The following is a 72,089-nucleotide window of genomic DNA, read 5'->3' as shown; positions in this document are numbered from 1 at the left end:
TTCTACTGTCCCAAACCACGACAAAACTATAATAGAGGAGGTAGGAGGAACCAATTGTCACCCCCTAGAGAAAGAACACCCCCACCCCGAGCACCACCCCCACCAACACAAATTCTACGTCCACCCCAGACACCACTACAAGCATCCATCCCACCTCTTCCACCAGCCCACCACCTGATCGCCCTGTAAACATCATAAGGCTAGAAGAGAAAGGAAAATCCGTAGTAGTGGATCCACCCAGAGCAAAGGAGAGGGACAAGGGTAAGGAGAAGGTAACCTTTTTAGAACCACTTGAAGCCATGACTGTGAAAAGAGCTAGGAGGGAGAAAGCTACACAATCAGATGATGAGAGAAGCATGAGAGGAGAAACTAGCAAGAGGCCATCCAGGCCACGACGGAAATTGGGCATCACCGACTTCCAGCTAGGGGAAAGTTCTAAGCCCTATGATCTAACATTGGATGTGGCAGGGCAAGGACCGAAGATTACATGGCCACAGCTGCTACATCTTGCACCAAAAGTAAGGCGACAATGGTCTAAAATGGTAAGTACAAGACGCTCCAAAACAAAGGTAGCCGGAGCAATTTCGGGATGCAACATGGATGACATCCTTCCAATTGTCGACGTAAACATAAAAGGAAAGAGGGTTGGAAACACCTACATTGATGGAGGTGCACAAATCTATGTAATGAGCAAAGCTATGATGCTTCGATTAGGGCTCGAGGTTGACAGGCCTTCTCCATGCAAGGCAAAGATGGCAAACAATGCAAAAGTAAAGTGTGTGGGTGTGGTAAGTGCCGTGAAAATCAAAGCTTTCAACACTGAGGTAGAGGTAGATGTTTTTGTAATGCCTACTAAGGGGGAGGGCTATCCACTAATTTTGGGAAGGCCATGGTTGATGGCCATGAAGGCAAAACAAGACTGGGGTACTGGCCTTCTACGCATGACCGGTAAGAAAGGGGAGACAATCTACTACGACATGAGGATTGGCAAGCAGAAGCAAATGAATCTGGAAACATCGGCAGATGAAACCACTAGCGAATCTTCCAGTTCTGAGGAGGAGACCACATCCACCGACGAAAGGGACAGTTCCATTGATGTGATGGGTATCATTATGAAGGATCCACAAAGGGTAAGCACAACTGGTGATCCATCACCAAAAGGGCAACCCAATGAAGAGGAGAGCAAATCACCTGGCCTAGGAGGAAGTAGGTTGAAGGGTATGTTGTCTACGGAATTAACACTTGAGGAGAAAGATAGTTTTTTGCAAATGTTGATGGGATTTCCTAACCTGTTTATTGACAACTATGAAAGAATCACAGGCATTACAGTGGTGGAACATCATATTAAGCTCAAGGAAGGGGTAAAACCCGTTGTGCAAAAGCTACGACGACTGGGGGTCATACAAGAAAAGGCACTCTTGGCCGAGGTAAGGAAATTGCTGGAGGTGGGATTCATCTATCCTGTAGAAAACTCAGAATGGGTGTCACCCGTAGTGGTGATGCCTAAAAAGAATGGTAAGTGGAGGGTCTGTGTTGACTACAAACCACTAAATGCAGCTACAAAGAGAGACCACTTTCCTCTCCCTTTCTTGGATGAAATTCTGAATGAAGTAGCGGGTTTTGAATGCTATACCGTCTGTGATGGTTATTCTGGATACTTTCAAATACGCATAGCCTTGGAAGATCAGCTAAAAATCACTTTTATCATGCCATGGGGTTGTTTTTCATACAGGGTTATGCCATTTGGTCTCACAAATGCACCTGCCACATTCCAAAGATATGTCACATATGTTTTTCAACCGTTCTTTGGAACATCCATAAGAGTGTTCATTGATGATTTTTGTATATATAGCTCCCGTATTTCACATTTAGAAAAGGTAACTGAAGGTTTGGCCAGGTTGCAAAGCCTAGGTGGGCAATTAAATGTGGATAAATGCCACATTGGGGAGAGTAAAGTCATTCTACTAGGCCATGAAATTTCAGCAAAAGGTATCAACGCCGACCCAAGTAAGGTGTCCGCACTCATAGCCCTACCTTCACCAACGACCGCACGTCAACTGGTCTCTTTTCTACAGAAGGTGAGGTACTTAAGTAGATTCATACATCTACTATCAAAACTTGTTCTACCACTGCAAAAACTCACTCAAAGATCAACTTTCACTTGGGACGAGGAAAGCGAACATCACTACAACAAGGTAAAGGAGGTCTTAGCCACTCTGCCAACTATCTCACCACCTAAGTGGGATGAAAAATTCTATGTCACCTCAAGTGTTGGTGATGACTCATTGGGGGCTGTGCTACTCCAAAAGGATACGGTGACATCTTTCATGAGGCCAATCTACTTCTCTGGTCGAATGATGACAGCAGGAGAGAAAGGTTTCACCCATGTGGAACACTTAGTCCTAGCTCTTAGATTTGCAACTACAAAGTTTAGGTCATATTTGCTGCCTAAGCAATTTTTGATTCTAACCACGGATGAAATATTTCCCTATGTTGTACAACACATGGATGTGTCTGCTAGAATTACTAAATGGCTAGTTCGTCTGCAAGAGTTTGACTACACGGTACAGGTAGAAAGCACGACAAGGGCAAGTTTGGGGGGACTCATGACCTACCAAGTCTTTGAAAGGAAGGAGAAGCAATGTAAGGAAGGAGAAGTCCGATTACCTCCAATACCACCGATGGCAGAAGGAGCATACTCTCTCTACTTTGATGGAGCATACAAGCGAGCGTCCGACAAAGCAGCTGCAGGCATAGTGGTCTTTGATGAAAAAGGGACAAAGGTATTTTCGTTGGGCCAATTGTTAGATTCACATTCTAACAATGAAACTGAGTATGCAGCACTAACCAAGGGTCTACAATGGTGCGTCTCGCAAGGTGTACAACGCCTTAATGTATTTGGGGATGCTCTACTTCTGGTAAGGCAAGTAAATGGAGCATGGACATGCAAGAATCCTAGTTTAAGGACTCACTTAAGTGGTGTAAAAACCTTGTTGGGTAAGTTTGAAGAAGTTCAAATACACCATATCCCAAGGGCTCAAAACCAAGAAGCAGATGCCCTAGCAAGTGAAAGACTACAGGAAGTGGTGGTTGGAGCAATAAAATTAAAGCTCCCTCTATTTCAAGGAAGTGATGCCTTGCCTGACATCATGCATTTTTTGGAAACAGGGGAATGCCCATCAGATTTAACAAAGGGACAGAAGCAATGGCTGACGCGGAAGGCCACAAGGTATTGACTCATCAATGACGGTTTGTACTGTAAGGGTAAGGACCAAATACTCAGGAAGGTCCCTCTCTCTCAGGAAATCACGGGAGTAATTGCTAGTTGTCACGACGGGGTTTGTGGTGGTCACTTTGCCCTAGACATAACAAGTAGGAAAATCTTGCAGGCAGGCTTCATATGGCCTAGCCTCAACCGTGATGTACACCATTGGTGCAAAACGTGTAAGTTGTGTCAAAAGGCCGGCACTAGGTCACTTATGCCTGAACCACAGACACCTATTCTCTCATATGGCCCATTTGAAAAATGGGCTATCGATGCCATTGGGCCATTACCTAGGTCCAACTCAGGAAAATTCTACATTATCATGGGGGTCGACTACATGACTAGATGGGCAGAGGCTACAGCCACCACTAGAATCACAACGGTAGAGGTAGCTAAATTTATCTACGAGCACATATGTTGTAGGTTTGGCACACCTTTAGAGATCATCTCTGATAGAGGGCCAGGTTTCAGAGCAGACTTGGTAGGAGAATTAATGCAGAAACTGGGCATTACAAGGAGGCACTCTTCACCATATTACCCTCAATGTAATGGTCTAGTTGAAAAGGTAAATGGAATGGTTTCTAAAATTATTACCAAGCAGGTAAACAATCATCCCGGAGACTGGGATAAGTATCTACTACCAGCTTTATGGGCCTACATAACTTCATTTCTTACATCCTTGGGATTCACACCGTATCATCTAGTATTTGGTAAGGAAGCAATCTTGCCCATTGAAGTGCAACTACAAAGTCTCAGAGTAATGGCAAGCCAACTTCAACAACCCAACATGCATTTGAGAGATCACATCATCAACTTGGAAAGACTGCAGCTGGACAGAGAAGAAGCAATAAATTATTATGCAGCACAAGCAGAGCATAGACGACTTAGCTTTAACGAGCATCTCCGGAAAAAAAAATTGAAGAAAGGAATGTTGGTGCTCCGCTACGACAATCGCTTCAACACGCGCAAGGATAAGAAACTCCTGCTCCGATGGGAAGGCCCTTTCATCATCAGGAAAAAGTATGCCAATGGAAGTGATGGGGGCTTTTCACAAGCCAAGCTCCCATACCCCTCTTCTCTCGTCCCCACCCCATGAAAACCCCTTCTTAGGGAGGGAGTGATAAAAGGCATTGGAAAAAAGTAAGAAAAAAATAAAGCATGATTATGTAAATATATAAGAAAGGTAAAAAAAGGCCACCTCATGCCTGCGGGGTAGCCCATCCCCACCTTGCCTCCTTTTTCTTCACTGTTGCCCCGCCGCGTGTCCCTTTTCCTCTCCTCCACTCAAAAAGTCAACCCCCTCTCTCTTCCCCTTGTCCTTTCTCCTTTCTCTCTCCCCTCAAGCTACCCCACCTCTCACCAATAATGCATTATAACTCACCAATAATGCACCCTAACTCACATGCAACTTACCCTATCTTCCAAAATAGTATACCCCACTCCCTCTTTCTCTCTCCTATCATATCCCATGACCCAAATACCCCCCTCTCTCTCTAAAGGGCGCCATGTCTCTTGTCTTGTAGCTAAATAACCTCCCCCACACTCACACACACTCAGTTTCATTGAAAAAGGTGCCCACAGACCCATCCCCACCCGGTGGTTACCTGATTTTTCTTGTGTTCACACACATCTGCACACAGATTCACCTCTGAACACACTCCCCTCTCTCCCCTCTTGTAATTACTTTAGTCTCCATGTCACCTCTCACTTTTTTTCATCAACCCATCTCTCTCTCTTAGTCTCGCTCTCATGAGACTGCTGTTCTGGCACATATACACACAGCCAGACAAGTGGGGCCCACAGTCACATGGCCTATGTAGATAATGATTTCTTCATTTCTAAATTCTATAATTTCTCCCCCCTCCTCCATTATATAAAGAGGGGTCACCATCACACTAAATACACACACAACATCACCAAAGCACACACTATGCACTGTGTGTGCCTAGTGCACATACACACACCCACACCATCACCATCACCGCAATCACCATGCTTGTCTTGAGCATGACCTCTACACCCTTGGCTATGGAAGATGAAGGGCAACTAAATGAAGGATGATGCCATAACCCTCGTGCGAGTCTTCGCCATCAACTCCCACCTATCCGCCATGTGCTCTACCACTCTCTCCCTTCTCATTCCCCTACCCTATGCTCCCCATTTCATCGCCTTATTCTCTAAATAAAGCTTGAGGTTTTGTGAGTATGTTTTCTTGCAATGTTTTGCCCATGTGAGCTGTGCGGAATCGCCACCTAGTCTTGTGTTTGGAGTGAGCTTGTGTATGTGTGAAGGGTGTGCGGATTCGCCATCCTTTTGTGGTGCCTAAGTACTAAGCCGCTATACCCCCTCCCTCACTGTCTCTCTCTCTCTCTCTCACTTGATCTCATTCCCTTTCCTCTTCATCATTACTCCCAAGCATCCATCTCTCTACGATGAAAACTTTGTTATGGTGGTGTGTTGTTTGTGTCCTAGCCGCTGAAGCTAGGTGGTGCCCCTGTTTGCTTTACCATGACAGGCTCGAGGCGCGCCATTCGGTCCCCGGTGCTTTAGAGGCCGTTGGGGTTCGGGGTTCGCTTTGCTACCGTCATTTGGTGCCCCCACTGAGGATCTTTTCATGAAACCCTTTAGTTTACAAGACTGAAACCCCTAAACTATTGTGAATGGATGAATGGCTAGCAGGATTTGCTAATTGGACAACAGAAGAAGAAGAGCTCCAAGCACAACTAGACAAACTCCGCATCTCCATCAAAGCTCGAGTGCCAGGCGTAACAGTAATCGATTTGCAGTGGGAGAGTCAACCAACACGCCAAACCCAGTGGATATACATAGGCCAAGTGCCAAGAAGAAGAAGGAGAAGGTCGAAACCATGTCCGCAACCTACAACCTACCCACAACAACAAAATGGAAGGAGCTCTACACAATAGAGAATCAACACTATTGTACTTTGAGAATCGGGCAACTCAAGTCACCGAGGTAATTATCACAGTCAGTTTTCAAGTCGCACCTGATGCTGCAGCACAGATAACGGAATCATTGGCTCACACTCTCACTAGAGAAACTAGGGATCTACTGAGTTTGTTTCAGGAAAGAACACCACCCTCTCCCACAAGCTTGGACAGTGACTAAGCACCTCTAAGCTTCACATGAATCAGTACAACCTATCTCAAGACAGATCACACATACCAACACGTGTACGCTCAATCAAGGTAATACTGGATTTGAAGGCTCACTACCAGCACGTCATTGACACCATGCCGGGTGGGGAGCGGTTTTTGGAGGTTCTTGCATCAGATCAACCATTTGTCTTACCTTTGGTACAAGGCAATGTACCGTTTGAAGTTTTAATCTATGTCCTAGTATAAGAGAGTATACACACCTCCTTGTAAAGAAGAAAAAAAACTTTTGCAAGTTAAGCAGTGTGTCTTTCTAGCCCTCTCTTAGTAATCATGGCAACTGTAGCATTTCCAACATTTAAAGGAAAGAAGGGGGAGGATTTGGTAACAGACTTCCTAGATGACTTTGAAGTAGCATGTGTAGTGAGCAACAAAGATACGGATGAATCCCGGGTTAGAATCTTTAAGCATATCATGAAGCTAGAAGCTAGATCATGGTACAATGCACTTCCACAAGCAACCAAGGATGACTGGGAACCCTTAAAAACCGCTTTTAAGAGCCGCTTTGGGGGAGGTACTACTTCAGAAAAGTTGTGGGACAAGTTGAGAGACTTGAAGCAGGAGGGTCTTTTAGAATATGCCACCTATGAGTCCAAATTTGTGGATTTGTGGGAACGGTGGGTTGAGTCACTGGCAAGGGGGGAAGCTACACCCGATTTCCTAAAAGAAGATCGGTTCACGCATGGCTTATGTCCGCTTCTCAAGGAGAAGGTGAAAGGTAGATTCCCGGCTACGTACGAGTTAGCCGTTGAGATTGCTCGCCTTAAGGACAAGAAGCTGCGAATGAAAGCCAAAGAAACCGAGTCAACATAATTAGGAACATCGCGTCGACCAGCAACTACGAAAACCACCATTCCACCACCACCACCGGCTCTTGGGGTAAGAGATGACCAACAAGATATGTTGGCCCATATTACTGACCAACTGCAGAATTTGTCTGTCCACTTAATACAGCAAGGGAGGAGTCAAGAAAGAGATCAAGTCCCTGGAAGAGCACGACGACAAAACAGGGAGTATCACTGCTACAACTACGGAGAAGATGGTCACGGTACGTACTACTGTCCCAAACCACAACAAAACTATAATAGAGGAGGTAGGAGGAACCAATTGTCACCCCCTAGAGAAAGAACACGCCCACCCCGACCACCAGCCCCACCAACACAAATTCTACGTCCGCCACAATCACCACTTACAATCATCCTACGCCCACCACCAATTGGTACCCGCACACCAAGTATCATTGGTCTTGCAGAAGAGTTCAAAATGAGTGTAACAGAAGAAGGATCAAGTAAGAATACTATTCAAAGAACTTAAGCAGTGGAACAAGAGGTTAAAGAATCAAAAGATGCTACCCAGGTGGGGGAGGTAAGTCAAAAAAATTGTGTTACGAATGTGACTACATCTTTAACCTTGAATGAAATAGGCACCAAAGAGATCAATCGACAACATTGGGCAGTAAGGGTAAGAATGTGTAAAGTGTTGATTAAGCCTCGTCAGAGTAAGAGGAATGCAAAGGGCATGAAAGATACAAGAGAAGAGGAAAACCAGCCTGTTAGCAAGGCTTTGCAGAAGATGGACAACATATCAAGCAAAGGGGAGGGCTTTGAAAACGGAAGCCTGTGCACCAGCATGGACTCAGGACAGTGTAGCAAGCTAAAGGAATCTTGCATCAAGGCAGTTTCACTTGAGGACCATAACGAAGAGGTAAGTATGACTGAAGGTTTGGAGTTGGCTATTGCTCCAGAGGCTTGGCAGCCAAGCAAGACTTTATTGTGTAGTGTTATAGACTTGGAGATGGGTAATACCTCTAGTCTACTAAAGGGTTTTATAAACTTGGATATGGGTAATGCCTCCATTTTATGTGAGGGTGTTCAGAGTAAGTTTGATGATCAATATGTTGCCAACCTTTTAAGGATGTTCCAAACTCCTCCACAACACAACATTGTGTTTGCATGGGATGCATCAGACCTATGGCTATGGCTAGCTACTATAACATATAGAGAGAAGATCAGCATTGAGATAAGAGCTAAGGAGCCATGGATAGACAAAAACCTGATAGAATGCAAGAATGAAGACCTCCTTTGCAATTTGGTACAATTTTTTACAAATAGTGCATCCTCTCTTTGGAGAAAGGTAAGTGGATTACGCTTGTATTTAAGCCGCAAGGTAGGTGGCTTGCTATTAGCATCAGTAAAGGAAGTTGACATGTTTCAGCACACCCAAAAGAAGCATGATATGCTTGCAGTTTTTTCTAATGGCAGTAAGCAGGACTCTGAAGACAACTTGAGCTCACCACACCAACAAGGCAGCCATATATGGTGGACTCTTGGTACACTCTTGGGAATCATAATTTTCAGTTCTGTCTTTGCAGGAGCCAAGATGCTCATTTCCCCTCTCGCTACTGGTGGTTGCAAATTTGATCCAATTTGGCATGCAAATTTTATTGTTCGGACACTGCAAACAATGATCCTATTTTTCACTTGGGATCCAGGAGGACATTGGCACAAAGTTCTGGAAGCCATGGGCTTCCCCTTTAATCAACCAACACTATTCCAAGGAACAAGTTATCACTCCGACCTGTTACAGATTCATGAATATCCCAGAAATCTCACCAATGGCCAAATGGAATGGCTAGTTCAGAAGGCAAATCGATATCGGATCCTACAGCTAAGCGGAAGAAGAAACAGAGCTAGAGACATGAATGCCTCTAGCCAAAAGGGGAGGGCTAATGATGGGGGCTTTTCACAAGCCAAGCTCCCATACCCCTCTTCTCTCGTCCCCACCCCATGAAAACCCCCTATTAGGGAGGGAGTGATAAAAGGCATTGGAAAAAAGTAAGAAAAAAAAAGTATGATTATGTAAATATATAAGAAAGGTAAAATAGGCCACCTCATGCCTGCGGGGTAGCCCATCCCCACCTTGCCTCCTTTTTCTTCACTGTTGCCCCGCCGGGTGTCACTTTTCCTCTCCTCCACTCAAAAGGTCAACCCCCTCTCTCTTCCCCTTGTCCTTTCTCCTTTCTCTCTCCCCTCAAGCTACCCCACCTCTCACCAATAATGCATTATAACTCACCAATAATGCACCCTAACTCACATGCAACTTACCCTATCTTCCAAAATAGTATACCCCACCCCCTCTTTCTCTCTCCTATCATATCCCATGACCCAAATACCCCCCTCTCTCTCTAAAGGGCGCCATGTCTCTTGTCTTGTAGCTAAATAACCTCCCCGACACTCACACACACTCAGTTTCACTGAAAAAGGTGCCCACAGACCCATCCCCACCCGGTGGTTACCTGATTTTTTTTGTGTTCACACACATCTGCACACAGATTCACCTCTGAACGCACTCCCCTCTCTTCCCTCTTGTAATTACTTTATTCTCCATGTCACCTCTCACTTTTTTTCATCAATCCCATCTCTCTCTTAGTCTCTCTCTCATGAGACTACTGTTCTGGCACATATACACACAGCCAGACAAGTGGGGCCCACAGTCACATGGCCTATGTAGATAATGATTTCTTCATTTCGAAATTCTAGAATTCCTCCCCCCTCCTCCCCTATATAAAGAGGGGTCACCATCACACTAAATACACACACAACATCACCAAAGAACACACTATGCACTATGTGTGCCTAGTGCACACACACACACACACCCACACCATCGCCATCACCGCAATCACCATGCTCGTCTTGAGCATGACCTCTACACCCTTGGCTATGGAAGATGAAGGGCAACTAAATGAAGGATGATGGCCGTAACCCTCGTGCGAGTCTTCGCCATCAACTCCCACCTATCCGCCATGTGCTCTACCACCCTCTCCCTTCTCATTCCCCTACGCTATGCTCCCCATTTCATCGCCTTATTCTGCAAATAAAGCTTGAGGTTTTGTGAGTATGTTTTCTTGCAATGTTTTTCCCATGTGAGGTGTGCGGAATTGCCACCTTGTCTTGTGTTTGGAGTGAGCTTGTGTATGTGTGAAGGGTGTGCAGATTCGCCATCCTTTTGTGGTGCCTAAGTACTAAGCCGCTATACCCCCTCCCTCACTCTCTCTCTCTCTCTCTCTCTCTCTCTCTCTCTCACTTGATCTCATTCCCTTTCCTCTTCATCATTACTCCCAAGCATCCATCTCTCTTGGATGAAAACTTTGTTATGGTGGTGTGTTGTTTGCGTCCTAGCCGCTGAAGCTAGGTGGTGCCCTTGTTTGCTTTACCATGACAGGCTCGAGGCACGCCATTCGGTCCTCGGTGCTTTAGAGGCCATTGGGGTTCGGGGTTCGCTTTGCTCCCGTCAGAACCTACTAGCTTATGGAGACTGATGGAAAACTTCATAAAACCAGGGTAAATGGTTGGCGACTTAAACCTTATTTTCTTCGATTTGACCAGGCTCCACCAATTGACATTCCAGATGAGGACACACCATCAGCCGCCACCTCCGACGATAATGATCAAACAGATGAGCTAGAGACATGAATGCCTCTAGCCAAAAGGGGAGGGCTAATGATGGGGGCTTTTCACAAGCCAAGCTCCCACACCCCTCTTCTCTCGTCCCCACCCCATGAAAACCCCCTCTTATGGAGGGAGTGATAAAAGGCATTGGAAAAAGTAAGAAAAAAATAAAGTATGATTATGTAAATATATAAGAAAGGTAAAATAGGCCATCTTATGCCTGCGGGGTAGCCCATCCCCACCTTGCCTCCTTTTTCTTCACTGTTGCCCCGCCGGGTGTCACTTTTCCTCTCCTCCACTCAAAAGGTCAACCCCCTCTCTCTTCCCCTTGTCCTTTCTCCTTTCTCTCTCCCCTCAAGCTACCCCACCTCTCACCAATAATGCATTATAACTCACCAATAATGCACCCTAACTCACATGCAAGTTACCCTATCTTCCAAAATAGTATACCCCACCCCCTCTTTCTCTCTCCTATCATATCCCATGACCCAAATACCCCCCTCTCTCTCTAAAGGGCGCCATGTCTCTTGTCTTGTAGCTAAATAACCTCCCCCACACTCACACACACTCAGTTTCATTGAAAAAGGTGCCCACAGATCCATCCCCACCCGGTGGTTACCTGATTTTTCTTGTGTTCACACACATATGCACACAGATTCACCTCTGAACACACTCCCCTCTCTCCCCTCTTGTAATTACTTTGTTCTCCATGTCACCTCTCACTTTTTTTCATCAATCCCATCTCTCTCTCTTAGTCTCTCTCTCATGAGACTGCTGTTCTGGCACATATACACACAGCCAGACAAGTGGGGCCCATAGTCACATGGCCTATGTAGATAATGATTTCTTCATTTCTAAATTCTAGAATTCCTCCCCCCTCCTCCCCTATATAAAGAGGGGTCACCATCACACTAAATACACACACAACATCACCAAAGAACACACTATGCACTATGTGTGCCTAGTGCACACACACACACCCACACCATCGCCATCACCGCAATCACCATGCTCGTCTTGAGCATGACCTCTACACCCTTGGCTATGGAAGATGAAGGGCAACTAAATGAAGGATGATGGCCGTAACCCTCGTGCGAGTCTTCGCCATCAACTCCCACCTATCCGCCATGTGCTCTACCACCCTCTCCCTTCTCATTCCCCTACCCTATGCTCCCCATTTCATCGCCTTATTTTTCAAATAAAGCTTGAGGTTTTGTGAGTATGTTTTCTTGCAATGTTTTGCCCATGTGAGGTGTGCGGAATCGCCACCTAGTCTTGTGTTTGGAGTGAGCTTGTGTATGTGTGAAGGGTGTGCGGATTCGCCATCCTTTTGTGGTGCCTAAGTACTAAGCCGCTATACCCCCTCCCTCACTCTCTCTCTCTCTCTCTCTCTCTCTCTCACTTGATCTCATTCCCTTTCCTCTTCATCATTACTCCCAAGCATCCATCTCTCTTGGATGAAAACTTTGTTATGGTGGTGTGTTGTTTGCGTCCTAGCCGCTGAAGCTAGGTGGTGCCCTTGTTTGCTTTACCATGACAGGCTCGAGGCGCGCCATTCGGTCCCCGGTGTTTTAGAGGCCGTCGGGGGTTCGGGGTTCGCTTTGCTCCCGTCAACAACATCAACCATTTATAGGCTACTTAAGGACCTCTCTTCTTAAGTAAGAAAAGAGAAACCAAATGCTCTGGTACCAATGTAATGGAATTGGCCTATTTAACTTGAGAGTAGCGGAAATTAATGAGAGTACTTTTGAGAAATATCTTTGTGAGCATAACGGGTGAACATAATTGAAGATAGCAACATAATCATAGCAATTAGTTAACTTGGCATGAACAATACTTTTGCAAGAGAGAGAATTTAGAGAACATGATAACAGTTGAGGACCGGATTTATGTGGAGCCGGTCCCCCCTCCAATAGGCATTTGTATTATGATTTCTCCCATTAAGAGAGACTTGTTACAATACAGTCTTTGTGTTCCTTGTGACCTAGGTGATGCAATGAAGATGGAAAGCTTCATGCATCACAAACATAACATGAACTTGAAGAAAGCTTTAGCTATCCCAAGCTTTACTCCCAAGACCTCAAACACCTTGCAAGATGGAGAGAGCTAGCAGGGAATGAGGGTAGGGAAGAGGAAGAAGAAACATTTCGTAGGAGAAAGAATTAGTTCCTCACTTATCATAACTCTTGTTGCTAGCATACATAATAGCATAGTAATGAAGAAGAAGGAGATGGAAAGCTTAAGCATTGAAGCATGGCTCTTGGTTGGATTTGCACTCCATAGCCAAGAGTGTTGGTGTAGGCTCTCAACCTCTACTTGCTTGGAGAGGGAGCTCTTGCACTTTTCATAGCACACAATGAGAGTGTTTGTGAGTGTGTGTGGGTGATTATACCCCCTAAGCAACCCCCTAGCTTGCTTGGGTCGACCCCCCCTTGTAGCTCATGCTTTGAAGCTCATTGGACCCCTCCGGCCTAGCCAATCATAAGCAGGAGGCATTACAAGTAGTAGGGGTAGCCTTGAGACAAGTGTCCCCCTTTCCCCTTTGAGAGAGAGGGCTAGATAAATTCTAAATCAATTAATTAAATCTTCTAAATTACTATTGCACCCCTTGGGTGGCCAACCAATAGGCTTCAGGCATCTCATGAAGGTAACATAGGTAGGGGCCTGACATGTGTCCCTGCTGCCTCTTCAAGCTTGGGCCTTCCTTGTGTGTGTGAGTGTGTGTTCTCTCTCTATCCCCTAGGAAAAGGGCTCGCCCCCCCTCTTGTAGGGATACTTTTGACTTTTGGTGCTCAAGCACCTTAGTCATCAAGCATGACAATGCACTTGAACTAGGGGTGTTCCCACAAGCATCTCAGGCAAGCATGTCAAAGCACCTCGAGCACCTTAATCAAGTAGCAAGTCAAGCACCTCAAGCATGTAGCAGGTCCAGCACCTCAAGCACCTTAATCAAGCACCTCAAGCACGACAAGCACCTCGAGCTTGGGCCGGGTTCCCGCCTCAAGCTCAGCCCTAGCTTACCTAAGGTCAAAGGACTTTTACACACATTATTGGAGGTCTTCAATGAAGCTAACCCTAAGGTCTTATGCTCCATTGGTTAGCCTTGCTCTTTGATAGACCATCTCTCATTTGGGCCCCTTTACCATTGGCCCCGTGTTGAGATAGATCTATAAGCACATATCTATATCTTAACACTTGTTCCCGTTTATTCTCCCACATTAAGTGATCAATTTAATATGAGAAAATCATTTGGGCTGGTTAGATATTAGATTTTATGACAATTATCAAAGATGATACTTTACTTTATAAAAAAAAGAGCCTATTTTTTAATCAATTTAAGTGCTTGCTCAGCACGTATTGAGAACTTATGCACATATTCAAAACATATGTATCCTAATACCTGAACCCAATTTGCTGTTGTCATTTGTGTACTTGTAATCATGCTTGTTACCCAAAACTCTGCAATTTCGTTACTGTATAGACTTCAGAAATGGTATCAGTTTTAGGATGATGATTGTTTAAAAAAACAATGTTATATGTTATTGATAAACTATGCACATAATTGTATGTATGTGTATACATACTACTGTGTTGCCTGTGTGAAATCCTTCTTCATGTGTTGTGTGAATCCGGTGTGTATGCCCGTGTGTATGTGTGTGTAGAAACCATAATATTGCCATACTTTTTTCTACTAAGAAACAGGTTTATGAGCATGCATGTGCTTGTGTGCGGATTGTTTAGATTTCTTAACTAATATCTTACGTTATTATGGCAAAAAATACGTTACATAGACGGTTTGATGCATACTACTAGTATGTGAATGGAAATATAGCCGCTTGTTCTTTCTCGGCTACGTATATACGTAACGATTTCATGGTATTTAAAATATGGTGCACTATAAAGAGCCCATTTAAACCCTTATGAATATGATTGTGTGCATGTGTGTAGTCGCCAAGCCACAAAACATGCAATTCGAAAAACTATTACCGTATGTGTTACATCAAGGGGTGGAGAACCAATCTGTCATGTGCTTGTTTTGCCTGGAGGTTTACCAAGTAGCATTCGCTTGAGTTTGGGGGATCGTGAGTGCGCACATGTTGTAGCCCAAGGGGTAGTGAGTGCTAATCGCTAGCACTGTGAGTGTGTGTATGCAAGTACTACAAAGTGCACCTTACTATGTGTGTGTGTGCGCGCGCTACAGAATAGGCTTCAACCTGTATTCAACCTTTGTGCAAGCTTTTCTTATAAGCATACGATGCACGCGGTGCTCTTTAATGATCCATGCATGTTTTCTTGCTTATCTAGGAAGGATGAACCACCAATCGGATATTGGTCCAATTACCTACTTGCCATATCAGATTATCACAAAATAAGAAACGTTGTTATCCTTGAAAACTAGGGATTTTATTAAAAAACACTTGGTACATCTTTTGATGAGTTTCAAAACCTAAAGGCAAGGCTGTATCTTGGAATTTATTACAAGAAATCCATATGGCGTTATTTTGTAAACAAAACCATTGAGATCTGCTTGTAGTCAGCTTCCATTTCTCTTCCATCATTCATCCCTTAGTGACGTAGTTGCCTGGTCCAAGGTAAAACATTAGTACATTTCTGGCAGCATGGTGTTTATTTTCCATTATTTGTATTTTTTAATTGTGAGATTTTTTAGAAGAATGTTCATCCAAATGCTAGTTATTTACCAAGTGGTTATGTCAATGGTATGTATGCCACATAGTGTGTATGTGTGTGTGTGTGTGTGTATGTGTGTGCACGTGCCTGCGCGCGCGTGTGTGTGTGTGTGTGTGTGTGTGAAAGAGAGAGAGAGAGAGAGAGAGAGAGAGAGAGAGAGAGAGAGAGAGAGAGAGAGAGAGAGAGAGAGAGAGAGAGAAAAAAAAAACCGATCAAGTGTGGCATTTTTGTCACATATATATATATATATGTGTGTGTGTGTGTGTGTATGTGTGTGTGTGTGTGTGTGTGTGTGTGTGTGTGAGAGAGAGAGAGAGAGAGAGAGAGAGAGATTAAAAAAACCGATCAAGTGTGGCATTTGTGTCACATATATATATATATATATGTGTGTGTGTGTGTGTGTGTGTGTGTGTGTGTGTGTGTGTGTGTGAGAGAGAGAGAGAGAGAGAGAGAGAGAGAGAGAGAGAGAGAGAGAGAGAGAGAGAGAGAGAGAGAGAGAGAGAGAGATTATCGTCAATCTCATAGGGACTCCGTCTCACCAAGGGAACCCTTGCCCTTCAAATTTCCACGAGATTATGATTTGCTTGGCATTATAGCATATTTTGAAAACGTAGCTAACATTTTTCATCCTTTAAGAACGAGAAAAAGGCCTTAAAATAGTTAAAATACAAACAAAAACCAACCCTAATACTGATACCTTGAATGGGGAGAGAGATTGCGAGTTGTGGGATATTTCCTTCTTTTTATTTTAAAAGTTCAACTGTGTGCCACAATTAGATGTCTATAAAACTGTCAAGGGTGCCTATAAAAAATCAAAGAGGGGGGGGGGGGGGGGGGAGGGAGAGAGAGAGAGAGAGGAGAGAGAGAGAGAGAGAGAGAGAGAGAGAGAGAGAGAGAGAGAGAGAGAGAGAGAGAGAGAGAGAGAGAGCAAGCATAGCCATCTATGATTTTCTTTAAAAAGATTGAAAAAAAGGAGATCGCTTCCATCTCCACGTGTCAACTTCAGGGTCTCCTCTCCAACTACATCGCCAATTTGTCAACTACTATGCCACAATGGCAGGTCATGTGTGTATGCACATATGAGACTACTATCCACCCAACACTCGTGTGTGTGTGTGTGTGTGTGTGTGTGTGTTTAAGAAAGATTATCTAACAATAGTTTGATCTCACAAACTATTGAAAGACACAATGGGACTAGAAACCGAACAAAGTGTATATAATAGCTAATAAGTATGTCTATATTAGATAAGAAGTAGTCTTTAAAAATGACAGAGATAAAATTACAATTGACATTGACATGTAAAATGTTATTTGTCACTATATGGAATTATCAAAGAAGCCTATACAAGGGGCTATCAATCATTTATACAAATAACTGGACAATGGTTGATCATATGTTATTGTTGCAGTTTTCGTTGTAATCCCAATGAGGAAACCTCTTACCTACCACCATCCAAAAAAATGCAAGTCCATCAGTACTTGACAATAATTAGGAAGACACGTATCAACAACTTCCTCCCCTTGTTATTGGTGTCAAGAATTAAAACAAAAACTAACAACATAGCACATATCAAGTATTATGTTCAGAGATTGAGTCATTTATTTGCATCTTTTAATTCTAGAAAAAATCGGACAGCATCTCCTTTGTAATTAGGACCCATTTTCAAAAGTCTAGTCCAATGCCATCTCATTTGAGACCTTCACATGAGGATTAAGACCGTTTTTTAAAACCATTGGAGTGATTTTAGAGTAAAATATTAGAACTTATTTCAAAATTTATGCATTTTTTCACCAAAAAAGAAAAGTGTTAAAGAACAATTAACAGTACAAAATTCACTAATGTGAGTATACTTAGCTATTGCCATATTGCTACATTCGTATATCTAGCACCATCAATGTGAAAAAATCCAACATCAGCTGTATAATAAAAATGACTTCCCAACAAAAAAACATGTGTGAGAGATCTATTAGGTTACGACCAGGTTGTTCAAGGTATTTGACATTTGAAAACCTTCTAAAACGTACTTCCATCTCAGTAAGGATACTTGAAAACCTCAATTACTTGTATACCATGTTGATAGATTATCATACCAAGAAATTGTATCTTACCACGCAAATAGGGTAACTAACACTAAAGTAGGGATGTCGAGCAAGTCCACAACAAAAGTCGGTACTAGGTTAGTTGAAATTCATGATTCAATACTTAGTTAGAGTTGTACATCCGAACAGATACAATCCAAATTCCAAAGATCATTAAAAATACCCAATCGTATGATTACTCACAGTACAAAGCCAGATAATACCAAGATACTTACAAGCCCAAAACATGCAAGGGAATTTAAAATATGTCGGTCAATGTATCAAAACTAGAACTATTGGTGTTCATCAAAAAATCACCAGCCAAACTGCCAAATATTGTGTAGCACTAGGCCACCAGAGACGCCTAGATCAATGATATCTTGTCCCACAAGAAAGCCAACGAATTTTAATCCAAAACATGCAAGGGATTGATGGGGGCTTTTCACAAGCCAAGCTCCCATACCCCTCTTCTCTCGTCCCCACCCCATGAAAACCCCCTCTTAGGGAGGGAGTGATAAAAGGCATTGGAAAAAGTAAGAAAAAAATAAATTATGATTATGTAAAGGTAAAATAGGCCACCTCATGCCTGCGGGGCAGCCCACCCCACCTTGCCTCCTTTTTCTTCACTGTTGCCCCGCTGCGTGTCCCTTTTCCTCTCCTCCACTCAAAAGGTCAACCCCCTCTCTCTTCCCCTTGTCCTTTCTCCTTTCTCTCTCCCCTCAAGCTACCTCACCTCTCACCAATAATGCATTCTAACTCACCAATAATGCACCCTAACTCACATGCAACTTATCCTATCTTCCAAATAGTATACCCACCCCCCCACCCCCCTTTCTCTCCTAGTCATAATCCCATGACCCAAATACCCCCCTCTCTCTCTCTAAGGGCGCCATGTCTCTTGTCTTGTAGCTAAATAACCACCTCCCCGACACTCACATACAACACACTCAGTTTCACTGAAAAAAGGGGTCCACAGACCCATCCCCACCCGGTGGTTACCTGATATTTCTTGTGTTCACACACACCTGCATACAGATTCACCTTTGAACACACACCCCCTCTCTCCCCTCTTGTAATTACTTTATTTCCTGCATGTCACCTCTCACTTTTTTTCATCAACCCATCTCTCTCTCTTAGTCTCTCTCTCATGAGACTGCTGTTCTGGCACATATACACACAGCCAGACAAGTGGGGCCCACAGTCACATGGCCTATGAAGATAATGATTTCTTCATTTCTTAATTCTAGAATTTTCTTTCCCCCCCACACCTATATAAAGAGGGGTCACCATCACACTAAATACACACACAACATCACCAAAGAGTACACTATGCACTGTGTGTGCCTAGTGCACACACACACACACCACCATCACCACATCCATCACCATCACCGCAATCACCATGCTCGTCTTGAGCATGACCTCTACAACACCCTTGGGATATGGAAGATGAAAGGCAACTAAAATGAAAGATGATGGCCATAAACCCTCTCGTGCGATGTCTTTGCCATCAACTCCCACATATCCGCTCATGTGCTCTACCACTCTCCCACTCTCTCTTCTCATTCCCCTACCCTATGCTCCCCCCCATTTCATTCGCCTTATTCTCTAAATAAAGCTTGATGTTTTGTGATATGTTATCTTGCAATGTTTTGCCCATGTGAGGTGTGCGGAATCGCCACCTAGTCTTGTGTTTGGAGTGAGCTTGTGTATGTGTGAAGGGTGTGCGGATTCGCCATCCTTTTGTGGTGCCTAAGTACTAAGCTGCTATACCCCCTTCCCTCACTCTCTCTCTCTCTCTCTCTCTCTCTCTCTCTCTCTCTCTCTCACTTGATCTCATTCCCCTTCCTCTTTATCATTACTCCCAAGCATCCATCTCTCTTGGATGAAAACTTTGTTATGGTGGTGTGTTGTTTGCGTCCTAGCCGCTGAAGCTAGGTGGTGTCCCCTGTTTGCTTTACTATGACAGGCTCGAGGCGCGCCATTCGGTCCCCGGTGTTTTAGAGGCCGTCGGGGGTTCGGGGTTCGCGCAAGGGGAGGAGGGAGTGATTTGGGACAAAGGAGCAGCAACAGCAAGCAGGAGCAAGGCAAAAACCAAAATGAAAAGGAGAAAACTGCTAACACTAGGTTGGTAACCTAATAGGACATAAAAGTGTCCTTTCAGGGTTTTGAAGAAAACCTCTAAAACCATAGTAGATCCACTCATTTTGTAAAATCCTTTCACGAGGTTATAGTTCAAAGCCTACTACACATGGAAAAAATAAGAAACTTGTAAAATTTCTCATATTTTGGTCACACCAAGCCTCCAAAGTTGATGGACCAGTACATTTTCATCAAAACATTCATTCATTTCTTACGTTTTGTTGCAAAAAACTAAGATTAGGGATTTTTGTAAGGACTTGAGATAAATTCCCTAGTTAACTTCAATGGGTTGGTGATTAGAACATATGATTGCTTCTCTCTCACCTCACTATTTTTTGTTTTGCCAAAATTAATAGGTATAAAAAAGTTGAATTTTTACCATTCTGCAAACCTATCATCAAAGTTTCTATAGCCCCCCTCAATACAAATAATATATGCATGTTTTCTTAGTTCCCTATTTTCCTTTAGGTTCATAAGGAGCCATGGAGCATGTCAAAAGAATAATACATCTCTTACCAAGGGGAATCTTGGGGACACATATGAAGTGCTAAATACAGCAAACATGAAAAAACCACTGGGTTCAACAATTATGAGTTGTAGAATCCCATAGAAACTATTCAATATCTAGCCAAATTTGATCCTAATGACTAGATATGGTTACTACCTACAAAATGCATGTAGTTTTCATAAGAAACTAACAATATTGAAAAAGCTATACTTGATATACTAGAATGTTTCGTTTTTCTTTTGTAATTGAAAAAATCAACCATCGTTGTCTACTATGCAAAAAAAGGGTATTAGGTGCCCAAAAAACTCAAGGAATATTAGCTTTATGTTACAATATGCGACATAGAAAATCAAAACTGCAATTTGGATATCATGAAAGCCACCAAAAAAAATCATAGAAACAATATTGCAATATTGGATTATACTTTAAATGATTTCTCCACTCAGGACATAAACTAGATATCAAATCAAAATTTCATTTATTAAATATAAGAATTTGAGCAAATAAATATTAATACATTTAAACTCATACATATTATAACTATCAACTTTATAATTCATATTCTTTACACTATTTATCATATAATTCTAGAATATACATTAGAACATGACAATTGAGTAATAATTATGTAAAAATACTCCACATATAAAACCTAGACATATCAGTTCAATATATTCTTACAAAACTAAAAATAAACTCCCAAAACATATATAAGATGCTTTGTTAACACGTATAGACAAAAATTCTAAGTTTCTAAATTCGGTAAATTGATGATCAAGACAAAGAATTTTCAAGTCTCTAGCTGTCACAAACATGATTTCTAGAATAGTTGCAAAAGTTGAGCAAAACAGGACCCTTTTTTCACAGTTAATGTGATGATGTGTGCACAAGGTTAAAGATGTAATTGATATTCCAAAAAATTGTCAAGTTTTTTTCAGCTCATGAGACAACTTTCTACATAGATAGCACCCCAAAATCCATTTTGAAACTCTTTACATAATTCAAGGAAAATGGTCACTTAACAGGACATAAAAGTGTCCCAAGACATAAAAGTGTCCCATTACCAACCTAGTGTTAAAGACCTCTTTTTGGCAAGGCACCGGTATTTACGTCGGTATAAGCATTGATAGGTAAGAACAGAGCACCATTAGGCCGATATAAGCACTAGAAAGTTCTTCTTTCCCAGAAAAAATCATTCTCTCTTGAGCTCATTCTTTGTCATACATACGCACGCCACAACCCAACTGTTGATAATCCGATTTTTGTCGGTCTTTGGGCAGTCTTTTGTAGTAAAAATACACCGACATTGTGAAGAAGAAGCGATAAACACTAAATAAAGTTGAGAGAAAGCCAAAGAAAGCCCACTTAAGTCAACAAATCGATACAATAAATGAGGAATATGGATAGAAAGTAAAGAGAGGCGACAAAGTGTGGTGGATATCTACAAAATGTTAGGCAATGTTAAACATGTCCAATTTAGTAAAGAAGATGTAGATTATATTCCAAGAAGACATTATTCAAGAACATGTCCAATGTCAGGCAATGTTAAACATGTCCAATTCAGTAAATAAGAAGTAGATTATATTCCAAGAAGAAGCCATTATTCAAGAGCACATTGGGTACGGGCAATGATAGGTAAAGATAGGGAATCTCAATGACCCTGTGATTACCCTTGTGGATTGTGACTCTGAGATAAATCTCATGTCTAAGAGATTATATTCGAAGGAAAGCTGGCCAATTGACACGGACCATGTATAATAATATTATAAAAGCAGTAAATACATTGCCATGGGATTTATACAGAGCATTCCTTTGGAACTCATACTCTTAAGTTTGATGATGTTGTGGGTGTTCTCCTAAGCGAGGAAATACGAAGGAGAAGCACAGGGGAATCATCAAGTGCTGCACTGTCAGTAGAAACAAGAGGAAGGCCTAAGGAGAGGTTCAAAAACCAAAAGGGTCGTGATCGCTCAAGGCGGAGCAAGTCACGCACAAAGTCAGTTCTTGAATGTTGGAACTGTGGCAAGAAGGGCCACGTCAAGAAGGATTGCTGGTCCAAGAAGAAGAAGGAGTCAGAGTCTCAAGACAACAAGACAACATTGGAGGCCAATGTGGTAGGTAAAGTGGAGCAAGATGCTCTATTTCTCTCATTAGACAATGTGTCTAATTCCTAGATAGTAGATTCCGGGGCTTCATTCCATGCGACACCACACAAGCAACATTTCCAAGATTACACCAAAGGTAATTTTGGGTATGTATACTTGGGAGATGATGAAGCTTGTGAGATTGTCGGCAAAGGTACAGTTTCTGTCAAAAATGCTAACGGAAATGAATGGAAGCTTAAAGATGTTAGGCATGTTCCTTCTCTTCGCAAAAATTTGATCTCTACAGGACAATTAGACGATGAAGGTCACAACATTGCATTCGGAAACAAACGGTGGAAGATCTCTAAGGGACCTTTGGTGGTTGCCAAAGGCGAAAAGGTCGGTACACTTTACTTGTGTACTGTTAGCACTCAACCTTTAGCTTGTGCAACAACTACAGAAGTTGAGAGTGCGGTGTGGCACTACCGGCTTGGGCATATGAGTGCCAAAAGAATGCAAATCCTTCAAACAAAGAAGCTTCTACCAGGTTTGAAAGAAGTGGACTTACAGTTCTGTGAAGATTGTGTTTATGGTAAACAAAAGAGGGTGAAATTTCAAAAATCAGGAAATGAAAGAAAAAATAAAAAACTTGAGTTGGTTCATTCTGATGTTTGGGGTCCTGCAAGTACACCATCACTTGGTGGCTCATTGTACTATGTAACATTCATAGACGATGCGACTAGAAAAACATGGGTTTATGTCATGAAGAATAAGTCCGATGTATTTTCCATATTTCAAAGATGGAAAACCTTTGTGGAGAATGAAACAAGTAAATGCCTCAGATCCGACAATGGAGGTGAATATTGTAGCCAAGCTTTTGAAAGCTTTTGTGCTAGCAATGGCATTCGGAGGCAAAGGACAACCCCAAAGACACCTCAACAAAATGGGATTTCGGAAAGGATGAACAAGACAATCATGGAGCGAGCACGAAGCATGCGGCTACATGCTGGCTTACCGCTTGAGCTTTGGGCGGAAGCTATAAGTACGTCTGTGTAGTTAATCAATCGGTCACCCTCAACGGCATTGGATGGGGGAGTTCCAGAAGAGGCATGGACAGGTAAACCGGTGAATTATGCATTTCTCAAAGTGTTTGGGTGTGAGGCTTTCATGCACATAGATAGAAGCCTAAGATCAAAGCTAGATGCAAAGTCCAAAAAGTGTTTCTTCATTGGCTATGGAGAAGGTGACTTTGGGTATCGCCTATGGAATCCTGAAGATGGTAAAATCTTAAGGAGTAGGGATGTAATTTTTAACGAACAAAATATGTACAAAGATTACTTGGAAAGAAATCAAACAAAAGAAACAGGTGATGAGTACATGGAGCTTGAGGACGGTGAAGACTCAAGGACTTCAAATGGTGACAATGTGCAACAATGTCAACCAAATGAGGAGCCTCAACCTATTCCCCAAAGATCTACAAGAGGAAGTAGACCTCCAGAAAGGTTTGTTCCTTCCTTCAACCATCTCTTGATCTCAGATTCTGGAGAGCCGGAATCATACGAAGAAGCTATGCAACATGAATCCAAAGAAGAATGGACGAAGAGCATGCAAGTGGAGATGGACTCACTACATCGCAACCAAACATGGGAATTGGTTGAGTTTCCTAAAGGTAAGCGGGTACTTAAAAACAAATGGGTGTACAAGGTGAAGGAAGAAGAAGGTGGGAAGAAAAGGTACAAGTCTAGGCTTGTGGTAAAAGGTTTTTCTCAAAAGAAAGGTATTGACTTCAATGAAATATTTTCTCCTGTTGTAAATGAACTCAATTAGGCTTGTCTTAAGCCTTGTGGCTGCTCATGATCTAAATCTCGAGCAAATGGATGTAAATACGGCATTCCCACACGGTGACTTAGAGGAGGAAATCTACATGCTTCAACCAAAGGGGTATGAAGTAAAAGGTAAGGAGAAAATGGTTTGTAGATTAAAGAAGAGCTTGTATGGTTTAAAGCAAGCATTAAGACAATGGTACTTGAAGTTTGATCGATGGATGTTGGATCATGGATTCACAAGATGCAACTCGGATCACTGCGTCTACACGAAGAATTTGGGAGATGGGAAATTCATCATCCTAATGTTGTATGTTGATGACATGTTGATTGCAAGTGCTAACATGCAGGACATCAAAGACCTAAAAGAGGAGCTGTCTAAATCTTTTTCAATGAAAGATTTAGGTTCTACAAAGAGGATACTTGGTATGAAAATATCAAGGGATAGGACGAAGAAGACAATAAAGCTATCTCAAGAAGATTACATCAAGAAGGTACTAGAAAGGTTTGCAATGCAAAATGCAAAACCAGTTTCCACACCTTTGGCTGGTCACTTTAAACTAATAAAGGATATGTGTCCAAAGACACAAGAGGAGATAGCCTATATGTCTAAAGTTCCATATGCTGTAGCGGTAGGTTCTCTAATGTATGCTATGGTCTGAACAAGGCCAGACATTGCACATGCAGTGGGAGTTGTGAGTAGGTTCATGGACAACCTAGGTAAAGAGCATTGGCAAGCTGTGAAGTGGATACTTAGGCATCTAAAAGGGACAACAACAAATGCTTTGTATTTTGGAGGAATTGATATTTTTCTAGAAGGGTATGCTGATGCAGATATGGCAGGTGACAAAGATACTCGAAGGAGCACTATTGGCTATGTGTTCACGGTTGGAGGCACAACAGTAAGCTGGGCTTCAAAGCTGCAGAAAGTGGTCTCACTTTCTACCACGAAAGCAGAGTATGTAGCAATGACGGAGGCAAGCAAAGAAATTCTGTGGCTTCACAGATTCTTAGAAGAGCTTGGATTCAAACAAGACAATTGTGTCTTGTACAGTGATAGCCAAAGCGCTATCCATCTTGCGAAGAACTCAGCCTTTCATTCAAGGACAAAGCACATTGAGGTGAGATATCACTTCATACGCACTCTTTTGGAAGAGGGACAACTAAAGCTAGGAAAGGTGCATACAAGTGAAAATCCTGCAGACATGTTCACAAAGGTATTCAACAAAGAGAAGTTGAGATTTTGCTCATCCTCAATCGGCATTCAAGGATAAGAAGCCACATTGGAAAGCAGTCACAGGTTCGGTTTTAAGATCAGTCTCCAAGTGGGAGATTGTTGAGTATGGAGCCTGATTTACCTTGAAATCTTCTGTGGTAAAAGCGCACATTTGTAAGGCCCCCATTATGATGAGAATCCATCGTGCGTGAAGGAAAATCACTCGCCATAAACCAAAATTTTCACGGCAAAAAATTAGGGGCAACTTTAGGGGCCTCGAGGGCAGACTTTTTTTTTCCTTCGCCGGAATATTCTTTTTTGCCGGAATATTTTGGCCGGACGGCGGCCGAAAAGTGGTCGGAAAACAACCGTTCGGTTGGTCGGTGGCCGGTAGTCAATGGCCGGTGGCTGGTGGCCGAATTCAAAAGCGGACTTGTCTTCTCAAGGGCGGCCACACATGGACAGATTGAAGGGTCCGATTTGGACTTATCTACACAAGGGTGGCTACACATGGCTGCCTCTCATGAGAGAGGGCAACCCTTTTGGCCTATAAAAGGAGGCCATTTCTACACACATTTCATAGTGTGAAGTTGATGCAACAAGGTGAGTGTGAGGTGGTGAGATTGAAGCAAGGCGGGAGCTCCATTAAGGGTATAATCCCTTTGTAAACTACTTCTTGTTTTGAAGACTAAAGCCATTGAGTGGCTGCTTTCCCGTGGATGTAGCCCACATTGGGTGAACCACGTATATCGTGTGTACTCTCTCTCTCTCTCTCTCTCTCTCTCTCTCTCTCTCTCTCTCTACTCTATAATCTTTTGTGTGTGAAATCTATCTCTCTCCATTAAGTAATCTACTCAAATATCTATTTAGCTACGTCTTATTTCCTAACAACAAGATGATCTTATAGTGCCATATGGAGATAGGAGATGTAGTAGGAGCACATGTGGAAAGTGTAGAAATTGAAACCAATGGTGGTTGCACCTTTTTTATGACAAAGCGGCCAAATTGTGAAATTGGAGAAGGATTTTTTATAAAAGCAGACATTAAGTGTTTTCGGCCCATGATTTTCAAGGATGGGTTAGTTGCTCATATGATGAATGGTATGAACAAATTCTTAAGGGATTTGATTCCTCGAGTCACTATGTCTTTTATTGACGACATGCCAATAAAGAGGTGTGAAGAGGGTGAAAAAGAGGATTCATTAGATGACAGGCAGTGCAAAAATAATTATGCCAACCACATTGCTACCTGTGATGCCATTTTATCTAGACTTGAGTAAGTAAACTTGACTCTTTCAAGGAAAAAAAACTACTTTTGGTACAAGAGATGTCCTGATTGTAGGACACATGTGCAACTTGAAGGACAAATGTCGAGTCCTGTAAACATTGAAGCGATCTAGAAGATGAAAGAGATATGCATCTCATCTAAAGAGATCTGCAGATTTCTAGGGGCATGTATGTTCTAGCGATATGGTTACCACACTTTGCTCATGTTGCAGAATCGTCCTATCAGTTTTTATGTAAAGGGAAAAGGTTTTTGTGAAGGAAGATGTATAGAAAAGCTATTAGAAAGTTAAAAAAGATGATGCTTAGTGCTCCTACACTAAGAAAATTAGACTACAAGTGTGGGAGACCTGCTACTATAACAGTGGATACCAATCCTATAGGTATTGGTTGGGCGATTGGACAGAATGATGAAGAAGAACACAGGTATGCAGTAAGGTTTAGGGCTAAAGTTTTGAGTGGTGGAAATTATCTCGAGGTCATGAGGAAATTATGGGGTGTTGCTACAACATTAAAGGGAGACAAAGAGTACTTCATTGGGGTAGCAATCATTGTGAAGACAAATTGTTAAAACCACAGTTGGGGATGATTGCAAGTTGTTCCACACGCAACATTGCTATGCTTAGGTGGATTGCATTCATAAAGTCTCTTAGCCCAAAGTTTTGCCACATCGTAGGAAGGGATAATCCGATTGCAGATATGATCAAGAGCAAGGTATGATGATGAAGCAGAGATTGTTTCTACATAGGATGATGTGGGATTACAGTTCTACAAGACTTCACACGTTAATATGAATGATAGGACAACTATCCATGTATTTGCAACATTTCTGAGGATGAGTATGATGGAGAGTGGGTTCTTATTGGACGCTATTTGAGTACTCTAAGGAAACCAAATGACTAGAGTGACCAAAAGTACAAAAAGATAAGAAAGAAGGTCTATAACTACTTCCTTAGAGATGGGCATCTATGGAAGCATCCAAAACAGAGAAGAGGAGCTCCACAAAGGGTTGTTTATAGCAGATACTCTCAATAGAAGATCATCAAAGTGTTCCATGAGATTTTAAGGGCAAGACACAATGAAGTTTGGGCTACCTATGCGGTATCAAGATGGTTTGCACCCAATTATCCATTGGCTATACACTATAGGTGGATTGTGGACCTAGTGACTATGCTTGTGGGATTATGGCAAATGACGTATATTGTCTTTGTCGAAAAAGATTTGACCAACTAGGTTGATGGAAGAGCACTGAGAAACAAGACAATGGGTGTAGTGTGCAACTTTCTACTAGAAGATGTGATATGTAGGTATGGATACCTCAGCAAGATCACGACTGACTAAATGCGAATGAAGCAAGAAAACTCTTTAACCATCTAGGGGTTGAGCTAGCCCTTATAACCAGATCTTACAATGTGAGGGTAATGGAAAAAGTGAAAGAGGTCATATACGCATCATTAAATCTTTGGATAAAGCATGCAACGAGCATATTGGTAATTGGCCTAGGCTACGTACTATCATATGCTTTATGGGTGGATTGTACCACACACAATTCAGTGACAATGTACATGCCATCAAACTTTATGTATGGTCAAGAACCAGTTATGCCAACAAAAGAAACAAGATTGACATGGACTAGTCACCCTTGGGGAATAGACTTGAGCAGAAAATATCCACTTGCATTGAGGATACGATAGCTAGAGAGTCGTTGTGAAGATATTGAGATTTATAAAGACAAGTTAAGGCAAGCAAGGTTAGAGAACAAAGAGGGTTTTGACAAAAATTAAAAAGGGAGTTTGGGTGATGGTCTATGATAGCACTATTGAAAACCGGTATACGGCTCTATGAAAATGATAAAGTGATGGTTTGGTCCGTACATTGTCAAAAATATGTAAACAAAGATGATACCTACAAAATATGTGAACTGGATGGAACAGAGCTATAGGTGCCGACGGCAAGGAAGAGGCTTAAGTTGTTCAAGAAGTGTAATTTAGAGATTGAGATCGAGGACCAGAGTGAGATCAACAGCTTTACAATGATGAAGAGGTTGATGAAGAAAAAGATTCAGAGACAGTGCTAGACCAACATGAAGTCTAAAATGGCACATGTCAAGAAGAATTCTAAAGAATCTTCGGAGACAATGCTAGCTCAAGAAGAAGTCTAAAGTGGCTACAAAGGAAGGAAAAATAGAATAGACAATAAAAAGGGGTCCATGAAGGGGCAGATTGGGCTTGCACAAAGCAAGAAAGAGAAGGGAAATTTTATCATGTGAAAAGGGGTGCAATGAAGGGAGAAACCAGCAAATACAAGAGCAAGCTAAAGAGTGACAACAACATGAAGAAATAAGAGTAAGAACAAGTTTGTGAAGCTTAAGCAAGAGGGAGATTAGGAGCAAGTGCGAGGGCGTGAATCTAAGGAGTTAGAAGAGGGATCACAAGGATGAATTTGAGAGCAACCAAGGCAAGAACAAAGGTAGGCACAAGGATTCAATCATCAAACCTTGTGCTACAAGCTAGGACATCGTTCAATGATTTTCAAGGGTCAAGGATTTCATTGAGCTTCGAGTTTCAAAAAGTCATCCCGTGTAAACCATTTTTTTGTGTGTTTCAATTCCAGTACTTGTGAGCCATACTGGCTCGTATGTAATTATATTACCTGGAATCTTTGTGGATTCGTCAACTTACTCATCTATTGAGACTTAGAATAGAACTCTTGTTGAACACAAGAATTCGCACGCACCACCTTGGCACTCTCTATGAGACTCTCTCACTAACCATAGGAGCCATCTCATGTTGTCCACGAGGTGACCCTCTTCAACGAAAAAAAGACTTCCTTATCTCAACGGCAATGGTCAACAGCACTTGCTGATTTCTATCGTCAAGCGTTTGCAAGGCAGACCTCTTCTTCAGGCACAATCTCCAAGGCAACTGTGTGCAGGTTACTGCGAGGCAAGTTTGTTCTTCGCTCTCCCAAGCGATCTCTCGTCAAGCAGCTACAAAGCAGTTGTGTCTGCGCCATTGCTGCGCGAATGTCGGACAAAACAGGGAGTGAGAGGAGCAATAATGCGTAGGGGCTCACATTTTTTCTGTGGGAAAGGGGGGAGGTGAATATTCTTGGTTACTAGATTCTTGCTAAAACGAGAATTTTTTAAAATCGTTGGCACATACTCATAACTTATGTATCCGTAGGGAAAGAGGCTCGGTGCCTTTCCGGCAACAAACCACCTTCCTCAAGAAACTCCACAATGCCAACTTCCCAAAACAACTGTAGAGGTTGCATTGTGGAGTCTATCAGGTTTTGTTTATGTCGTTTAAACATTTGGGCATAAATTGAGATTGCCTTCCAACCAATCTTATTTCTAAACTAGGAGGGATGATGGGGGAGCCCATTCCTAGGGTGAAAACGATTTTCTTCACCCAATTTTTTAAAAGACAGATAGAGTAGGTCTCAAGGTTTTTTGCAACAATAAAAGTCTTAAAAAAGCTGTAAGAACGTGAATACGTAGTGCAAACGTTTGGATTAAGCGGAATCATAGAAGATGCTTTGCAAATTAACTAAGGTCAAAAAGAAATCTTGCTTTCCACGTGTACTTAAGTAATAGATATTTAAGGTCTCTTTTTCTTCTTATTCTTCTCTCTCTCTCTCTCTCTCTCTCTCTCTCTCTCTCTCTCTCTCTCGCGTTGGTCTCTACGCTTCTGCACCACCAGGGCTCTCTCTCTCTCTCTCTCTCTCTCTCTCTCTCTCTCTCTCTCTCTCTCTCTCTCTCTCTCTCTCTCTCACACACACACACACACACACACACACACACACACACACACACACACACACACACACATAGGCGCATGCTCTTCACAGCTTTGTGGATGAAAGTTGGGGGGTGTCAAGAGAGGTACTGACGAAGGCAACGAGACAAGGAGATTTGCCTCTTTGATGCGTAGACGGACTTGCTGCAGGTCAAAGCCGAGCACGATGAGAGCAGTGGTGAGACATCGCTAGAGAGGGCAGATGGAGCTGCAACAAAATGTGTTGTGTGTGTATTCCCCATTGCCATTGCCAGTATGGGTGGACTTGCAATCGAGCAGAAGCAGGCGGGTAGGGCCACGGGACGCTGTGCACCATGTCTGCTGTGGAGCTCTGCGTGATGGCTGCCAAGGACCAGGATGGCTTTGAGCAAAAAGTCGAGAAGGGGGGATCTAGGAAGATTCGCTCTATTTCTAAGGAACAGGCAAGACCAAAGTGTTGCTTAGACTTCTTGGCTTAACTCCAGAAGCTCGAAGCTATTTTTCTATGGAGCGAGAAATAGAACTACCATTGTTAAAACTTAAAAACCTTCTGTTCTTCAAAGCTTGGGGAAATGATTTTATGGAGATCCCTTTCACCCCCATTATGAGAAGGAGAAAATCATATTTGAGAAGGAAATTCAATATAAAATTGACTATGAGATGGTCTCAAATCCTCCTTGAGGCGGTCGTATTTTGATTTGAACGGGTTTTTGATCGAACTCTGATCTCTCTCTCTCTCTCTCTCTCTCTCTCTCTCTATCTCTCTCTCTCTCTCTCTCTCTCTCTCTCTCTCTCTCTCTCTCTCTCTCTCTCTCTCTCTCTCTCTCTCTCTCTCTCTCTCTCTCTCTCTCTCTCTCTCTCTCTCTCTCTCTCTCTCTCTCTCTCTCTCTCTCTCTCTCTCTCTCAGGGGACCACAACTTGCCCGCCATCTCTCAGTAACAGAGCCGTCGCATTGATTCGAAGGATAGAGTGGCAACAGTGCTGCCGATCTTCGTCTTTGAACAAGCATACACAATGCGGACCTTCATCTCAGGACAAAGGTACGCCAAGTGCAGCCTCAAACAAAGGGCTCGCGACAACATGGAGTTTGAGCACGAAGCCAGAGCTGTGAGCTCTACACAGGTGAGCGACAAAAATCCAACCATTATACGTGAACCTTGGAGTTTCCCTCTTCACCCTCTATACAACACACAATGAGGATAGCTTTTGGTTCCCACTGCACAGAGACATCAACAGTCAAAATGAAGGTAAAAGCTCCTCACACTCACCCTCACTTGCCAATATATTATGGTTTGCTTCAATCCTTGCGGCTCCAAGCCAAGCATCTATGGAAGCATCCAAAACAGAGAAGAGGATGCACGCAAGCCACCCAGCTAGACAAGGTAATCGAGGAAAATCAAGACCTCAAAGCACACGTCAGTGCAATTGAGACCAAGATCGAGATGATAGCAAACTTCACAAGTTCATCGTCGCAAAAGTGAAAGTAGTGGAGGCATAGAGTGATTGCATCTAGAAAAAAAACTAACGCCCTATTTGCCAAAAACAACCCATTGATTCTTGGTGCAGTTGTGCCTTGAGCTCATTGGGGGTCCTGGGCTGGTAGATCTATCTTGCTTTCAGAATTTGAACAAAGAGGAGGACATGTTAAAAAATGTTGCAGCTAACATACAATCACCATCTTTGGCTTCTAAGGTGCTAGTGCTACCTCAGTCTCAACACTATGAGCTTGGCAACATGGTAGAGAAAGAGAAATGAATGATAACTTTTGGAGCTAAATGGATAATTTTAACTAGCTTGTTAACATGATCAAGAATTGTAACTAAACAGATTAACACGGATCATCCCCATGATAACTATTTCCTTCGTGTTACCATATACGTGGTAGTGTAACACATCCTATGGTTAAGTACCATCGAGGCTCTGTATAATAAAAAGCCTTCAGTTAGTTCCTAATTTGTACCTTTGGTTGTCTTGCTTATGCTCATATCTTTTAGTAGTTCTGTGAGAATCTTGATGATAAGGCAATCAAATGTATTTTTGTACGGTATAGCAGTGGCATTAAAGGTTATAGACTCTACAATCCTATTAAAAATGAAATTTTTGAGAGATGATGTTATCTTTGTGGAAGTTTATACTCAACCTATGTTTACTTTAATTTTAATGTACCTCATGTACAGACACAAGATATATTTAAATATTTGATTCCTTTATTTTTGGACACTAAAGAATTGCAGCAAATTGATAATCTTGATCAGTCTTTGGAAAACATGTGACATCTCATGATGTAGAGAAGATTGTGCATGAAAATCAAGAAGCTCTCACGAAAGAAAGAGCCTTGCCTAAGTCAGCTTAAAACTTTGGCGGATAGCAAATTAGATGTGCCAGATGTATGATCTTGATTTGTTGCATTATTATTTGGATATTCGATTTATGCATGCTAAAGAAGGAATGTACATGTATCAAACAAAGGATCATCATACGATTTTTGCAAAATATTGGTATGTAAAATTGTAAGTCAATCTCTACATTAATAGAAATAGGGCTTAAATTGAGCATGTATGATGTTGGAAAACAATTTGATGTACATACTTATGTAGTGATTGCTGGTTACTTGATTTATTTGGCAGGCAATACATGTTCAAACATTCAACTTGGTGTTTCACAAGCTAGCAAGTTTATGCATGGTCTGTTGGATTTGTGGTCTTTAATCTATGAGTAGGAATTACCTCTAGTCTACTAGGATGCTTAGTTGGCCTAGGACACATGTGGATGCCTAGGTGGAAGGTGATGTGGACACTTGTACTACCCTCGAGCTCTCCTATATAAGAGCACTCTTGTAGCTTCTTTTCATTGTATTATTAATCTAATTTCATTTGTGTTTACACTCTAACCTAATCTCTATTACTTAACCCTAGTTGATTAAGCTTGTAATTAGCATGTCACTATCATGAATGCCTCTCTTTCTTATCCCCCCTAATCCTTACAATTGGTATCAGAGCTAGTAAGGGATTAACATCTCCTAATCTCATTAGTTAGGATCATCTTAATCAATTTCCTAATCACTTTATGTGTGGGCAAGTTCTTGATGATCCAATGAGCCACCACCCTCCATTGGTCGATTAGAATTGATTAGGGTTGCATTTGCATCAACTCTAAGCTAGATTAGTTGGGAATCTCCTTAATCCCAACTAATCGCCAATCAATTTCATCTCATTTAGCTACATTTTAGTACAATTTTTGGGTGTCTTTTGAGCTCCAATCACTCTCTCATTTAGCACATGTTGGACATGCCACTTGTGTGTGGAGAAATCTCTAAACGTGGTCTTTCTATTGAGCCCTCAAGCATCTTGATTGGAATCTTTATGGTGGTTCAGTTGCCCGCACAAATCTTATGTTTTTCAACTTTGTTTTGATCTTATAACCTGTTTTCTTTCAATCTTTTAATCGATAAATTAATTACTATCCTGAAAAGCTGTGTGTGTGTGTGTGTTGACTCCACTCTCCGGGTGGGAACCCACTTGCAAAAGGGCCAACTGGTCGTTAGGAAGGCCTAACCGAAGTCATTAAAGATGGTCAAGGGGCGCCAACCGGTGGATTTCAAAAACGTGCTCAAGTGCAGTGCATACAGAGGTCGGGTCCGAACTGACAAACTTAATTGGCTGTAGCCGTCCGTGCTATTCTCAGACGGCCGTTCGCTTCGTCCGCTGGCCTACAACCGACCAAACCGACCAACTGGCCTGACCGCCTCGCGCTCGCGACTGCCCTTTTTTCACCGAATCCGCTTCGTCCGGTCACCCTATTGTTGAGCCACTATTCCCGCGACCTTCACAGCCTCAAGTCTCAAAACCCCGAGGCCTCTAGAGCACCAAGTGCCAAGCCTATCCAAGTGAGCACTCCCACTGCAGCACTCAATTAGACACCAAGTGCCAGGCCTCAAGGTCTCAGCATCGCTCCCACTGAAAATACTCGGTTTCACTTCCTACTCTTCACACCATAAAAGGTATAGTTCACTTTACGGATCTGTACAGAGTTAGACACTGTCCTTGGAAGAGTCTCCAAGTGATAAGACCTCTCCACAATGAGTGAAAAGAGGATAAAAAAGTTCAATGGGGTCGGGTTCCACACCTGGTAGATAAAATTGCGAGGTTACTTAATGAAAAAGGGAATATGGGGAGTCATCAAGCAAAACCAAGAAAGGAGTGAAGGGGTACAAACAAGGTCTACTAATGCACAAGCTTTAGCCAAGGATGAGCAAGCGCTAGGTATCATTATCACTTCACTACACGACAACTACATTCATTTCATTGGGGAATGTTTGAAAGTGCACAAGATGCATAGGAAGTGTTTGAGACCAATTTTGGTGCCAAGACCAAGAATTCCAAAGTGAGTTTGAAACGTGAGTTATATAAGCTAATTATAGAGCATGACGAAGACATAGCCAGCCTGGTCAACATGCTTAAGAGTCTTCTCACACAACTCACCTAGCTAGAGTGCAACATCCCTGGAGATGACCAAGTGGCGGTACTTATTAGTGCATTACCTGAAGCATATGACAACATAGTCACCATTCTGGAGGAGAGAGAGCCAAAGCCAAAGCTTCAAGACGTGATCAGTTCTTTGCAGAAGGAGGACAAAAAACATGCAAGTCCAAGATCATCATCAGGAGGAGCTTTTGTGACCTCATCCAACAACAACATCAAGGCATGCTTCAAGTGTGGGAAGCAAGGACACATTGCCAAAGATTGCCTCTCTTCCAAGGCATGCAGCAATTGCAAGAAGACTGGGCATCTTGCTTCAAATTACTTTTTCAAGGATCAAGGAGCTAGTACTAGCAAAAAAAGTGGCAACAACCGAGCATCAGCAAATATGATTGAAGACAAAGAGGAGGAAGAGGTTGGCAGTAGCAACATTGTTTACACTGATGTTTTGTAAACTTTGACAAATATTTTTCCCCTTGTAATGAAGTCATGGTATTTGACCACATTAGGTCAAGGGGACATATATTGACTCTTGGATCAGAGATGTTGGGTCTCCTGGATTGGAGACATCATGTATTGCTCCTGGATTGGAGTGGACTCCTGGACACAAGAGTTTCTAACCCCTAGAGCTACAACTCACCACAGGACACCACTCACCCCTAAAGCTTTCCATCACCCCTCCCTCTCTCTTTTGTTGTCATTTTCGCTAAGATTGTCATACCTAGTCCCTATGTATCTCCCCATCTTGTGGACCTTCGTAACCCATTCTATTCGTATCAATGATCCCAACTCTCCCCTTTTAGAGAGGAGACTATGCTTTGTACACTTTGTGGGTCCCATGGATCATATGTGACCTCTATGGACTATAACAAATCTCTCTCTCTCTCTCTCTCTCTCTCTCTCTCTCTCTCTGTCTCTCCCTCTCTCTCTCTCTAATGATTCACATGATTTATCCCTTCAATGAGGGCTTGAGGTTGAATACAAAGGTTGTTTTATATATTCCATATTCTAGATATGAACTGTAAAAACTAGGAGATGGGTTTTGAGATAGCTTTGACTCCCTATCACTAAAAAGGGCATGTGATTTAAATCACCCGCTATCTTGCAATGTATTGAGTTTAATTTTTTGTGAGACGTTGCAAAACCAAGACGTATTCCAAGTTGAGACTTTTTGTAAGCTATATACAACAATTATAACTATGACCAATGCATTTATAATCAAGAATCTTCCTTTCAATTGCTGTGTGGTAGGTCACCGTAGGTAATTTGGTTCTTGGAATCCTAATCTAAGACCCCTATCACACATCGACCGAAACGTGAGACGACAAACAATGTCCAAGAGTACCAAACACAAACGGGATGACCCTCGCCCACAACACATGAAAAAAAATGCTACAAAAAGATTGATATAGGTCCCAAAACCTCGGCATGGGTATGACAGCTGCTCTATTAGTGTTGGGATTAAAGCCCAAGTGGCCTCTTATGCGGATATGGCCAGCCGCCCGCCTAACTCACTTACCTCTAACTCTTTGTATATACTAACATATTCTTTGTGAATACTAAGGATTTTGGGAGATAACCCTTCTAACATCTCTCTGCGTACTGTACTGTGTAAGCTCACTGTGTGTGTGTGTGAGAGAGAGAGTCGACCCACGCTCCGCTCCGCGACTTCAATTGGTATCAGAGCCTTGGTTCAGTGCGGATTTGCGCAATCGCGCGCGCGCACTTTTCCGGCAGATTCTGGATCCGGAGTTCGAAAATTCACACTCGGCGTTCCGGGAGCGTTTCCATCAGGCGACCTGGGGTTTTACCCCCCTTTCGAAGCCGTTTATGCCCTCAGAATTTCGTTCTGAGCACTACAGCAGAAGATAGATTTCAGCCGCAAAGAAATCCGTCTTGTGTAGATTGGCAAGCAGGAGGTGGTCGACATCAATATCGACATCGACATACATCACTTATTCGTCTTCAGAGCATCATCTATAGACCAGGTACACATATATATCATCAGATATATATATGCAGTCTGCATTGCTACTTCTTGTGCTTGCCAGGTTCCAGGGGAGGTGTGGCCATACGACGGCTTGACACCACTGGCATGTATTGCAGATTGATGTACTGTGATTGTGGGTCTGCTAGTTGTGAGTCACGCTAGCAGACAGACCGCCGCAGCGGTCATAGGACAGTGATTGGTCTATTATAGGATGTATGCTAGTTCTGGGCAGTTTGCTGAGCCATCTGAGAGGGTCGTGTGTGAGGTTTTTTGAAGCCAAGCACTGGGGGCTGGGTTACCCAGTGTGAGGTGGATTAGGTTGCTGGAGTTCCCCTCTACACGCATCCTCTTCGGCGACTTTTATCCCTTAGGATGTATGACTTTGTGTAGACACTGGATTGCATCTTATGCGTCAGGCCGTTGAGGCATTGTTCAGGGTTCAGTCTTGAGACAGATACAGGTTCTGTCATCGCCCAGAGAGGAGACAGTGTATGCTTACAGGACAGCATATTACAGGGATTTTTTAGATTTGTCATTGGTCAGCTATTTATGATTGTTTCTTGAGCTATCTTTTGGTTCCCAGAGCTCAGTTTACAGGGGAGACTCTGTCAAAAATTTTCAAAAATACTGACAGTTCCTGAGGAGAGGTGTTCAGCTTGTTGATTATAGCTTGTTTACTGTGTACAGAGGCCAGTTTACAGGGGAAACTCTGCCGAATTTTTCTCAGGAGTAAACAGTTTGGCAGATATGACATCTTCTCACAGTGAGACTCTTTACAACATAAAGAAGCTGGATGGCACAAACTTTCCATTCTGGAAGAAGCAGATTTGGCAGGTTTTGGTGCAGAAAAAACAAGTGAAGCCACTGAAGCTCAAAGGGGAGAGACCAGAATTTATGGCTCAAGATGAGTGGGAAGAGCTTGACGAGTTAGCTTGTTCCACAATCATGCTGACACTGGCAGAAAATGTTTACTTCAACGTAGCAGAAGAGACTACAGCGTATGGCGTATGGCAAAAGCTATGTGATATGTACGAGAAACAAAGTGCTGCTTCTCAGATTTACTGGCTCAAGAAATTGGTGGATTTGAAGATGAAGGAAGGGACAGCCATGTCAAATCATCTGAATGAATTTCACTCAATTTTCAGCCAGTTAACAGCACAAGAGATAGTCTTTCCAGATTCAGTGAAGGCTATGTTTCTCTTAATCACTTTGCCAGACAGTTGGGATACTTTTCGTACAGCGTTAAGTAATTCTGTGCGCCAGAAGGTCTTACAAGTGCCAATGTAGAAGGCAGCTTGCTCACAGAGGAAGTGAACAGGAAGAACATTGACAAAGGCAAAGGCAATAGTGCTTTGGTCGTTCGAGGGAGACAACAGTTTAAAGAGAAGAAGGGTAAGAAGGCACAAAACCGAAGTAAGTCTCGTGATTCGAAGTCAAAGGATGACATAGAATGCTACCATTGTGGCAAGAAGGGTCACATGAAGCGAGACTGTACGAAGTGGAAACAAGAAAAAGGCAAAACAAAGAGTTTTGAGCAAGATGAAAAGAAGAGTTCAGTGAAGATTGAAGAGGTGAATGTCACAGGATCTGGTTCAGACAGTGATTCTGGTATAGTAGCTGGTGACATCTTCCTTACAAGCAATCTTGATTCTGTTTTCTTGACTGCAGAGGATGGACATGCTATGAGTGATTGGATTATCGACTCAGGGGCATCTTTACATGTTTCTCCGCACAAAGAGTGGTTTACATCATATGTGGCTACTAAAGACTATGTCAGACTTGGCAATGAGCAGGTTTGTGACATACTTGGAGTGGGAGATGTGCAGTTGAAGTTTCAGAATGGCTCTTCTTTATGGCTCAAGAATGTCAGACATGTTCCAGCAATCCGAAAGAGCTTGATTAGTACAGGGAAGTTGGATGATGCGGGTTATGTGACAGTTTTTGGGAACAGCGCTTGGAAGATCTCCAAAGGTTCGATGACTGTAGCACATGGCAGCAAGTCAGGAACTCTGTACACTTTACATGTTTCAGAGGTTAAAAACCATGTAATTAATGTGATTGAGCAGCCAAGTGTGTCACTGTGGCATCGTAGGTTGGGACATATGTCAAAAAGAGGAATGGAAATACTTTCTCATTATGGTTATTTGCCTGGCTTTTCATTTCAAGATTTTGAGTTTTGTGAGCATTGTGTTTATGGTAAGCAAACACAGGAACCGCACAGATCAAAGAGGAATCGTAGGGACGAACGGTTAGCTCTTGTACACAGTGACCTATGCGGACCAATGCCTAGTTTGTCACTAGGGGGAGCAGCGTACTTTTGTACATTCATAGATGACTATTCTCGCAAAGTATGGTTTTACTTCTTGAAGCACAAGGATGAGGTGCTCAAGGTCTTTAAGACATTCTTGCAGCTGGTGGAGAATCAGAGTGGTCAGAAGCTGAAGTGCTTGAGAACTGACAATGGTGGAGAGTACGTTTCCAAAGCTTTTCAAGACTTTTGTCAAGAAAAAGGATTAAGCGGGAACTTACTGCACCATATAATCCTTCACAGAATGGGGTTGCAGAACGTATGAATAGGACCATACAAGAGAAGGTCAGAAGCATGTTGTCAAATGCTGAGTTGCCTGATGGATTTTGGGCGGAAGCAGTGGCTACAGCAGTCCATTTGATCAACAGGTCTCCTAGTAGGGTTCTGGATAAGAGTGCAGTGGCCGAGATGCTATGGACAGGCAAGGCACCTTCGTATAAGCATCTCAGAGTCTTTGGTTGTGAAGCTTATAGCCATATTCCTAAGGAGTTCAGAAATAAGTTAGAACCAAAGAGCAAGAAGTGTATATTTCTTGGCTACGGAGAATCGGGCGAGATGGGTTACCGGCTTTGGGATCCTGAGTCCAGAAAGCTTATTCGTAGCAATGATGTGCATTTCAATGAAGCCAAGTTTCACGCTAAGCCAGAGAAGACAGAGGAGATCAGAAGAGTTGTCTTCAGGGAAGATGGACCTAGTGCTAGCACATCAAGACAGCATGGTCAGGCTCAGGAACAGCCTATAGTGGCTAGAGAGGCAGAATCAGTTGTGGTGAGACGTTCTGAGCGTGTCTCCAAACCACCTGATCGTTATGTGCCATCTCTAAATTATGTCATGCTCACAGATTGCGGAGAACCATCTTGTTACAAGGAAGCATTACAAGTGGTTGACTCGAAAAAATGGCAGTTGGCCATGCAGTCAGAGATGACAGCTCTGCATAAAAACCAGACATGGAAGTTGGTTAAATTACCACAGGGCAAAAAGGCTCTACCTTGTAAATGGGTTTACAGGTATAAGATCACCGCTCATGATAGTCAGCCAAAGTACAAAGCAAGGCTTGTTGCCAAGGGCTTTAAGCAAGAACAAGGCATTGACTTTGATGAAGTCTTCTCTCCAGTGGTCAAGATGACTACATTGAGATGCTTTCTTGCATTGGTTGCTATATTGGATTTGGTGTTGCACCAAATGGATGTCAAGACAGCGTTCTTGCATGGTGATTTAGATGTGGAAATTTACATGCAGCAGCCAGAAGGGTTTGTTGAGAAAGGCATGGAACATTTGGTATGCCAGTTGTTAAAGAGTCTTTATGGCTTAAAACAATCACCGAGGGCATGGTACCATAAGTTCCACCAGTTTATGCTTTCTCAAGGCTACAAACGTAGTGAGTTCGATCACTGTCTATATACAAAGAAGGCTAAGGATGGAAGTTGGCTGATCCTTATTTTGTATGTGGATGACATGTTGATTGCTGGCAAACACTTGGAAGAAATTTCAGCTTTGAAGTCAAAGATGGCAAAATCGTTTGACATGAAAGACATGGGTGAGGCAAGTCATATACTTGGTATGCGCATTGAGAGAGACAGATCAAAGAAGTTGATTTGGTTATCTCAAACAGAGTATATTGACAAGGTTTTGCAACGTTTCAATATGGAGAAGGGAAAGGCATTGAGTGTTCCATTGCCACCATATGTGAAACTTAGCAAACAAGATTGTCCTGTGTCTGAGGAAGAAAAGGCTGAAATGGATAAGATTCCATATGCGTCTGCAGTGGGTAGTTTGATGTATGCAATGATTGCTACACGTCCGGATATTGCATTTGCAGTGGGAGTGGTTAGCAGATATATGTCAAATCCCGGCAAGAAACATTGGGAGGCATTGAAAGGTATCATGAGATACTTAAAACATACAAAGAGTATGCGCATATGCTATGGTAGTCAGGATTTGAGTGTCAGAGGATACACTGACTCAGATTATGCAGGAGACTTGGATAAGAGGAGATCTACATCAGGCTATGTCTTTACATTGGCTGGAGGTGCCATATCATGGCGATCTCGATTACAAGATTGTGTTACGCAGTCTACTACAGAAGCTGAGTATGTTGCAGCAAATGAGGCATGCAAAGAAGCTATTTGGCTTGGTAGATTGGTTGCAGACTTGGGAATCAATGCAGATATGCCAGAGTTATATTGTGATAGTCAAAGTGCTATACAATTGGCAAAGAATCCAGTGTTCCATTCGAAGACTAAGCATATTGATGTGAAGTATCACTTCATTAGGGAAGTACTTGAAGACAAGCAGATACAACTGCTGAAGATCCACACCAAGGACAATCCTGCTGATCTACTCACAAAGGGACTTCCAGGAGAGGGCTTTGTGCATTGTCGTGAGTTATTGGGCATTGGATAGATGGCAGCCATGTAAATCTTTGTACATTTATGTTCATAGATTTACAGTTACTTAAAGTGCCACATTGGACTTTAAGTGGGAGGTTGTTGGGATTAAAGCCCAAGTGGCCTCTTATGCGGATATGGCCAGCCGCCCGCCTAACTCACTTACCTCTAACTCTTTGTATATACTAACATATTCTTTGTGAATACTAAGGATTTTGGGAGATAACCCTTCTAACATCTCTCTGCGTACTGTACTGTGTAAGCTCACTGTGTGTGTGTGTGAGAGAGAGAGTCGACCCACGCTCCGCTCCGCGACTTCAATTAGAGGCCCTCCACACGGTGCATTTGGGGGGCACTTTCCTTTTCAAACCTGCGAGGAAACATTTTCACATTACGCGTTTGGCAAAATTTCTCGGCTCCATCGCCTCCACGTTCCTTTTGGCAAACTATTGCTAAAACAACAAAAGTTTGTGAAACTAAGCCTCGAAACTTGCAATCGCCTGTCGCAAACCTGCAACAACCGGTGAACCAGCCCCAAAAATGGCGAAGCGTGCGCTCAATGCGCTGTGTACTGCTGCAAACGCAAAGCGGGTGAAAGCGCTGCTTTTCTTACGCTCGACAGTTGAGCACCTTTTGCTTCGTTTGTAGGGCGCTTTGAAACGCGCCGTGTGGAGGCGCTCTTATACAATAGCACTGCATCAAATGGATATCAATTCCGGTAAAAATAACTTTTCATAGCTAATGTTTGCCTCTTCGGATAACAAGCCCCATGCGCAGACATGGTCTATTTAAGTGAGTGTGTGTGTGTGTGTGTGTGTGTGTGTGTGTGTGTGTGTGTGACAGGGCCCTTATTTCTGGAGTGCCTCAAATCTCTAAAGTAGGTTGAATCTTTGAGTTGACAATGCAATTTGATTTCACTTCAAAAGGTAAAGGTTATGAGGCGATGCTTGCATCAAGTTGCGTGGGAAAGGTGAATCTAGAAGTTACTCACGTTTTACCGTCTTGAAATAGTAAAAAACAGAGAGAGAGAGAGAGAGAGAGAGAGAGGGAGAGAGCGTCTGTTGCCAACAGTTTTTCAGTAGGCTAAAGTGCCCCCTTTTTGGCATGCTAAAATTTCCCTTATATGCGTAAGATTGTATTTCTGCTAGTAGAGAGAGAAAGAGAAGAGAGAGAGAGACCCCAAGCGCACACCATCGATCTAGCCTATAGGACGACACTCGAGTAGCGTTCCAAAAAGTGTCTTGGCTTACCCTTTAAAATTAAAGAATGCCAATTGGAAACAAGATGAAAAAGGAAAATTTTGAGAAAAATAGTGTAATAGTATCGTGATTCGTTAACTATGTCAAAATTTCCATTAGGAAAAATGGCAAGTTGGAATTTGTATGGATTTTGGGGGGGGGGGGGGGGGGAGAGAGAGAGAGAGAGAGAGAGATGATTGTCATCCAAAGAAAGAGAGATGATTGTGTGTACTATGTACGCACGCGTGTGCATGGGGGGGGGAGAGAGAGAAAGAGGCTGCGTTGATGGCGCATGGCGCTGCGCCATGCCGGTGGCAGGACGTCCGGAGCAGCAGGAGAGACGGAGGGAGCACATGCAAATGCATGCGCTTTGTGAGAGTTGGAGAGAGCGCTGGGTGTGTACCGTGGGGTGGCTCTCATGGTCCGCCGTTCTGCAGGCAGAAGCTCTTCATTACCCTCCATTCGCAGATTTTTCTAATTAAATATAGTAAATATTCTCCTCGACATTCTCTTTAATATTCCAGCTCCAGCATATTTGCGTCCCCAGAATCCTCTCTCTCTCTCTCTCCTCTCTCTCTCTCTCTCGTACACACACGCAGGCATAAAAGCCCTGCCATGATGCCATCGCCCACCTATAAAATTCAACCATCTTTGTAAATCATCGAAACTTGGTCTTCTTCACCCACCCAGACATGCCATTCCTGCATTGCTAGTTTTTTGCATCGTCTACCCTACTTGACTTCTCTACTCAGTGCTCATCATCCTTTTCATGAACCTCACTACCAACAAATGCAAATCCATCTCTCTACATCACTCGAATTTAGTCACATAGGTGAGTTTCGCATGGTGGCTACGTGCAGCGTTTTTCTGTCATTAGCTGCCTCCATCTTCTTGCAGCAACAAGGCCAAGGCTCAAGCAGCTTGGTCAAGTTATGCTAACTCTGCCGAGTCCTTTTCATCGCCTTTGCCGACTCTCTCATATATCAATCACCCCGTTGGGTAGTCCTGTGTATGTTTACGCTGACCCTGCGCCGCATAACATATGCATGCGTACGTGCACATTCATTGATATTATAATTCTCTGATTTGGGCTGTAGGAACAGTATCATTAGATGAAAAATCCTTGAACTTAAGCAAGCGCTACTCATGCACTTGCCAGTTGAAGCTCTAAAAGCATCTAAGGGACGAAGGCACTGCCGGAGATCTAGAAATAGAGCACAACTTATTAGCACGAGTCTGCCGGATCAAACCCAAGGCCGGAGAGTCCATAAATGGCAATTGCTTAATATCTGAGAGGCCACATCGTCGCATTGGCATGCCTCCTGCGGTGATGGTAGGTAGTCTGCCAATAGGAAATGGGGACTCCCATCTCATGTGTAACTATCAAGAATTAGCCACATTGAGTGAGGCTGATCTTAGTAGCATGATAAGCTCCAACACAGGCAATTTGCTAAGTGCCCCACTGAAGGATGATCATTACAACTGTTTGCATCTTGAAGAGGAGGTCCCATTAGCAGTCGACGATTTTACTGCCATTGATTACTACCAGAGACTACTGAGCCATCTAGAGCCGTCTGCCTTTGCCTATGATAACCCTCGCTCCACTATCGACTACGAGGTCGATACCGGCAGACCATATAGTGGCTCCATGTTTCATAAGCCTTTCAATGCAGACGGCGCTAATGTCACAATTTCACCTTTAAGCTTCCCATTGACTCCTAGCAATTTTTGTCAGTTGCCGATATCAGTCGGTTCATCCTCTCCTTTTGTTTCAGATGATGGGTTTGGTGCACACATCTTCAACGAGACCCAGGCTATGGAGGACCAAAGCAAACATTCTACTCACCAATGTGGCGAATACGAAGGGTGTTATAGCCCTTGCATTATAGGGCCAGCTTTGCCTCTTTCCTCTATATTCATTCCCCCAAATGCGGCCCCTTCCCAAACAATCCCGCAGTCCCTCCTTACTGTTGCAGATGAGGGCTGTTGTCACAATCTTGACAATAACAAAAGCGAGATGAGGCAGCGCTGTTTTCTCAGCTCGAGTAGGCAATCAGAATCATTTGAGAGCAGAAATACTCACACAAATATGGACACCATTGGGGTAATGAGCAACACTGGTGTTTCAGATAATTCCCATACTGCAATTACTGTTGATAAAGCAATCAAGAAAAAGAGGAAGCGGACAAGGTCGCGTAAAAATATCGAAGAGCTGGAGAGCCAGCGCATGACCCACATTGCGGTCGAGCGCAACCGCCGCCAACAGATGAACCATCACTTGAATGTTCTCAGGGCCCTCATGCCTTCCTCATACATCCAGCGGGTAGGCTCACAAACTCTTTGTTTTCGTGTAGACAGAATTGTATGAGTCATACCCTCAACTTCAGCACTTTTTGGAGATAGCTGTACTCTTAACACAATCTGTAAAATAGGTTACAAGTTGTGTGCGCATATCACGTGCCTTCCCTAATAAGGTCTTGCAGTATGTCACTGCACCCAAACTTCTAATTACTGAAGGAGTCCTTATAATGTATTAATCATTTTGATGACCCATGAGGCAACTCTTGGGTATGCAAAACACACACGACACAAGTGTGCCAGATGCACAATCGACCATGCGCACATGATCACATGCACACAATCGACCAAGCGCACATGCATGCACACTCAAACCATTGCTTTGCATGGCATAATATGATTGATGTCAGGTGGTGACCAGAGAAAGGAGCATGTACATGCATACATACACATGGACAATCGCTTGTAATGTTAAACCAGCTTATATTGTAGCAGGGCGACCAAGCATCAATAGTTGGGGGAGCCATTAGGTTTGTTGCAGAGCTGGAGCAAGTGTTGCAGTCATTGCGCTTGCAAAGACAGTTAACAGAGCAGACGGCGGGTTCTTTCTCGCATGTGGCCGAATGCAAAACCTCCCATGTAAGGGAGGAGTCACACGCGTGCTCTGAATCCTCCAGTGTGAGAGTGCAGGTTAATATGGCCTCCTCCTCTTCCATTCTTGTCAAGGTCCTTGTCCCAAGAAGACCCCGCCAACTTCTCCACACCTTGCAGGCTTTCAACCTCCTCTCTCTCAAAGTCCAAAATCTGAGCGTTACCTCTCTTGACATCTCCATGTTATACTCAGTCAACCTCAAGGTAATCTGATTCAAAACTCATTCTGGTTTTGTCTTCTTTTGGTATGTCCCTTCCCACACATCGACCGTAACCACTAAAGTCATCACGTGAGCACCTTCTTCACTATTTGGCAAGGGGGTTTTCAAATGGGATAAGGGTGAGGGTCATCCGAGCCAACGCATGTGTTTTTGTAAATTCGGGCAAGTAGGTAAATTTGTGTCCGCACTTTCAGCCTCGAACCCACGACCTTCCCCATGCGGTGCATGTGTTCTAACCACCACACCCGCATGCATTCATTGAAGTATGTGGCATTTCAATGCCACATATGTAAATGCGGGTCGATTTGTAAATTCGAAACAGTTTTGTAAATTTAGGCCACGCAATCTTGTAAATTTGGGTTGCTCGAATTTGTAAATTCGGACCGCCGGATCGCACAGCTTACAATGCGCGTGCCTCACATTTCTCACCTCCACCTTTGATCCCATTTGAAGGTTATACGTACTCCTAAATCAGTGACTTATTTTCACACACAAACCTCAGGGGGTGCACTTATTAAAAACCATCTATATCACATGCGTTCAAATTGTATTAGAAAAAGCCATGAACTTACATACATACTGGGGGCAATAAAATGACCCCTTTTGCTTGTTAAACTTATGGGAAATTAAGAAAACCCCTGAACTGTAAATAAAACAATTTAAAATGATGTAAAATTTATGACTTAAAATATCCCTCCTATTGAACCCACATGGTACACTAAACATTTTTTGAGGCACACCCACCAAGACACAAACATACACCTTGATGACTAAAGATATGGTCCCCCGACAAAGATTTTTGTGAATCATCATTGTTACATACGTCTTATATCTCGAAATCTCTTAGACTCCAAAAGGCCACCTCATATACCTCTCCTGTCTGAGTTATGGTGTCACCCTCTTGTAAATATGCCACATTAGTGACCTTTTGAACTTTGCATATTGAACGTGAATTCATGTGAGTATCCAAACAAGGGGCAGAGGCTACTCCCTCCCACTTAAATCCCTCAATGAACCCTTGTATATCGAAAGATGGAAGGATGCCTTCTTGCATCACACGACAAATCTCCCAAAGCCAACTTGGCTCTTGATTGCCAAAGAAAACCCGATATGTCATAAAGATAGAGCTTTACTGCTAAGAAGACATGAAAATGAAAAACCAAACAAAACACTTCATACATAGAGAATTCAATTTAATACAGATTTGAAGATGTTAAGTGCCATTTCAAAAAGTCTGTTAAAGCTGAATTTAGCTTCCTGGTTGAGCATGCTTGCAAGATATTTCTTGAAATATGTATTTTTCGTACGTTTTGAAAATGTATCTCTCTACAGCACGCCTAAAATTTCTCTGTACTGTTTCCATGTAGGTGGAGGAGCAATGCAAGTTTCAAAATCCTTTTCAGCTTGCTAAGTCAATTCATCATATTCTTGAGGCCTTTGAGGGAAACATATACTAGTGACCATGTATTTGATGGTCAAATCCCATCCTAGACTCTTCAATGGTTTTGATTCAAACTCCATTCATCGTTTTTAGGGACCAAATTTTCTCATTCAGTATAACTCTACTTTTACACGCATGCACGCACGCACGCGCACACACACACACACACATATAGATATGTGTGTGTGTGTGTGTGTGTGTGTGTGTGTGTGTGTGTGTGTGTGTGTGTGTGTGTGTGTCACACACGCACGTGCACACACATACACACACACACTCTCTTTTTTTTGTAAATCTGATTTGATTAATTTACCTGTGAGAAACCTCAAGGCGAGGAAAACCCACCAAAAAGATCATATACAAAGGGAAGAACACTGAAGTGCTTTGCCATACAAAAGCGCGAAACGCAAACATAGAAGAGCTGCAAGATTTCCAAGGATGTGTCCCCAAACACACACACATATATATGTATACACACACACACACACACACAAAATGGATTGAAATAAAAAGGGAGCTTGATACTCATCATAGTACATCAAAGTGTGAAGGCACACATCACACTAAAGGCAAGAAAAGTCAAATAGGCAATAACAGGTACAACAAGTGGCAAAAAAAACCCTGAAATCTTAAGAGAATACGTTAAGAAATGGACCACTGTGATTAGGAGCTACAACAGAAATAGGCCACCCGACCACCTTCCAAATGCAAGGTTGAAAAACTCTTACCATAGAGTCCTCCAACTTAGACTCCTGCGGGCGGTCTATGACCAAAGGCCTGCCTAACCAGCACCTAACCACCATCGCTAACAAGACACTATCTCTGTATCAAAATCTACAATGACTGCCCTGCGAAAAGAGGAGCAACTCCAATACATACAATCCGGAGCAGGCCACGCCACCCTTAGACACCTAGAGAAGAGACTCATTACGTTGGGGCAAAGAACTACAGCTAGGAGGACAGTAACGACCAATTAAAGGTGTTAACAAGAAAGGAATAAAGCATACTCACCCACACCATGCATGCAAACATGTAATCAAACAAACAGTAATAGCAGAATATACCAAGCAATCGAAAAAACAAATCGCATGCAGCACACAATCACAGAAAAAGAGAAACTACAGATAAAACAACCAAAAAAGAACGGAGAGAAGCAAAAAGGCAGGGCGACAAGGACGCGTACAAACTGACCACAAGGAGCTTTGGACGTGTTTCTAGATAGCAAGTTAGAGTACATGCTCAATAATTCCTAGTTACAAGTAGGAGTTTTCCTATTTAATCTAGCAAATAAGCTAGCAATTTTCTAATTCATCTAGCAAATCACAAACTCCTATATAGTAACTTGCTCCTGGACGTGTTGATGTAGTAAGTTCATATAGTAAGTCATAAACTCCTGTATAGAAACCTGTCCTTGTACGTCTTTATCTAGTAAGTTATGAACTCCTATATAGTAGCTAGCTCTTTCGCATCCTCATTTGGTAGTTTATAAACTCCTATATAGCAAAGGGTGTTTCATCTAGTAATTTATCACTTACTATGGATCAAGTAATTGTAGTAAGTTTGTCTGCCCCTAATTTCATTTTAGTAAAAATTCATTAAGCATAGTTAAACAACTAATTATTGACAAATATCATGGTTACTTGCTCGATCATCAACTAAGTTTCTTAATTGATATATTTGTTGCTAATATAAATAAGAAAACAAAATAAAGTCTCATAGTTGTAGAGGAAGCTATAAAAGGGAAGGGATCAAAACATTTTATATCTCACACACTCTATCATTGATTTGTAAGTACCACAACTGCATACATTGTCCTTAGAGAGGAAAAGATATTACAGGATGATGGAGATTATTGTAAACTTTTTGAACAATTTATGTTATATTCATCCAAATAATATTAATGATACACTACAAGAGGTTGTGTGCTCTTGTGACGCTGTTAGCGACGGAAATACACTGGGTTTTTATAACCCCTGGCGTCGTTAAAACCGTCGCTAATAGCGTCGCTACGAGAGCGTCACTATATGCGTCACTATAGGCGTCGCTATATAGAGACGCTCATAGCGACGGTTATAGCGACGTTTACACAGAAGTCTATAGCGACGCTCATAGCGACGCTACAGAGCCATAAATAGCGACGGTTATAGCGACGCCCGAGAGAAATTTTTTTTGGTGACAGGACATTGAATGCCCTATCACCCATCAACCATATTGTACTTGATTCACTTTTTAAAAAAAGTACAAGGGTAGATAATAGACCCAAAATAGTCACCCACAAGACTCATTGTTTGCAAAATTGACAAGCGTAAAATTGACAATTGTACACATCATAGGCAAAATGAATTGATTGGCAAATGTAATAATGACAATTGTACAACATCATAGGCATAAAGAATTGATTGGCAAAATGAATTGCGGTGACAAATGTAATAATATACATGGTTCAAAAAGACGTATAAAATCCGCCTCATGATACATAAGCTATGAGAAACCCTAAACTAATGCTATCTAGCTACGGCTAAACTGACGTCGTTTAGTCAGACGTCTCATCGCGTCCAAGCGGCGTATCTGTCGGATTCTGCAAAAAAAGACAATAAGATAGCTTTCAGTAAGTATAAACATATAACGACATTTATAAAACAATACAAAAAATAGAAAAGAGTAAACCCTAATACTAACCATGCCGCCGCGAGAACTGAGAATGTCCATCAGGGCGTTTAAGCCCTTCCTGCCTGCGTACTCGCGCTCGTGCGGTGTGGGATCACGTCCTGTCATCGACCACTGTCAAAACATACAAAGATTTCATTATGTTAGAATTAAAAAACTCATAAACCCTAAACTATCGAACATAAAGAGCAATGCGAAAACACTTACAAAATCGGCCTCAAATGATGCCCATCCACCGCTCCCCAAGTGGTGCGAGCTCCCTACCTCTACTCGCGCTCTGGCTGCATCCTTTTGTTGCTTCCACTTGTCGGGATTCTCGCGCGCTGCTTTCTTCGCATTCTTCCAATCTTCTTTGGCCAGCCAATCTGGCCTGTTCCACCCATGCTTGATTGCTTTTTGCACTTCGAAATGCTTGTGTTTGCAGTATTCGCGCATTCGAATCTTCATCAGGTCTTCATTGAAGTGCTGATCCCATGTTGGAACGGGAAACTCATCATGAAGTATGCTGATGACTCTGTCTTTTAAATCACTTGGTACTTCACTCCATTTGTTTAGTATGTAGTGTCTAAACAACTGAGAGCAAAGACCACGCATGCGCGAGATCACCTTCTTGCCGCCATCATCCATGATGATGCCGCCGCTGAAGTCGACGGAGTAAGGCAAGCCCTTTGGCCGGTGACGCGTGAACCTGGGTGTCCCGACAGGGGTCTCTAGCGGCGTGTCGATGGGGGTACGGACGTCAGATGTCTCCACCGGCGTCTGGGCCCCGAAGCGAGGAGTGTCGAGTGGGGTGGCTCCTGGCAGAGTAGGTAGAGGTGTGTAGCTGCTAGGAACAGTTAGCCGCGCAAAACCTGGCGTAGATGGCGATGCTGTGGCTGGTGTGGGGGCGGGCAAAGAAGGGGAGGGTAAAGAGCCTCGTCGAACACGAGGCGGTGTGGAGGCATCGGCGGCGGAATCCCCACAACAACCGCCACACCACCACTAGAGCGCCGGTGTCTAGACGAGTGTGAAGCTCGTCTCGTCGACGCCGAAGCTTCGGAGCGCGCCGAATGCTCCGAAAGAGAGGGAGATGCGGATGGAGTAGGAACGCGCGATGATGCGCCAGAGCGATGACGCTCCACGTACCACTGTCTCTGCTGCGGTGACAAAGAAGAAAGAAACTCCTCATCATCCATACCTGCATTAAACACACAAATATTTAAACTTAATATTGAATGAATAGAGTAGACAATGACGCAAAGACCATTAAATACAATGACGTAATGACGCATATAAATACAATGACGCAATGAATTGAGTGATAGAAGAGGCAAGTCGAAAACTCAGAATTTTCAATCAAAAGATGTGAGCGCGAGTAGAAAAGAGCGTTATACACCATGGAAGGTACTTAGAGAGCCAGAGCTTTTACAACACGGAGCAAAATTGTTCAAATACAATATTTGTGGCTTTAAGAGATCTCTCTCTCATCCTCGCATAACTCAGCATAACTTCCTATATCTATATAGAGCTCTCCGTTTAAACACATATCCTCTGTTTCATTTTGTAGCTCCTCTGCATGCACCCCATATAGAGTAGTAGCATCTTGATGCTCGTCTGGCACCACCGCAGCGGCTTCTGATTGAGCATCTTCTCTGATCTCCTCCATTGATGCCGTTGTGATTGGCACATGGTAGCCTTCATACGTCCTTGCACTACGAGGGGCTACCTCTATGACGTACCACCAGTTTGATGTAGACTTTGTAGGATGAAATATTACCTGCCAGAGCCACATAACTTACATGAGAGCTTTCAAGCACATAACTTGTAAAAGGGGGATGTTAACTATTTACATACTTACTTGTTCACAATGCTCGGGTAGTACGAAAGTGTCTCTTAGGTCAGTCCATTTCTTAGTAGAATCCACCTCAAGAAAACCAGACTCTCCTCTACGCACAGTAGCGTTGCGACCCTCCATGATTATCTTGAACCATTGCACGTCGAACAAGTCGACAAAAAATCCTCTGTAATCGATCCTCAAAATCTCTTGCAGCGTGCCGAAGTAAGTGAGTTCCGCCACCACAGGATCTGCATCAGAGGAACGTCGTCGACTAGACTGTTCAAATTTTGCCATGATTCCACAATCTTGAGTAAAACGCTTTTTGTCGATTCGTTCCACCCTAAAATGTCGACCTTTACACCATGCTGCTGTGTATGACTTATACTACAACGAACAAAGATTATGAGTGGCCGTTCAAACGTTTATAAATAAAGTCACTAGCTAGTCGTACATTGCAAACTTACCTTGGTCGCGCAACCCGAGAGTACTCCCACTCTTCCTCAGTCACTTCGTCACCGCATTGTTGTGCGCTTTTCAATTGGTTGTGCAACCATCTTAAGCTCATGAAGGTTGGTAGGCTCTCCAGAACCGTCGATAGTGCATCGGTGGTCGTCTTCCCCGTCTCCACTCGATTCGTGCCCTTTGTCGCTCTTGCTTTGCATCCTCATATTGTGAAATCCACTTTTGCATCACTGGATTGTGAAGCATGCAAATCGGTTGGAAGCCTCTAGATCTTCCGTCATCTTCTTCTCAACACCGAGATTGCACATGACAATCCCAGATATGCGCTCATCATCTATGGTTCGCCATAGCGTGTCCCGGGCTTTATCAAATCCGTCTAGCCACTCTCCAATGTACACTAGGGACTCTGATACCAACCAACCTTCTGCCATGCTACCCTCCGGACGTGCCTTTTGACGCACATATCCCTTAAGCGTTTTCATGAAACGTTCTAAGAAGAACATCCATCTGGAATGAACTGTGCCAGCTATTTCCACCTCATCAACTATGTGAACAAGAAGATGCACCTGAATGGTTAGCATGGTAGTAGGAAAATGTTTCTCAAACATGCACACAAGCTCCGCAGCATTTAGTTTGGCGAATGGTATGGAGTCTACGTTGATCTCCTTTTGTGAGATCCATTGCACCAGCTTTGCAAGTTTGTAGATTGTGTTACGGATGTCGAGAGACAAACATCCCTCAATGGCAACCGATAAAATAAACTGTAAAGTATGTGCAGCAATGATATTAAAGTCCACATTTTATGCAATGATATTAAAGTCCACTATGAACGTACCTGACACATTTTATGCCAATCGTGTGACTTCAAACCGGTAAGCTTTCCTTCTTTAGTAAAACACGTTCGGAGCGAGTGCATTACGGCAGTGGGGGTCCGCAAAGATCGAATGGTCTCTTTTACTTTGCGTTCTTGGGCTCCTGTGAAAATCCATGGTGCTTTAGGGAGTTTTATCGATCCATCAGACGCTGTTTGCGGCCAATATTGCTCCATACGATCCACATTTCTAAGGTCAACTGTGGCTCCCAAAGTATCTTTCTTGCCGGTCAGATGGTCCCATAGTAGATTACCCACATTCTTGAATATGTGCATTGGATCGAGCAAGTGATTGACCATAGAGATAGTCTCTTCATCCCTGGAGGCAATCCGTCATCACACATCTCCTTCTGCTCTAACCATGCTTGTGCAGACATCCTTGGTGGCTCTCTTCCCAAAAAGCCATCGCGTAACACATGATTCTCTGGAAGATACGCTTGATGACCTTCATAGATTTGCTTCTTCAGTGAGGGCGCCCTACGTGCATTCAGTCTAGGTCCACATGTGACACATGCTCTGTATCCGCTTGTTTGAAGCCCTGCATGTATACACATGATAATAGATCAACTATGGGAAAAAACAAGATTTACATTGTCTGAGTGAGGAGTGTCAATAGATCACCTGAGCATTCTGTTAGCCCGGGATAGTCATGCATGGTCCACATTAGAATGCCTCTGATCAAAGCATTCCGTCGTCCTGTGTGTCGGCTCATATCCACCACCTCTATGCCAATCCACAATTGTTGTAGCTCTTCCAATAGTGGACGAAGATACACATCCATATTCTCCACTTTATATCGCCCTGGCACAATCAAGCTTAGCCATAGGTGCCCCTTCTTCGTAGTCAACCACGGGGGAATGTTGTAGTTGACGATGACAACGGGCCATACACTGTAAGATGTTGATCTTTGACCAAATGGATTTACGCCATCCATAGCCAGGCCTAAGCGCAAATTTCGAGCTTCCCTGGCAAAATCCGACCATGTTCCATCTATATGTTTCCAGGCTGCGCAATCTGCAGGAATTCGTAGCACACCATCCGAAGATTTATTCTCCTCATGCCATGATGCTAGGGCGGCCATGGACTTACATTCGAAGAAATGCTTGATGCGAGGAAGCAGAGGAAAATGTCGCAAAACCTTTTGTGGAATTTTTGTCCCGTGGAGATCTACTCGATATCTTTCGGAATCACATTTCGGACACTTCTCCATGTCTATGTATTCCCCTCTGAAAAGAATGCAGTCATTAGGACAAGCGTGGATAGAATTGTAATCCATCCCCAAGTTTCGCAAAATCTTTCTTGCTTCATCTCGGGAATCTGGCATCACATTGTCAGCTGGTAGTATGTGCTCTTTAAGCAATCTACACAACATAAAAATACATACAGTCGTGTAAAAATCTATCAGATCATTATACATTTAGAGTTTTATTAAAGTAAACTAATTGTAATAGATCACCTGAAAAGCGCTGTGACGCTAGTGTCACTCCATCCAAACTTTGCCTGCATGTTGAGAAGAACCAGGAGTGCTTTCAATCTAGACATACGTGCTCCATTATACAATGGCGTATCGGCTTCACTTTTCATATCATCATAGATAAGCCTTTCTGAATCCATGATCGTCTCGATCATTTCATCAATCTCGGGCTCAAACATTGCCTCGTTGGGAATGTGCTCTGCATGATCATCCCCCGAGCTGTCAGAGGCTACATCTTGTGGCCTCACATATGCTGCTTGACCAAAGCGCCTGCGAACACGTCTATTGGGTTGCAAGATTGCTGCTTGTTGGCCAGCGTCAGAGTCCGACGAGTTATAATTGGCAACAACTCGATCTATAATAGATGGATCGAACTCGCCAAATTCGCGAACGTGCTGCAAAGAAACACGTCTTGTCCGTCGCACAGCATGCTTGCATTGATTACAAGGACATAAGACCCTCGTTGAGAGATAGGTGTTTCGGTTGGACGGTCCCACATCCTCGTCACTACTCATAATGAGGATAAAAATCTTATAACCTGGACAACAAATTTAATATTCTATTGGCATTCTTCGTCTTATCTCTCTCTCTCTCTCTCTCTCTCTCTCTCTCTCTCTCTCTCTCTCTCTCTCTACCTCACATTCTCTAGTCATGTCCAATCCCCGCACACCTCGGTCTAGAGGTGCACGGAGATCAGAACCACCGGGTTATAATCTCGTCTTTATTGGTCAATACCTATATTTGTGGGTACAAGAAATCTACACACCCACGTCTACATGATACTGCATGTAGTGGACAAACCCCTTTGCCTCTTCTCTAGCTGTAGCACTTCACAGCATCTTAACATCTTTTCACAGTAGATCTTTTCACTGTCGTCTAACTCTAAACCCTAAACCGTAAGTAATTCTTGCGTGGACTCGATCTAACGTAAATAAGCGTAAATCTAACTAAAAATAAACCTAAATCTAATTTAACGTAAGTCTACATCTAACCTAATCTTTAACGTCTTTTGGGATAGTTTCCCTACAACGTAAAACTCTCTTCTTCTTGTGTGTGTGTGTGTGTGGTGTGGTGTGTGGGTAAACCTAAATAAACCTAAGTCTAATCTAATATAACATAAATCTAAATTTAACGTAAATTATGTTATATTAAAAACAAAGAACTAAACTAACAGGGATTATAAGAACCTTAAAACTGATTTAACACATAATTTTTCACATAACTCGGCAAGAGTTGGCATTCTCATCACTAAAGATATGAGAGTTAACTTCGGCGGTGACGCTGCCTCATCTCCATCCACATCTGACGACAGCAATTGGCCCTTTGACCGTTCTTGCTCTTATTACTAACTTTGAAGTTGCTGTTGAATGACTAGAGGTTGTCTAGATGGTCATTGTTGGGGATTAGTGACTCTTGCCGCCCTGAAGATCCACCTTTTCCCTATCTTCTGAAGACATTTCACCAGTACTTTTGGATCGACGGAGCCCACCATGAGTGAAGGCAGCAATACCCTATATTCCATTGAGGGCTTTCTTCACCCGCTTCATGCAGGCATCGCAGTCTATGGAGACCTAAATCTAATCTAATATAACGTAAATCTAAATCTAGCGTAAATAAACGTAAATCTAACTAAAAATAAACCTAAATCTAATCTAATTTAACTTAAATAAACTAAATCTAATTAACGTAAGTCTACATCTAACCTAATCTTTAACACTAGGTTGGTAACCTAACAGACATAAAAGTGTCCTTTCAGGGTTTTGAAAAAACCTCAAAACCATAATATTCCACTCATTTTGTAAAATCCTTTCATGAGGTTACAGTCATGGCCTACTACACAGGGAAAAAATAAGAAACTTTGTAAAATTTCTGATATTTGGTCGCACCAAGCCTCCAAAGTTGATGGACAGTTCATTTTCTCAAACCAGTCATTTCTTACGTTTTTGTTGCCTAAAAATAAGATTAGGGATTTTTGTAGACTTGAGATAAATTCCCTAGTAACTTTCAATGGGTTGGTGATCAGAACATATGATTGCTTCTCACTCACTATTTTTTGTTTTGCAAAAGAATGTGGTACAAAAAATTGAATTTTTACCATTCTGCTCTCCTCTCTCAAAGTTTCTATCTCCACGCTCAATACAAATAAAATGCAGTTTTTGTTAGTTCCTATTGTCCTTTAGGTGATAAGGAGCCAGAGCATGTCAAAAGAATAATACATCTCCTTACCAAGGGTTTTTGGGGACAATATGAGTGCTAAATACAGCAAGATGAAAAAACTGGGTTCAACATTATGAGTTGTAGAATCCCATAGAAACTATTCAATATCTAGCCAAATTTGATCCTGGACTAGATAGGTTACTACCTACAAAATGCATGTAGTTTTCTTAAGAAACTAACAATATTGAAAAAGCTATACTTGATATACTAGAATGTTTTCGTTTCTTCTGTAATTGAAAAAATCAACCATTGTTGTCTACTATGCAAAATAGGGTATTAGGTGCCCCAAAACTCAAGGAATATTAGCTTTATGTTACAATATGCGACATAGAAAATCAAAACTGCATTTGGATATCATGAAAGCCACCAAAAAAATCATAGAAGAGCTAAAATTGGCTAAAAACAGGATTTGACAATTTTTGTAATTTGGTCATAACTTACAACTTTAACATTTATTTCTCCCTAGAAGCATCAGGACATGTTGAGGACTACTAAAGATAGTTCTCTAGCATTATAGACCTCACAACATGATTTCTAGAGTGGTATAGTTGCAAAAAGTTGAAAAAAGCCAAAACAGGACCCGTTTTTTCACACAGTTTAGGTTGTGAAATGTTGTGCAAGGACAAGGTTAAAGATGGAATTGATATTCCAAAAAAATGTCGAGTTTTTTTCAGCTCATGAGAAAACTTTCTAGACAGATAGCACCTCAAAATCCATTTTGAAACTCTTAACATAATTCAAGGAAAATGGTCACTTAACAGGACATAAAAGTGTCCCAGGACATAAAAGTGTCCCATTACCAACCTAGTGTTAACATCTTTTAGGATAGTTTCCTACGACGTTATAACTCTCTTCTTCTTGTGTGTGTGCACGTGTGTGGATGTGTGTGCCAATAAAAAGAGATAAATGGTATAACCTTTCTATCACCCATGCCAAGTATGATAGATTGGTTATGCCATTTCCCTCTTGAATAATAGGTCTTAAGTTCAACTCCTCGTCGGCTAGATCTTTAGGTCTTTTAATTTTAATTAGTTTCCTACGACGTTAAATTAGTTTCTCTCTCTTTCTCTCTCAATGTGTGTGCGTTTTTTTGTTTATGCATGTTTTCTCTCTCTTTTCCTCTCTCAATGTGTGCGTTTTTTGTTTATGCATGTTCTCTCTCTCTTTTCCTCTCTCAATGTGTGCGTTTTTTGTTTATGCATGCTCTCTCTCTCTCTTTTTCTCTCTCAATGTGTGTGTGCATTCTTTGTTTATGTATGTGTGTGTGCGTTTTTGTTTATGTTTGTACTCTTTCTCTCTCTCTCTCTCTCAAAAACACTATGTGTGTGTGTGTGTGTGTGTGTGTGTGTGTGAGAGAGAGAGAGAGAGAGAGAGAGAGAGAGAGGGAGAGAGAAAGAGGGGAAGGGAACATGAGAGTGAGGAGAGGGAAGGAGCATACCTGGCTCTCCTTCCTCTCCTCGTGTGTGTGTGTGTGTGTGTGTGTGGAGAAGAGAGAGAGAGAGAGAGAGAGAGAGAGAGAGAGAGAGAGAGAGAGAGAGGGAGAGCGTTACCTGCTCCTTGCTTGAGGGCGCCGAAAAACTCAGATCTGAGATCTGAGTTTTTGGGCGCTCTCTGTTATTTTTTTTAGCCCAGCCGGCGTCGCTATGAGCGTCGCAAATTTACTTGTAAATTTGCGACGCTCATAGCGACGCCGGGAAAAAAAAAATTTGAGCGTCGCTGTGTGAGCGTCGCTAATATGAATAGCCTCTTGTAGTGATACAATTCTAAGCACAAACTAGATCACAATCTATACGAAAAAAACATATTCCAATTCAAATATAAATTGGATACCCTACAAGTACAGCCCACGTTGTCTTGATTATTCAAAAGTTTCATTAACACTAGAATGGTAACCTAACACGACATAAAAGTGTCCTTTCAGGGTTTTGGGAAAAATTTCCAAAACCATATTAGATCCACTCATTTTGAAAAATCCTTTCATGAGCTTATAGTTCAATAACTACTACATATGGAAAAAATGAGAAACTTGTAATTTTTCTCATCCCTTGGTCACTACAAGCCTCCAAAGTTGATGGACTGGTGCATTTTGCCCAAAACAGCAATTTCTTACGGTTGATTGCATATAAATAAGAGTGGGGATTTTTGTAGGACATGAGATAAAATGCCCCGTTAACTTCAATGGGTTGGTGACCAAAACATACGGTTGCTTTTACCTCACTATTTTTTTTTGGGCAAAAAAAATAGGTACAAAAAAGTTGCATTTTTTCCATTCTGCGGACCTATCATCAAAGTTTCTATAGTCACGCTCAATACAGATACTATGTACATGTTTTCTTAGTTCCCTTTGGGCCTTTGGATTCAAAAGGAGCCATGGAGCATGTCAAAAGGATAATGGATCTCTTACAATTGGAACCTTGGGGGCAATGATAAAGTGCTAAATACAACAAACATAAAAAAACTGGGTTTAGCATTATGACCTCTAGAAACCCATAGAAACTACTCAATATCTAGCCAAGTTTGTATTCTATGATTAGATATGTTTACTACCTACAAAATACACACAATTGGCCTAAGAAACTAGCAATATTGAGAAAGTTATACTTGCTACTCTAAAATGTATCGTATTCTTCAGCAATCAAAAAACTCAACCATCATCATATACTATGCTATATAGCATATTAGGTCCCCCAAAACTCAAGGAAGATTAGCTTTATGTTATATATTACACTTACACAATCAAAATTGAATTTGGATATCAAGAAAGCCCCCCAAAACATCATAAAAGTGTTAATTTTGGCAAAAAAACAGGATTATTCAATCCTTGTAAATTGGTCATAACTTTCAATTTTAACACTTAGCTCTCCCTACAAGCATCAAAACATGTTGAGAACTGTGAAGGCCTAACCTCTAGCCATCTAAACCTCACAAACATGAAGTTTAGAGTGGTATAGTTGCCAAAAATTGAAAAAAAGCCAAAAACAGGACCCGTTTTTTCACATAGTTTACGTTAAAAAATGTTGTGCAAGAGTAAGGTTAATGGTGAGATCGATACTCCAAAAAAAAAATGCTAAGTGTTTTTCAGCTCATAAGGCAACTTTGTGAATATATAGCACCTAGAAATCCATTCTCATACTCTTCAAATAATTCAAGCAAAATGGTCACTTAACAGGACACAAAAGTGTCCAACGACATAAAAGTGTCCTGTTACCATTCTAGTGTTAACTTCTCAAAATATGTCCATAAGCTTGGGCCACTAGCGTCAAGTTATAGCTTTATTAAATCAAAACACTTACATCTTCCAGATTGTGCTAGAATACAAGGTCAAAATATCAATGTGTAGGTGTATTTAAAACCTAGATTTCTTCAAAGTTTTCAACAAGGTTAGTTGATAACACCAATTTAGGAATTTTGGGACTTATTCAAGTCCTATTTTAAAAACGAGACTTGAGTTTTGAGCTTTCATTGGTTACTTTGAACTATAACCCATACAATCATACCCTTTGGATAACACCAAATTGTTATTAGAACACCGATTTAGGTTTCATTTTCAAAAGGGTCCCTGCAAGCACTACAAGAGGTTATGTGCTCTTGTGACGCTCTTAGCGACGAAAATACACTGGGTTTTTATAACCCCCGGCGTCGCTAAAAGCGTCGCTACGAGAGCGTCGCTATATGCGTCGCTATAGGCGTCGCTATAGACGTCGCTATATAGCGACGCTCATAGCGACGCCTATAGCGACGCTTATAGCGACGCTCTCACAGAAGAGTATAGCGACGCTACAGAGCCATAAATAGCGACGCATATAGCGACGCCTGAGAGAATATTTTTTTGGTGGCAGGGCATTGAATGCCTGCCACCCATCAACCATATTGTACTTGATTCACTTTTTAAAAAAAGTGCAAAGGTAAATAATAGACCCAAAATAGTCACCCACAAGACGCATTGTTTGCAAAATTGACAATTGTACACATCATAGACAAACTGAATTGATTGGCAAATGTAATAATGACAATTGTACAACATCATAGGCATAAAGAATTGATTGGCAAAAGGAATTGCGGTGACAAATGTAATAATATACATGGTTCAAAAAGACGTATAAAATCCGTCTCATGATACATAAGCTATGAGAAACCCTAAACTAATGCTATCTAGCTACGGCTAAACTGACGTCGTCTAATCAGACGTCTCATCGCGTCCAAGCGGCGTATCTGTCGGATTCTGCAAAAAAAGACAATAAGACAGTTTTCAGTAAGTATAAACATATAACGACATTTATAAAACAATACAAAAAATAAAAAAGAGTAAACCCTAATACTAACCATGCCGCTGCGAGAACTGAGAATGTCCATCAGGGCGTTTAAGCCCTTCCTGCCTGCGTACTCGCGCTCGTACGGTATGGGATCACGTCCTGTCATCGACCACTGTCAAAACATACAAAGATTTCATTATGTTAGAACTAAAAAACTCATAAACCCTAAACTATCGAACATGCATAAAGAGCAATGTGAAAAGACTTACAAAATCGGCCTCAAATGATGCCCATCCACCGCTCCCCAAGTGGTGCGAGCTCCCTGCCTCTACTCGCGCTCTGGCTGCATCCTTTTGTTGCTTCCACTTGTCGGGATTCTCGCGCGCTGCTTTCTTCGCATTCTTCCAATCTTCTTTGGCCAGCCAATCTGGCCTATTCCACCCATTCTTGATTGCTTTTTGCACTTCGGAACGCTTGTGTTTGCAGTATTCGCGCATTCGAATCTTCATCAGGTCTTCATTGAAGCGCTGATCCCGTGTTGGAACGGGAAACTCATCATGAAGTATGCTGATGACTCTGTTTTTTAAATCACTTGGTACTTCACTCCATTTGTTTAGTATATAGTGTCTAAACAGCTGAGAGCAAAGACCACGCATGCGCGAGATCACCTTCTTGCCGTCATCATCCATGATGATGCCGCCGCTGATGTCGACGGAGTAAGGCAAGCCCTCTAGCCGGTGACGCGTGAACCTGGGTGTCCCGGCAGGGGTCTCTAGCGGCGTGTCGATGGGGGTACGGACGTCAGGTGTCTCCACCGGCGTCTGGGCCCCGAAGCGAGGAGTGTCGAGTGGGGTGGCTCCTGGCGGAGTAGGTAGAGGTGTGTAGCTTCTAGGAACAGTCAGCCGTGCAAAACCTGGCGTAGACGGCGATGCTGTGGCTGGTGTGGGGGCGGGCAAAGAAGGGGAGGGTAAAGAGCCTCGTCGAACACGAGGCGGTGTGGAGGCATCGGTGGCGGAATCCCCACAACAACCGCCACCGCCACCACTAGAGCGCCGGTGTCTAGAAGAGCGTGACGCTCGTCTCGTCGACGCCGAAGCTTCGGAGCGCGCCGAATGCTCCGAAAGAGAGGGAGATGCGGATGGTGTAGGAACGCGCGATGATGCGCCAGAACGATGACGCTCCACGTACCACTGTCTCTGCTGCGGTGACAAAGAAGAAAGAAACTCCTCATCATCCATACCTGCATTAAACACACGAATATTTAAACTTAATATTGAATGAATAGAGTAGACAATGACGCAAAGACCATTAAATACAATGACGTAATGACGCATATAAATACAATGACGCAATGAATCGAGTGGTAGAAGAGGCAAGTCGAAAACTCAGAATTTTCAATCAAAAGATGTGAGCAAAATTGTTCAAATACAATATTTGTGGCTTTAAGAGATCTCTCTCTCATCCTCGCATAACTCAGCATAACTTCCTATATCTATATAGAGCTCTCCGTTTAAACACATATCCTCTGTTTCATTTTGTAGCTCCTCTGCATGCACCCCATATAGAGCAGTAGCATCTTGATGCTCGTCTGGCACCACCGCAGCGGCTTCTGATTGAGCATCTTCTCTGATCTCCTCCATTGATGTCGTTGTGATTGGCACATGGTAGCCTTCATACGTCCTTGCACTACGAGGGGCTAACTCTATGACGTACCACCAGTTTGATGTAGACTTTGTAGGATGAAATACTACCTGCCAGAGCCACATAACTTACATGAGAGCTTTCAAGCACATAACTTGTAAAAGGGGGATGTTAACTATTTATATACTTACTTGTTCACAATGCTCGGGTAGTACGAAAGTGTCTCTTAGGTCAGTCCATTTCTTAGTAGAATCCACCTCAAGAAAACCAGACTCTCCTCTACGCACAGTAGCGTTTCGACCCTCCATGATTATCTTGAACCATTGCACGTCGAACAAGTCGACAAAAAATCCTCTGTAATCGATCCTCAAAATCTCTTGCAGCGTGCCGAAGTAAGTGAGTTCCGCCACCACGGGATCTGCATCAGAGGAACGTCGTCGACTAGACTGTTCAAATTTTGCCATGATTCCACAATCTTGAGTAAAACGCTTTTTGTCGATTCGTTCCACCCTAAAATGTCGACCTTTACACCATGCTGCTGTGTATGACTTATACTACAACGAACAAAGATTATGAGTGGCCGTTCAAACGTTTATAAATAAAGTCACTTGCTAGTCGTACATTGCAAACTTACCTTGGTCGCGCAACCCCGAGAGTACTCCCACTCTTCTTCAGTCACTTCGTCACCGCATTGTTGTGCTCTTTTCAATTGGTTGTGCAACCATCTTAAGCTCATTAAGGTTGGTAGGCTCTCCAGAACCGCTGGATAGTGCATCGGTGGTCGTCTTCCCCGTCTCCACTCGATTCGTGCCCTTTGTCGCTCTTGCTTTGCATCCTCATATTGTGAAATCCACTTTTGCATCACTGGATTGTGAAGCATGCAAAATCGGTTGATTTTAGCCTCTAGATCTTCCGTCATCTTCTTCTCAACACCGAGATTGCACATGACAATCCCAGATATGCGCTCATCATCTATGGTTCGCCATAGCGTGTCCCGGGATTTATCAAATCCGTCTAACCACTCTCCAATGTACACTAGGGACTCTGATACCAACCAACCTTCTGCCATGCTACCCTCCGGACGTGCCTTTTGACGCACATATCCCTTAAGCGTTTTCATGAAACGCTCTAAGAAGAACATCCATCTGGAATGAACTGTGCCAGCTATTTCCACCTCATCAACTATGTGAATAAGAAGATGCACCTGAATGGTTAGCATTGTAGTAGGAAAATGTTTCTCAAACATGCACACAAGCTCCGCAGCATTTAGTTTGGCGAATGGTATGGAGTCTACGTCGATCTCCTTTTGTGAGATCCATTGCACCAGCTTTGCAAGTTTGTAGATTGTGTTACGGATGTCGAGAGACAAACATCCCTCAATGGCAACCGGTAAGATAAACTGTAAAGTATGTGCAGCAATGATATTAAAGTCCACATTTTATGCAATGATATTAAAGTCCACTATGAACGTACCTGACACATTTTATGCCAATCGTGTGACTTCAAACCGGTAAGCTTTCCTTCTTTAGTAAAACACGTTCGGAGCGAGTGCATTACGCCAGTGGGGGTCCGCAAAGATCGAATGGCCTCTTTTACTTTGCGTTCTTGGGCTCCTGTGAAAATCCATGGTGCTTTAGGAAGTTTTATCGATCCATCAGACGCTGTTTGCGGCCAATATTGCTCCATACGATCCACATTTCTAAGGTCAACTCTGGCTCCCAAAGTATCTTTCTTGCCGGTCAAATGGTCCCATAGTAGATTACCCACATTCTTGAATATGTGCATTGGATCGAGCAAGTGATTGATCACGAGTCGAGGCCAGTATGGTAACTCGTACCATAGAGATAGTCTCTTCATCCCTGGAGGCAATCCGTCATCGCACATCTCCTTCTGCTCTAACCATGCTTGTGCAGACATCCTTGGTGGCTCTCTTCCCAAAAAGCCGTCGCGTAACACATGATTCTCCGGAAGATACGCTTGATGACCTTCGTAGATTTGCTTCTTCAGTGAGGGTGCCCTACGTGCATTCAGTCTAGGTCCACATGTGACACATGCTCTGTATCCGCTTGTTTGAAGCCCTGCATGTATACACATGATAATAGATCAACTATGGGGAAAAACCAGATTTACAGTGTCTGAGAGAGGAGTGTCAATAGATCACCTGAGCATTCTGTTAGCCCGGGATAGTCATGCATGGTCCACATTAGAATACCTCTGATCAAAGCATTCCGTCGTCCTGTGTGTCGGCTCATATCCACCACCTCTATGCCAATCCACAATTGTTGTAGCTCTTCCAATAGTGGACGAAGATACACATCCATATTCTCCACTTTATATCGCCCTGGCACAATCAAGCTTAGCCATAGGTGCCCCTTCTTCGTAGTCAACCACGGGGGAATGTTGTAGTTGACGATGACAACGGGCCATACACTGTAAGATGTTGATCTTTGACCAAATGGATTTACGCCATCCATAGCCAGGCCTAAGCGCAAATTTCGAGCTTCCCTGGCAAAATCCGACCATGTTCCATCTATATGTTTCCAGGCTGCGCAATCTGCAGGAATTCGTAGCACACCATCCGAAGATTTATTCTCCTCATGCCATGATGCTAGGGCGTCCATGGACTTACATTCGAAGAAATGCTTGATGCGAGGAAGCAAAGGAAAATGTCGCAAAACCTTTTGTGGAATTTTTGTCCCGTGGAGATCTACTCGATATCTTTCGGAATCACATTTCGGACACTTCTCCATGTCTGTGTATTCCCCTCTGAAAAGAATGCAGTCATTAGGACAAGCGTGGATAGAATTGTAATCCATCCCCAAGTTTTGCAAAATCTTTCTTGCTTCATCTCGGGAATCCGGCATCACATTGTCAGCTGGTAGAATGTGCTGTTTCAGCAATCTACACAACATAAAAATATGATACGGTCGTGTAAAAATCTATCAGATCATTATACACCATGAGTTCTATTAAAGTAAACTAATTGTAATAGATCACCTGAAAAGCGCTGTGACGCTAGTGTCACTCCATCCAAACTTTGCCTGCATGTTGAGAAGAACCAGGAGTGCTTTCAATCTAGACATACGTGCTCCATTATACAATGATGTATCGGCTTCACTTTTCATATCATCATAGATAAGCCTTTCTGAATCCATGATCGTCTCGATCATTTCATCAATCTCGGGCTCAAACATTGCCTCGTTGGGAATGTGCTCTGCATGATCATCCCCCGAGCTGTCAGAGGCTACATCTTGTGGCCTCACATATGCTGCTTGACCAAAGCGCCTGCGAACACGTCTATTGGGTTGCAAGATTGCTGCTTGTTGGCCAGCGTCAGAGTCCGACGAGTTATAATTGGCAACAACTCGATCTATAATAGATGGATCGAACTCGCCAAATTCACGAACGTGCTGCAAAGAAACACGTCTTGTCCGTCGCACAGCATGCTTGCATTGATTACAAGGACATAAGACCCTCGTTGAGAGATAGGTGTTTCGGTTGGACGGTCCCACATCCTCGTCGCTACTCATAATGAGGATAAAAAACTTATAACCTAGACAACAAATTTAATATTCTATTGGCATTCTTCCTCTTCTCTCTCTCTCTCTCTCTCTCTCTCTCTCTCTCTCTCTCTCTCTCTCTCTCTCTCTCTCTCTCTCTCTCTCTCTTTACCTCACATTCTCTAGTCATGTCCAATCCCCGCACACCTCGGTCTAGAGGTGCACGGAGATCAGAACCACCGGGTTATAATCTCGTCTTTATTGGTCAATACCTATATTTGTGGGTACAAGAAATCTAGACACCCACGTCTACATGATACTGCATGTAGTGGACAAAATCCCTTTGCCTCTTCTCTAGCTGTAGCACTTCACTTCATCTTAACATCTTTTCACAGTAGATCTTTTCACTGTTCGTCTAACTCTAAACCCTAAACCGTAAGTAATTCTTGCGTGGACTCGATCTAACGTAAATAAGCGTAAATCTAAATAAACGTAAATCTAACTAAAAATAAAGCTAAATCTAATTTAACGTAAGTCTAATGACTAGAGGTTGTCTAGATGGTCATTGTGTCGGGGATGTAGTGACTCTTGCCGCCCTGAAGATCCACCTTCTTCCCTATCTTCTGAAGACATTTCACCAGTACTTTTGGATCGACGGAGCCCACTATGAGTGAAGGCAGCAATACCCTATATTCCATTGAGGGCTTTCTTCACCCGCTTCATGCAGGCATCGCAGTCTATGGAGACCCGCATCTAATCTAATATAACATAAATCTAAATCTAGCTTAAATAAATGTAAATCTAGTTAAAAATAAACCTAAATCTAATTTAATGTAAGTCTACATATAACCTAATCTTTAACGTCTTTTAAAATAGTTTCCTACGACGTTATAACTCTCTTCTTCCTGTGTGTGTGCGCGTGTGTGGATGTGTGTGCCAATAAAAAGAGATAAATGGTATAACCTTTCTATCACCCATGCCAAGTATGATAGATTGATTATGCCATTTCTCTCTTGAATAATAGGTCTTCAGTTCAACTCCTCGTCGGCTAGATCTTTAGGTCTTTTAATTTTAATTAGTTTCCTACGACGCTCCCTTAGTTTCTCTTTCTTTCTCTCTCAATGTGTGTGCGTTTTTTTGGATCGTATGCATGTTTTCTTTCTCTTTTCCTCTCTCAATGTGTGCGTTTTTTGTTTATGCATGTTCTCTCTCTCTTTTCCTCTCTCAATGCGTACGTTTTCTGTTTATGCATGCTCTCTCTCTCTTTTTCTCTCTCAATGTGTGTGTGCATTCTTTGTTTATGTATGTGTGTGCGTTTTTGCACTCTCTCTCTCTCTCTCTCTCTCTCTCTCTCTCTCTCTCTCTCTCTCTCTCAAAAACACTATATGTGTGTGTGTATGTGTGTGTGTGTGAGAGAGAGAGCGAGGGAGAGAGAAAGAGAGGAAGGGAACATGAGAATGAGGAGAGGGAAGGAGCATACCTGTCTCTCCTTCCTCTCCTCGTGTGTGTGTGTGTGTGTGTGTGTGTGTGTGTGTAAAAGAAAAAGAGAGAGAGAGAGAGTGAGGGAGAGCGTTACCTGCTCTTTGCTTGAGGGCGTCGAAAAACTCAGATCTGAGATCTGAGTTTTTGGGCGCGCTCGGTTATTTTTTTTACCCCAGCTGGCGTCGCTATGAGCGTCGCTATAAGCGTCGCTATGAGCGTCGCAAATTTCTTTGTAAATTTGCGACGCTCATAGCGACGCTCATAGCGACGCCGGGAATTTTTTTTTTGAGCGTCGCTGTGTGAGCGTCGCTAATGTGAAGAGCCTCTTGTAGTGAAGGTTACTCTTATTTGACACTTTAAACTATCTAAACACACAAAAAAACACCATTAATTATAAAGAAAACGTCAAGATAATTTGCACCTTTTCAAGTACATATCTTAAAGAATTCATGCAAAAGAAAAGAGTGGATTATTTTAATGCCATGACTCTAGAAGATCTTATCAAGTGCTGATTTTTTCTATTACAAAAACATGAACTGTCGTGTTTTCTGTTCAAATGTCATTGCTAGTTATTTGAACCCTTTGTTAGGGATTCACAAAAGCATTTTATTCATTTACTAAATTCAAGATACTAGACATCCTTACTGATATTTGGAGTTACACTTTGCAAACTTTATCCCTTCTTTTATCACAAGTGTTGGAAATAGGGTTGCAGAGAAACACACACAGCTTGGAGAAGACGAAGGAAGCTCAAGGCACACAATAGAGAGTGTGTTACTTAGTGTGCAATGGAAGGATAGATACCCCTAGAGTGATGGACGTATATACAATTCTTGGGGGGAAAAACCTCCTAAAGAGGGAAAAAATGCCCCAGCGGTCCTAGTGTGTTCACACACATCACTACCACATGTATATGGTAACAAATTTCCCCTGGAGTGATGCGGTGAACAAGAGCTGGCACATGATTAAAGGGAAGTGCCATGCCCTGAGGACATGATCAGTCCACAAAGGGGAGTAAGCCCAAAGCTTTGTGAAAAGCTTCAAGCTTCTCACGAGACAATGCATTTGTGAAAAGATCTGCAAGTTTGTCCTGTGTTGGCACATAAGCCAAGCTGATCTCTCCTGCTGAGAGCCTCTCCCTGACATAGTGGTAATGCACCTCAATGTGCTTTGTGAGAGCATGAAAAATTGGGCTCCTCACAACTGCCAATGCGCTCTGACTGTCAGTGTAGATAGTGTTGGTAGTGTCCTGTCCAACACCCAAATCAGCCATAAGGCGTCTGAGCCATACACACTCAACCGTAGCTGTGAAGAATTCCTTGTACTCAGCCTCACAACTCAAAGTGGCCATAGTAGGTTGCTTCTTGCTCAACCATGATATACATGAATTGCCAAGCATGAAACAAAAACCACTTGTGGTGAAGCAATACCACCATCACACTGCTTAAACTGTATACCCAAGTAATGATGCAACAGCCCCAAATCTTTCATCTTGAAAGTAGCATTCAAATCAGCCTTAAATTCAACAATATGTCTCTCATTTGGTCCAATGATTAGCAAATCATCAACATAAAGGACCACAATGAGAAGTGCATCACCCTCACGTTTTACATACAATGCGCTTTCTGTTGGACTGTTACGAAAGCCTCGTTTGACGAAATGAGTGTCAGCTTTCTCATAATAAGCATGAGGAGATTGCTTCAACCCATACAAAGCCTTCTTACATCTGCACACTTTGTCCTCTTGTCCTTTTATGACAAAACTGCGAGGTTGCGTTACATAAACTTCCTCAAATATGTCACCATTTAAGAAAGCGGTAACAATGTCTGATTGATGTACATCCCAACCAAAATGAGATGCCAATGCATAGAGAAAACGCACAGTAGTCATACGACAAGTGGGAGCAAAAGTCTCTTCATAATCTATGCCTTTCTGTTGTGTATAACCCTTTGCAACAAGTCGAGCCTTATGGCGATCGATCTCACCATCCGGCTTTCGTTTCAAATTGTAAACCCACTTCGTATTAATGGCCTTTTTTCCAGGAGGCAAATCACATAAAGTCCATGTGTCATTTTCTATAAGTGCATCATATTCTGATTGCATGGCAGCCATACAATTTTCTGAATTCTGTGCTTCATCAAAAGACAGAGGCTCCTCAACATCATGTAAGCTAGACATAGCCAAAGCATAACAATCTGATGCATAAGATGCATGGCAAGAGCCTGAACGAGTACGACTAGACAAAGGTGCATCCAATTTACTGCCACGCAAAGTGTGCACCAGCCATTTTGGCATACCTCTAGCCTGCTCATTTTCAACCCTTTCCTCATCAAGTACATCATGTAAATCTGCATCAGTAATAGGCTGATCTGTAACATTTTCAGAAACCCTCATAGGTTGTACATTTGCCTCATTGGAACTTACATTCGTATTTCCACCACTCGAAAAGAGGCAACAAAGTGTCATAAATGTCCTGTGAGCTTACATTACTGTCTCTAGTACATGACAGCAAGGACTGAGTAGAATCTTCCACAAACACTACATCCCGTGAAACCAGAATACGTTTTGTTTACGGATGATGCAACCTGTAACCTTTGCTTTCAGCACTATAACCAACAAAAATACATTTGACAGCCTTACCATCCAATTTTCGTATGCTCTTTTTTTATTAAGATCACCCAACAAAACTTTGCAGATATTTTGTGCGACAAGGTTTGCAACCGCATATTATGTTCTTGCCACCTTGCAAGAAGTGAAGCCTGCATTGATTGAAACATTAGCTAATAGACACTGGGATACATGGCTCAGCAAGTATCCTAGCTACCAAGAGGCAGCTGCAAGGTGTGTACAACCAAATATCATATGTATCTACATCCAAGACATCACCAAGTCATTTAGTGGTCAATGCAAAACCAAACCACAATATGCATACATCAAAATCTTTGTTGTGCATAACCCTTTGCAACAAGTCGAGCCTTATGGCGATCGATCTCACCATCCGGATTGCGTTTCAACTTGTAAACCCACTTCGTATTAATGGCCTTTTTGCCAGGAGGAAAATCACATAAAGTCCATGTGTCATTTTCTATAAGTGCATCATATTCTGATTGCATGGCAGCCATCCAATTTTTTGAATTCTGTGCTTCATCAAAAGACAGAGGCTCCTCAACATCATGTAAGCTAGACACAGCCAAAGCATAACAATCTGATGCATAAGATGCATGGCAAGAGCCTGAACGAGTACGACTAGACAAAGGTGCGTCCAATTTATTGTCACACAAAGTGTGCACCAGCCATTTTGGCATACCTCTAGCCTGCTCATTTTCAGCCCTTTCCTCATCAAGTACATCATGTAAATCTGTATCAGTAATAGGCTAATCTGTAACATTTTCAGAAACCCTCATAGGCTGTACATTTTCCTCATTGGAAGTTTACATTCGTATTTCCACCACCCAAAAAGAGGCAACAAAGTGTCATAAATGTCCTGTGAGCTTACATTACTGTCTTTAGTAGATGACAGCAAGGGCTGAACGGAATCTTCCACAAACACTACATCCCATGAAACCAGAATACATTTTGTTTGCGGATGATACAACCTATAACCTTTGCTTTCAGCATTATAACCAACAAAAATACATTTGACAGCCTTACTGAGATCATGAACTGTACATCTGTCATCCACAAATTTTACTACACGTCCAAGTTTAGCAAGTGCGGATACAGATAAGAGATTCTTCTTGACACTAGCAAGGTAAGTGTCCATATCATCTTCCTCATGCATAATCTTCGACTCTAACTCTTTACGCCGCAAAGCAATTTTAGCCTCATTGCGACTTGCATAAAGACCAGCCAAAATATCCCAAGCCTGTTTTGCAGATTTTGGTGAACTGATGTGAGGAATAATGGTGTGCTTCAAAGACAACGCAACTGTAGTGTTGTGTTTGTGGCGCCTTAATAAGTTGTTTGTGATGTTATTGTGGCTCATGAGGTTTCTCTTGTATTTCATTGAAAAATCCTTTCAGTTTTAAACATGCTATTCCACACATCCACACTATATTTTACAGGTTCTTGCCATCAATTTGATTCCCAAGTAGATCTACCTCAATTCTCCTTTGTACATGCAAACTTCAAGCTACTCATCTAGGCCTCGTCTACAAATGTGGGGACTAAACCATTAGTTCATTTTTGTGTCACGCTCAAATTAA

At 42.5% G+C, this 72,089-nt stretch overlaps 1 protein-coding gene across 1 annotated transcript; it reads left to right on the top strand.

The window, feature by feature from the left end:
• Positions 1–43,580: 43,580 nt before the first annotated feature.
• On the top strand, positions 43,581–47,577 carry LOC147435974 (uncharacterized). The gene is made up of 3 exons (XM_086488076.1): positions 43,581–45,216; positions 45,687–46,046; positions 47,431–47,577. Exons 1-3 carry the CDS (start codon positions 44,209–44,211, stop codon positions 47,518–47,520), a joined length of 1,458 nt encoding a protein of 485 aa, XP_086344202.1. The 5' UTR covers positions 43,581–44,208; the 3' UTR covers positions 47,521–47,577.
• The last annotated feature ends 24,512 nt before the right edge of the window (positions 47,578–72,089 follow it).

The sequence above is a fragment of the Adiantum capillus-veneris genome, chromosome 18 (assembly GCF_014529385.1).
Source record: "Adiantum capillus-veneris isolate H3 chromosome 18, ASM1452938v2, whole genome shotgun sequence".
Classification (NCBI taxonomy): Eukaryota; Viridiplantae; Streptophyta; class Polypodiopsida; order Polypodiales; family Pteridaceae; genus Adiantum; species Adiantum capillus-veneris.
The sequence above is the reverse complement of the archived record's forward strand: the minus strand, read 5'-3'. Positions and strand labels throughout refer to the sequence as shown.

Bases quoted from the DNA above. Each gene is read 5' to 3' on its own strand.
- LOC147435974 (XM_086488076.1), top strand. From the start codon at position 44,209: ATGCCTCCTGCGGTGATGGTAGGTAGTCTGCCAATAGGAAATGGGGAC. The intron at 45,217-45,686 runs GTAGGCTCACAA...ATATTGTAGCAG, and splicing joins CTTCCTCATACATCCAGCGG to GGCGACCAAGCATCAATAGT. The intron at 46,047-47,430 runs GTAATCTGATTC...GTTTCCATGTAG, and splicing joins TATACTCAGTCAACCTCAAG to GTGGAGGAGCAATGCAAGTT.